The 72,089-nt window shown below is 42.4% G+C and overlaps 2 protein-coding genes and 1 pseudogene across 2 annotated transcripts; all 3 read right to left on the minus strand.

The window, feature by feature from the left end:
- Positions 1–19,944: 19,944 nt before the first annotated feature.
- Positions 19,945–21,710, minus strand: LOC124649555 (phospholipase A1-II 7-like). Its single transcript, XM_047189164.1, has 2 exons — positions 20,950–21,710; positions 19,945–20,791 (listed from the first exon to the last, which is right to left on the minus strand). Exons 1-2 carry the CDS (start codon positions 21,655–21,657, stop codon positions 20,165–20,167), a joined length of 1,335 nt encoding a protein of 444 aa, XP_047045120.1. The 5' UTR covers positions 21,658–21,710; the 3' UTR covers positions 19,945–20,164.
- Positions 21,711–52,642: 30,932 nt separating this feature from the next.
- Positions 52,643–54,222, minus strand: LOC124649556 (phospholipase A1-II 7-like). Its single transcript, XM_047189165.1, has 2 exons — positions 53,506–54,222; positions 52,643–53,404 (listed from the first exon to the last, which is right to left on the minus strand). The coding sequence occupies exons 1-2, from the start codon at positions 54,163–54,165 to the stop codon at positions 52,802–52,804; spliced, it is 1,263 nt and encodes a 420-aa protein (XP_047045121.1). The 5' UTR covers positions 54,166–54,222; the 3' UTR covers positions 52,643–52,801.
- Positions 54,223–69,175: 14,953 nt separating this feature from the next.
- On the minus strand, positions 69,176–71,220 carry LOC124648300 (annotated as a pseudogene).
- Between the last annotated feature and the right edge of the window lie 869 nt (positions 71,221–72,089).

The raw sequence follows: 72,089 nt of genomic DNA on the forward strand, positions 1-72,089 counted from the left end.
TTTTATGCTAAACTTTTTAATGTGGGCTTTAACAAAAAAAAGATTGGACAAAGCGAACTTCCATTAAAAAAACAAGTAAACTTCATGTGTGGACGAGGTAATTAACTTGGAATGAACCCTACCAACAATAGACCAGAACTTCTATTAAATATTTAATGTTAAGATGGAAATAAATGGCAAGTGCACTGGTATAAACCAAACGAATGAACTTCCTAAAACTAACAAGTGACCCGAGGGCATTTTCTGCTATGTTTTTTAACAGGAAAGTGAACTCCCTATTTTGGCCTAATTGAGCTGCTCATAATTAACATGTGAACCGCTCAATGCTGTAAATAAACAAGCAAGTACGACCAAGAATAAAACCACATGCAGCAATAGAATTTCGCATAGCAGAAACCATAGTCGACAATGCGAGGAGCAGGCTGACCTGGGCATGAGAGACTCGCCAAAGCCGTGGACTCCTGACACATTATTGCTTCCATGACTTGAGTGAAGTTATTTGGCAGCGGTCCGCATTGGAGTCCATGGAGGCGCTCATAAGTGTTCACGGCCACGTACCTGGGAGACCAAACTTCATGTCGCAGTAAAGCAATCTTCCTAATAATAAAAAAAAAGCATCCGGTTAATCTCTCACATTCATCATTGCACAGGATGGAAAAAAGTTACAGACCACTAGACAAAAACAACAAATCAACATAGAAATGAACTTTTCCTTCCAAACATAGTGAACTTCACGGACCGACGAACCAATTTTCTGGACAAAATATGGGTGAACTTCTGTAAGTACTTGTATGAACTCGGGTCTAATAATGCATTTCCCAAAAAACATCAATACAAGTGCAATTCTCATACGCAGGTAATGCACTTCTCCAAAATTGAAGAATGAACTTCTGAAATAATAAGGGCGCACATAGTTAAGTTCAACCGCAAGAGTGAACTACACTAGAAAATGAACTAAACAAGACAGCTCTCCGGTTTTGTTTACAGCCCATGGTCTGAGCTGAGCTACAAGCAAGCATGTTTGTTCCTGAGTTAGGATGTCCATGGTAGTGTTAATACTGCCAATCCACTACTGGCAAGAATTGGCTTGGATTTAGAAAAGCCATCATCCAACAATGATTATATTTTGTATGCCCAGATATTTCTTTAATAAAATTTTAGAAGTTGTGCGCCCTAGTGAAGACGCCCAATATCAGATCTCATACCACAAAACACGCAAAGATCTAACCGTTTAGCTGACTAGACTCATTATTAGCAAACACATAACGAAACTGCAAAAAGCACTATTTCCCTCCCTAGTTGCTTACCTGAATCGCCCCAAATCCCACTTAGAAATATTACTTCACGGCTAGGAAGATCCCACACCTAATTCTTATACAAAAGAAAGATAAATGGAAGTGACTTTTTGACATTCCACAAAAGTAAACTGATGTACTGAACTGCTCTATTTCTGCAACTGAATCGAGGAGTAGTTCTCAGTCGTTTTGAACTAAAAGTAGCAGCTGAAGTCGCCTCTTGCTTGGCAAGACTCCTGAATCATCAGAGATCTGGTCGAAATGATGTAAGATTAGCAACAAAATTACCTGGGATGCAGCGCTCCACCATATGAACTTCTCCTGGACTCTACCGGATGGGCATCAAACAGACAACGGCCTGGTGCTCCTCGACCTCGCTGCCCGCTCGTCCTCTCGATGGAACTAAAAACACCAAATTCGAACTTGAATCTGCACAGCATGAAGGTAGGCTCCTCCATGGTGGATCGAGCGAGGTTTGTTGAGGCTCTAGTGCAGCGCCGCGGGCGAGTGGAAGTTCAGGGGAGCGCTCAGGAGGGAATACAGTCCGTGCTCGGGTTGGTCTGGTTGTACAAGATGGAGGGGTTCAGCGACAGGCTCCTCCAGGCTCAACCTTTTATCCCCATCAACTTATTTTTCACTCCATTTTATACACAGAGGAAAAATAACATGCTTGCTCGTTAAAGAAAAGGAGTATGGCAGTTCATGACACCACAAATATAGGCAGTTCAGACGAGCAGAAAAGAAATTTAGACGTGCGGAAAAGAAGTTTGTACGGCACAGCCCGGTGTGGACTCCTGTAGCGGCGCCCGGTGCACTCGGACAGCGGCCAGCGTGAACTTCCATGGCAGCCATGCAATCCAGGCTGGAGGATGGCGATTGGCATTTTTCTTCTCCGCGCCTTCCTACTTTGCGGTGACTGCGTTGCAGGACTAGCTAGGAAGCCGCCACCGGAGTTCATATCACAGGGACATGGGGATTCATATTGACATGGCGAGTGAACTGATGCGCTTGCACGAGGTCCACCCGCACTAGACTGCCGGTGGATGCCTGGCCGTGCCCTGGACTCCATGGAGGCATCTACTAGACCGCCGGGAGGCCTAAGTGAACTCTTGTCGCCTATTTGGGAACTTCAGTGGGATGAATTGAACCTTTTTATCTACAAAAAAGTGAACCCCGCTGCTGTACCAAATGAAATTCTCATAAATATAAAAGCTAACTCCACATTCTTTTTTTTAACTGGTTCTTAACGTGTTCTTTTAAGTGAAGCTATCCGAGAAACTAAATGAACTCGCGAAAAATACGAAGTGAACTGCCTCTTTTGAATAATGTTAACTTCTCTTTGTATTCACAAAACTTATCTACTGCATTTTTATTTTGCTTTCATGAATAAAAAAATGATTCTCACAGCCATATCAACAAGCACATAGGGAGCACCAAACTGCTATCGGAAAACAAGATCATTTTGCATTTTTTTTTGTCAAAACTACTCTGCATCACAGGGAAAAGTTTAACACGCAAATAGATTACCGGAGAGAGAGAGCTGCGAGTGCTGTTTTTTTTCATGCCTTGCTTGCTAGGAGCTACTTTGCTAAGAGCACTAAGTGATGTTCAGAAACGGCGAGCAACAAGTTCAGAATAGAAGTTAAGTGGAAAGCACAAGTAGAAGATGTCAAACCTGGCGGTTAGCAACATTCCGGTCCTGGCCTAATTGGACTACTCCATGATGTCAAAAAATAATCGACTTAACTGCCCGTAGATGAGAAGTGAGCAGCCGCTCTTACCTGTATGTGGAGGCTGAAAATTGAACAGCAGTTGAAACTGAACATCGCTATGTGAACTCCCAGGCGGCTCACATCCGAGCTGCAGGGAAGGGGAGGACCGTGCGCCAGGTGCAGCGGATCGGAGCGGTGGCGCGCGAAGCTGCAGGGGATGGGGTGTGCTGCTCAGGAGCTGCAGGGGAGGGGATTTGGCCATGCGCGAGCTACAGGGGATGGGATGGGATGCTCAAGAGCAGCAGGGGGAGGGGATTTGACGGCGCGCGAGCTGCAGGGGAGGAGATCGGCGGAGTGCGAGCTGGGAGGAGGAGCGCCGCCGGCTGGTAGGTCGTGAGAGGTGGCGCTGGCGGGGAGCACCCGGCGCCGGCGATACGTGGGGAAGGAGGTGGGCTCTGAGATGAGGGCTGCTGCCGGGGAACAAGGTGGTGCAGCGATGTGGTGCTACGACCAGTGAAGAAGGTGAGGCGGGGATTCGGTGCCGGCCGCCGGGAAGAAGGTGGTGCGCCGATGTGGTGCTACCACCAGTGAAGAACGTGAGGCGGGGATTCGGTGCCGGCCGCCGGGAAGAAGGTGGGGCGGGAGTTGGGACCGGCCGCTGGGAAGAAGGCGGGCGGGAGTACGGGCCGGCCGCCGGGAAGAAGGTGGGGCGGGAGTTGGGGACGGGCGGCGCGGTTCCCTATCAATACGGAAGAAACTGGGAAGTTCACATGCCGGCGTCGGTGGGTTTTCCCACGCCGAGTTGGTTCGGGAGTTTGTCGGTGGTTCGGCCCGCCGTGTAACAGGGGGTTCGAGAATAAGTATTCTAGAACCCCTCTTAAGGGGGGTTCGAGAATAGTTTGGCTCTATATATATATATATATATATATATATATATATATATATATATATATATATAGGGTCGCACTATTCTGAAACCGGTGCTCAGAATAATATTCTGAGCACCACCGGCCCTATAAGGAGCCGAACGAGACCGGGCGAAAAAAATCCCCACCACCCGCACTGTCTTCCACAGGACCCAACCGGACCGGTCTTCCCCAACCTCCCCCGATTCTTCCACTGCCATGGCCTTCCGTGCCGGGCCGCGCCGCGCTCACCGGCGCCGCCCTGGGTTCACCCGCCACCGCCGCCCTTCGTGCTACTGCAACCAACGCCCTAGAGTACTCGCGACGCCGGCCCAAGGTTATCTGGCCGCCGCTTCCCCAAGGTCTTCCCGTCCCACGGCAGGCTATTTCGCGCGCCACCAGCGGGAGTTCAGTGCACCGGCGCCGGAAGGTCCGGCACCGCCTGACGCGGCCGGTCCGGCACCGCCCGACGCGGCCTTCCATAACTCCTTAATCCCAAGGTCGATCTCCTGACCTCGAGCCCTTCGTGCCTGACGTTGTGCGGGCTCGCGGTGCTGCTCCCTGTGGCGATTCCCCGCGCCCCTTTCCTCCCTGTGCGGCGCCAGTTGCCTGGGTGCGGGCGGCCATGGCCGTGAGTCCGCGAGCTGGGCGCTTGCTTGGGCGCTTGCTTTTACTGAACAAATCGATTGTGTTCGGCAGCACAGGTGTATTGACAAAAGAAGTACAGGTAAAGAGAAATATGGAGGTGCTCAGGCCATTCTCCTGCTACGGCCTCTTCTGGCAGCAGCGCTCCCTTGTCATCTGGAGGACGCGGCTGTAGCACCGCACATCGGTGCCCGGCTCACTCAGCGCCTCCCCATGGCGACGTGCTGCTCGTGTGGTGCTTTTTTTCTGAACTATGATGCCTGGTCGCAGCGCGGGGCACATGATTAAGCACTTGCAGCCAACTGTTTAAGCATATACAACCAATATTGATCTAGGGAAAGTCTTCGTGTGCGTATTATTTCTGGGACGTACCCTGCAGCTGCATTCAATTTCTCGGACTACCCTGCAGGCTGCAGCTGCAAGTCAACGGAAGTGCAGAGCTATTTGACTCCCTCGTTACTGATTTAATCCAGCAAATGATAGCCACTCACTCTTTGGAGTAGTAGGTGGCACTTGTTCCATACGTTCTAAATTTTCTGCTACTAATTTTGCTTGTTGCCGCAAATTTGTTTTTGCTTCTTGCCACCATGCTGTGACAAGCTAGCAATCCTGACCTCTCGCTGAACAAAAAAGATACTAAATAATTGTCCACTATGAAGCGCAAAAACTAAATACAGAGAAAGACACAACTTCATTTCAGGAAAAGTACACATCCTGTTGTGATTCCATGAAAATAATACAAAGAGTTTATACCAAATTTATCCACAATAAATTATAAATGTTTCTCAGGAAGTAATGATGCTGATGTCGAGATGTACACAACTTCGGGTTCAAGAAGTACAAATAATAAACCCCATGAAGTACGAGGACCCATAAGAAGTGCAATTAAAATTAATAAAATTGTACACCAAAAATATTAAATCCATCTACACGGAAAAATAAAAAATTATCCATCAGGAAATACATACGAAGATGATAAATTAAGTAAGTACACAAACGATGGTCCGAGAAGTAAATCACTATACTTCTCAATAGATCAATTTTTAAACATTTCTATAAACTGGCCATTTGTACTTTCCATAGACACCGCTTCTACTTCTAGAAAGAAAACATTTGTACTTTCTAGATATGTTGTGATGTACTTCCTGGCGCTACCACGTGTGCTTCCTAGAAAGAGGAAAAAGCTTGTGTGCTTTGTAAACTTGTGTGCCATGCTTACTTAACTAATTATTTGCAGACTTGTTTGGTTTGTACCTCTTTGTTCTTATGCTCGTGAGAGCTGAATTTTCTTCCCAAGATTTTCTAGAACTAAAATTGATTATCTTTGCGATCCGAGCAATGCAGGTCATTATAGCCTTGGCAGTACAATTATTATAGTCTCGGCAGTACAATCGTTTAGATCCGAGAAGTTAACATCATTACAGTCTCGGTAGTACAACCACTTAAGTATCAACAGGACAATCATTATGGTCTCTGCAGTACAATCATTTAGATCCGAGCAGTACACACAAAACAACGTTGAAACCTTCTTTATATATATATAAATAGAGAGAGAGGGGGGATAAAAGAAACAAGTTGAGCACGGACAGGTGTAGTCGTGGTGGCCGACCACGACGCGCAACCATTCTGCGATGTTGGACTTGAAAATGTGTAGTTAGTGTGCTTCAAATTGTGTAATTCGGCACGCCATTTCTTTAGATGGACTAGAAAAATTAACGAACATCGACGAGAAGGTAAAAGGAAGTGCAACCGCAGACTTTACGAAAGTACATGCACAATTCTAAAATAAGTACAAGTGCATATTGCAAGCATTACATAGGTACAAAATAATCACGTCACCCACTTAATATAGGAAGTACAAGAAAACCAAAAAAATCTACATGTAGAAAAAACAAAATAATCACGTCATTCGTGAGGAAATTAAAATACTTGACGATGAGAAGTACAAAAATTTGACACATGTAGTACATCCACTAAATATAGGAATTAAAAGAAAACCGACAAAATCCAAATTTAGAAAAAACACATAATAATCCTGTCACCCGCGAGGAAGTTCAAAACTTGACACTAAGAAGTACAATCATTTGACACGATCGGTACAACCACTTCTTATGGAAGTACAAAAAAACCGACAAAAATCCAAATGTAGAAGAAACAAAATAATCCCGTCGTCCACGAGGAAGTTCAATTATTTGATGCTGAGAAGTACAACCGTTCGACACGAGCAGTACAAGAACCTATTATAGGAAATACAAGAAAATCAACAAAATCAAAATGTAGAAAAAACGAAATAATCATGTCACAAGTGATGAAGTTCAAATACTTGACGACGAGAAGTACAACCAGCCGACACGAGCAGTACACCCACTTAATATAGGAAGTACAAGAAAACCGACAAAGTCCAAATGTAGAAAAAACTAAATAATCTCGTCATATGCGAGGAAGTACGAGCAGTGATTCCGAGAAGTGCGGGCGGAGACAACATGAAGTACAAGCGGTTATTATATGAATTAAAAGTGTTCAAAGAAAATACCCCTAGATAAGTTCACATAGAAAAAAAATCCCATCACTCGTAAGGAAGTTGATATACTTGACAATGAGAAGTACAACCATTCGACACGAGCAATACAACCACTTAATATAGGAAGTACAAGAAACCCAACAAAGTCCAATATAGAAAAAAAAACAAAATAATCCCGTCATCTGCAAGGAAGTACGAGCAGTGCTTCCGAGAAGTACAGGCAGAGACAACAGGAAGTACAAGCGATAATTACATGAAGAAAATACCCCCACATAAGTTCACATAGCAACATGTGAAGTTCAAATATTAAGATCTATTAAGTGCAGAATCTCTTGAATAGAATATAGGGACAATCTAAAATTATCATTTCGAAGCACACATGCTAGTTTTTGTAAAACACACTAATATCAAAATATTTCCAGGAAGTACAACCACGAAGGCCAAGAAGTACAAGGACATGTCGCGGGAAGTTCATATGCGCGTGGTTGTGCTGAGAATTTTGTGTGGTGAAAATTATAGCTCTATTTTACTGAATACTTTCATGAAACCGCACAAAGAAGTACAACCCTATTTCCCGGTAAGTACAAGTTCACGTCGAGAGAAGTTCAATGCTCTATTTTCACGGGGCGGAAATCTATTGTCCAAATCTCATCGATTTGATAACCAACCACTTCAATCATTGTCACCAAAAGCTTTATATGGTAGAGTATATGTCTAATTTCATTACCTACAACATTTACAACAAATAAATGGATCTAAGCCATCAAATTCAAACCGTTATCCCACAAAATATACCGGAAACATGATTTTAAAACTTGTAAAATTAGTTTTAAACCGTTCGGATTTGGCAAAAATGGTAAATACAAAAAAGATGCGCCATTTTGACAGCTTTCCAACCGTATATCATTTCCATTGTTTAAATACTCTGAATGGAAATCGCGGAGAAATCATTCAGTGTCCGTCACATAAAACGGGCGGACAGTAATTCGAGTTATTCTCTTAAACTGTAAGGAATTAGAGAAAATAATTTGAATAAGAAAGTTGCGCCTAGTCCATAGCTTTCCAACGCCATATCATTTGCATCATTCCGACAAACGGTTGAAAAAAATCATCCAAATGACTGTCCGCTCGTTTTTGAGTACGTCCGAAATTCGGTATTTTCAAAATTGTTCAAAAACTGTGAGGATTTTGAAAAAACTTAAAACATGAAAAAGTTGCGAAATTTCATTATCTTTCCAACGGTATATCACTTGCACAGTTTCGATAAGCGATTCGAAAATCGAACTAAAAGTTCGTTTTCTGGCCAAATAGAAGCGTTTTCGTATTTTCAAAATTAAATTTAAACCGTGCGAAATCTGTGAAAAGTGTGAACATGAAAAAGTTGCGGTTTTTCATTATCTATCCAACGGTATATCATTTGCATAGTTCCGACAAATGGTTGAGAAACTCGAGGTATAATCAGTACCTATGAAGAAAACGGAAAGTTCAGGTAAGTTCGACAGAAAGTTGAACCCTGTTATCCGGGAAGTACAACCTTGTGTCCAGGAAAGTACAAGTCGGTGCTCAGAATATTATTCTGCAACCGGTTGCAGAATATATATATATGTTGTCGGTTCAAATATTAGAAATCACCATCTGTGTTTTTTGATACTAAAATTGCATTACAAAAGCTTCACCAATTGCATATCGAAGAGTCTTGCATCTATGATTTTCAAAAATAAACCCATTTCTACATTATTTGCGTCAAAAGATAAACTTATTTCATTGACTTCCACAACAATTGAATCCGTAATTAAAACCCAGAGGACGTAATTAACCAATATTATGTTACATATAGGCTTCTGCATGTTGCATTTGGGCTGTATTCTACTGTATATCTCCTCAATGAGCACATCCTTGTAACCGGAGAATGTAATTATGATGAGAAACGATCTACGAATTCTTTTTCTTTGGTAGATTATTCTGACGACTGATAAAGTTGATCGAGGTCTAAGAAAAACCTTGCATCAATCCTTGAGTGTGTATGCTCCCGACTAGCTTTTGCCCTCGATCGGTCGATGTTCTTGTTGGGCGTTGCGCGTCCTGTTTGTTCGCACCTAATACTAGACAATTTCAAATGTGGTCCTGTACGCGCTGTACCTTCGTGTTACACGACGAGACAGTACATCCGCTGGACCCGAGTGCTCACCTCAATTACCAGCAGCGACCGCGCATATACATCAAGGTGACGATGACTCTCCATAGCAAGTGAGATGAAAAGTGCCCAAAATACCCAGCGAGTGAGATGAAAAGTGCCCAAAATACCCAGCAATCCAGCATGCTCCCAATCTCACAAGCGATGGCAAGAATATCCACCGCACGTGCGTTCACTACTCACCGCAATTGACGTGGCCTGCCGCGTGCATCATATCTATGTTTTGTCTCCATCGATCCATCTACATCTTGGGACCCAAATAGAGTACACCATTACATCCATTCGTACAGGTTGATGATGATGCATATACCTACCTACACCCTCGGTTTCTATATATGCTTAAGGCGTAAAATAAAATGTTCCTGGAAATGTTCTATGCTAGTGCTATACAAAAACAACCATCAACATCTTTTCACTTGTTCCCAGAAATCGTCATCGATGTATGTATGAGTGTACAAACATATTATTTCTTCGTTTGTGGTTACCTCTGCAGCGAGTGGAGAACCGAGACCTTTACGGAGGTCTGTACATGGTTGGAGGCTGCGGCTAGGGATACTTTTTTCCTACATGGGTGGCAACATAGTCTACGGATTGAACCCCCACCCACACCTTAGGCATCTTATGATTCATCGTTCCGATATGTATTTCGCCATGTTTTTTTGTTTTCAGAATTTCGACTCGAGACATATAAACGGCTGTGTGCATCCTGGTTATGCAGAGGCTGTGTGTAATTGCTTTTCTAAGTAATAAAGCATCCGTTATCGAAAAAATAAACACATTATTTCTGAAATATTTAACTACTCATTTTGTTTTTTTTAATGTCGGGTTATCTGGAGCTTGGGCTCCATATGCCGAGCATGTTATCTGGGAGTGATTGTCATTATATGGTCGCTTTGGCTATGAAAGCTATGTAGAAATGACAATGTTTTTTATAATAAAAATTCGTCACTTATGCAGGTCATCTACAGGTCTACAACTTTGCTCCGTTTATGGTCGTCGCTTCAACGCTTGGAGGACCACGACCTCTTTACAGAGGTGTCTACATGGTTGGAGGAAATGGCCAAGGATTTTATTACCCAATATGGGTGGGTGCATAATCGAAGAATCCTACCTCCAAACGCCTAGGGTTTTGTTTCGTTTCAGATCCTATCTTTTTGTACTTTTGTTTTATCATTGGGTGCGAACTTGAACGACCGTGTGCATCCCAGTTATGCAGAGGCCGGGTGTATTGTTTAAACTTGAGTAATAAAACACCCTTTATCGAAAATATGCCCATTAGGTGGAAACTCCAACTCTATATGCATATGTTTCTCGTTCAAATATTAAAAATCATCATTTCCATTTTTTGATACTAAAATTGCATTTCTAAAGCTTCTTCAATTTCATATGGATGTGTGTTGCATCTTAGGATTTTCAAAAATAAACCCGTTTCTATCTTCTATGTTATTTATTGTAACTTGCAAATGTTCTATATATTTTTAAATGTTAGGTGCCCAGGGGCCTGGGCTACATATCGCTACGGGAAACTCCAAAGCTATATACATTTATTTCTCGTTCAAATATTAGAAATGACCACCTCTATTTTTTGATATTAAATTTAAATTTATAAAGCTTGTCTAATTTTATTTCAGAAATAAACCCATTCTATATCTTCTTTGTGTCGAAAAAAAATATTTTCATTGACTTCTACAATAGTAGAATCTGTCTTTTCAGTGCTGAATATTTCTTGTAGTGTAACATTGAATCTAAAAATCTACTCCATTACTTATTGAAACTTTCAAATATTTCAGATGGCTCATGTAACGCAGGTCCGCTCCACTGATTTTGGGAGCCCTAGGGCGACACAACACCAATAAATATTTTTAAAAAAATTCTTCACAATATATGTAATGTTTATGGTAAAATTGTAAAGATTAATCAAGGTTTAAGCATGACTAATGTTCCTTGGCCCCTCAACAATGTGCGTCAAGATCCGCCGGTACAAAAGAATATTAGTACTCTGTAAGAGAACTATTACTATAATGTAATGGCAACGCAAATAATCTATACAAATAGATCGATAGTGTTTGGGATCTCGATAAAGCTTTAAAAAACTAATTATTTCTATTGGTCGAGCGAATTATATAGTATGTTATTTATTTCTAGCGGAACAAAATTATGGGAGTAAGTGATTCATGTGAAAAAATTGAGTATAAGAGTAGACATATTTGGCATTCATTTAATAAGAAAATGTGATATAATGATGGGGCGAACTAGACCCGTTGGAAATCAAATGAGGGCTACTTGCGGATGGCATAGTTATGTGGTTACGTCGTTATTCTCCACTAAAGAATACTTACAACCATAGAAAGGCACATAAGTGTTGGTGTTGTTCTGCGCATTTCGGAAGGCCAGAGAGAAATCACGGCATCTAGTAAAAATATTTAAAAATATTTAAAAAAAATTAGGTAAGAGGAGCTAGATTAGAGGCATGATATAGGCTTTCATCTTGATCCATATTTTCTATAATCCTATACCCTTGATCGTCAATAGCAGATAACTAATATAGGAACGCAAATAAATCTGATATCACGCCCATTTCCATTTGCCCTGCCCTATGGGCCTACCTTGATCTAACTCACCCATGCATGAAGCTTACTCCCTCCTTTCTGAAATATTCTGCATTCTAAACCTAAAATTTATTCTAAAATACTCAACATTTTAGCTTTTAGTCAACAAGAATACGGAAAACGAAATGGTCCTTCTTTATCTATTGGATGTCACTATTTTCAATGTACTTTAGATTGGTTGTTTACCAATTTAAGTAGTACTAATAAATGCACTACTAATTTGTCTAATTTTTCTTAGAATGTAGACTAAAAGAAAACGGAGGGAGTACGTTGTCTGGAGCGTAGGAACCAAGGTGAAAAATAGTCCCCAGTTTCTTAATGTTAGACCTTTTAAATATTTCAAAGTAAACTAGGATAAGAATCAAAATAAGTAAACCTAAATATTAAAACACGTCTAAAAGTATGTCTTTACAAAAAAGTTAAAAGACCTTCCATTAGTGATTTAGTGAGCAAAGGGAATAATAAAATTTTGAAAAACATATTTAGAATGTAAAAGAATACGGAGGGAGTATGCATTCGAAAGAACCGCTGGCTAGCTCTTATGCTAGCCTTTCGGTTCTATGCTCATCCACAAATAAGTGTACATCTAGCTATTGTTTTAAATCGAATATTTTTAAGTTTGATCAATTCTGTAGAAAGCCGCAGCGATGCTTATGACACCAAACTAATATCACTAGATGCATGTTAGAATATACTTATCAGTTTCATAATTGCTACTTTTTTTTTGAAATAACCAGGGGTCTGGCTTTCATTGATTAGCAGGGGGAAAAACTTTACATAGATGATACGATGGCGTAATTACGCCTCGGATGACCTGGGAAAAAGAGAGAGAAAAGAAAAAAGAGAGAGAGGAGCAGGAGTGCGATCGCTCAAGGAGGCTCGAACATGAGCCGTCTCAGAGCTTTGGCATTGGCGAAACTCCATTCTCTGGCCTCGTCACGGATCCATGAAATGATGGTGCGTAGTGGCGATGATTTGCCGCGGAAAATCCTGGTGTTTCGCTCGCTCCAGATCGCCCAGCACACGAGGATGAAGAGGGACGCGACTCCTTTTCTGGCCGGTTGATGACAATGCTCCATCATCGAATGCCAAACATCCGTCATGGAAGAGTTGTGTCTCCAAACCGACGGATCCAGCGCCGAGCAGTGAGTCCAAGTGGCAACCGACGCCCATATTGACCTGGTGAAAGGGCACTCGAAGAACAAGTGCCATGACGTCTCCAGATTTCTGATGCACATGGGGCAGAAATACGAATTGGGGCACTGTCTTCGTTGCAAACGATCGGCGCACCAAAGGCGGTTTTGGAGCAACAGCCATGCAAAAACTCGGCATTTGGGCGGTGCCCATGGCGACCAGATCATCGCTGGAGCAATGGAACGGGTTTGCCCCTCGAAGTGGAGGTGGTAGGCGGACGCTGCGGAGTAGCAGCCATCGGTGGTGAGGATCCATCTGATCTTGTCCGGAGTTTCTGGGCGCAGCACGACGGTTTGCAGGGTGCGCCAGAGGTGGAGGAACTCTGGCAGCAGCTCCGGAGGAAAATTCCGACGCATATCATGGACCCATCTGTGGTCGTTGAGCGCCATGGCGACGGACTTGTTCTTTCTTCTTGATCTATGCAAGGTACGGTGGAAGTCGGTTTGCTCGCCGCTGGACGTCGGCGGCCTCGGCGTGCCGAACTTGGAGTTCTTTGGCCGTGCGCTACGGCTCCGCTGGCTGTGGCATGAATGGAGCCTGCCGCTGCGGCCTTGGGTGGGCATGGAAACTCCCTGCGACGCGCATGACCTTGAGCTCTTCCATCAAGCCACGAGAGTCAGTTTAGGCGATGGGAACCGTTCCAGGTTCTGGCGATCCTCCTGGCTCGGAGACGCGCCGCTTTGCATGCATAATTGCTACTGTACCATTATTATATATAGAGTTGCTCAAACTTAATTTTTTGACAGAAACCTAAAGAATACATTTATTTGTGAATGGAGAGAGGGAGACATGCATGTCAAAGACTTGTCTCGGTCGATCGATTTACATCTTGAGGCCCATACAGTTCGTCCGTACGTACGTAAATACTGATGATGACGTATTTTTTACCTACTTACGGACGTGCCCGCGCGGCCGCGCACGAGCCAGCGCGCGACCATTCCATCAATTGTGAGCCTGTCACGTTGAATTGTAGCGTCAAAATCGAAACCGTGTAACACGGCTGCAATGCGCTTTCCTGCTACCGTACGTTTCGTGTAACATGGCTGCTCTGGCAATATCAAGCTCGCCTAGCGTCAAAATCGAAACGGAGGGAGTACCAACCATGAAGAATAATTTGGATCGGACTGCTCAGCTAGATAGCGCAGTGATCTTCTACCATTATATATTTATTTGTGAAGCGAGACTGCGAGAGAGAGGCATGATCCTAACGGTACAAGACGTGGCCGGAATAATACGCTGCACGTTGACACTGCGTGCATCTAACACCTATCTCGGTCGATCAATCTACGTCTTGAGGCCCATACAGTTCATCCGTACGTAAATACGTACTGATGATGACCTATACCTACTTATGGACATACCCGCGCACGGGCCTGTCACGCCTGTTGCAGCTTCAAAATTGAAACCGTGTAACACGGCTGCTCTGTGCGTTGCTGCGTTTGTGTAACACGACGAGACATGTATAGCGGTGGTGTAGCTCGTCTAGCAGCCAGCCATTAATAATTTGGACCAGTGAAAGCATGAAAATGCTTGTTCAAAAAATACTGAGAAAAAACTTGTTCAAAAAAAAAAAAAAAAAAGCATGAAAATGTGACACTGACTCATACCAGAGATGCCCGGCCATTAATTATACATCAACGTGCAACACGTCTCAGAGACGACCGTTGGGCCATCTGATTTGTGTGTATCACGTCATCACGCGGCAGATGAGCACAAAAAATTTCCGGCTGAGCTTAGATAGACGTATCAATACTCCCTCTCTGTTTGCAGTGACCCTGTATTTTAGGTTTGTTTAGAGTTAAACTTTACAAAGTTTAACTAAGCATATAAAAAACAACAACATTTGTGGTAGGGAATATGTAATCTAAACATATACTTTATGCTAGTTGTAACAATATTTGTTACATATTGTTAATATTGATATTTTTTTGGTTTTGTCAAAGTTTACCAAATTTGACTTTACTAAACCGTAATGTACGGTAATTAGTTATTGAAGGAGGGAGTATCATAGAGGGGCGGGTTAGGGTTTAGCGCATTAGTTTTGTCGACGGATCCCTATAGCGCCATCCCACACAGATTACAAATGATATCTAGCACTCTGCACACATACAATTTAAAGCACATATTGTAAATGCGTTATTTATACTCCTCCGACCCATAAAAATGTTTTACATCTATCTAAATTTAGATGTCTCTAGATACTAAATACTCTCTAAATACATCTAAATTTAGATAAACCTAAAAAAATTAGATAGAACCGAAAGCGTAATGAACAACATTTTCGATCTAGCTAGTACGAGCTAGAATAGTGATTACATATGCTCGCTTGGCTACTGATTGCATATGAACTTTGGAACTAACCCCCAAATTAAGCACCAGGCATAGTCAAAAATAAGCTATTTTGTATTAACAAGGCAATACTACTTGTTTTGTTTCCTCGGCTCACTAAAAAAAATCATTTATTTGTACCGAACAAAAATTCACCTGTATTTACATAATTTGCTCTTTTTTATAAATTATTGTGGAAAAAATTATTAATTTGTTTGACAAATATCGATCGATATTTTAGTCTGTATTTTCCGAAAACCGTAAATATCGGTGCCTACCTGTAATTTCTGTCAACTGAGAAAAAAAAAACCCACACTACCCCCGGGTAACATCATCTAAAAGGAAGTACCAGAAAACAAGTGACCATCTCTTGCACAGTTTTACCGGGAACCAAAATCACCATTTTGATGATCTTACACGCAAAACTCCCGAAAGGAACACAGTTGCAACATGAGGACAATGACAGTTTAACATTGATTAGTTATAAGGTACAATTGATGTTTTATTTTACTTTTACAATAACATTTACTTGAGGAACATCCTTTTTATAGATAGGCGAAGAACTGAATACAAAGATCCGCTCTCAAGATTACAGAATGGAAGTTCTCACAAAGAAGTTAGCCCACTAATTTCCACCTATCTGCGTCCTTGACGATGGCATCAAGAAGAAGTGCTTCCGACCTCGTCTTGCGCTTGAAAATCGTATTGTTCCGCTCGATCCAAATCAACCTATGCAACCAGGAAGAATAGGCAACGCACTTGAGGTGCAGCCTGTCCGGCCGAGTGTCGTGTACCTGCCACTGCTACTCAAGAAGGATGTCCACCTGAGAAGGAGCGATAGAGGAGCGGTCCGAGAGAAGTGACACTCGAGAAGAAGATAGCCAATTGTCTCCAAGTCTTGCTTGCAAGAAAAACGCAAGTACCATCGTTGGTCAACCCATGGCGCACTTTTCTCTAGCCTATCCAATATCTGTTCCATGCCACTTTCTATGAAAAAAGTTTGAATATCATAGGGACTTTGCATCACCATATAGAGGCCAAAGCATACGCCCCTCAATGAAATCCATGTACTCGTACACAAACTTGGCCAGATAAGGAGTCCGTGTTATCCCCAACTAACTACACAATGGAGACCGCATTCCAAAGCTGTACGTATCTATCTTCTATCTATTATATACTAAAAGTAAAATACGGATGTAAAATAGAGACACCACGTTAATTCACATAGACCAAATAATTTAATCCATTAATTTTACGTTAACATTGGTATCAACGGTGCAGATCTTCGTAAATATTTGTGGAAGATGAAAATCCCGTTAAAAATCAAAATTTTTATGTGGTTCCTTCATAATAAAGTCTTATTAACAAAGGACAATTTGGCTAAGCGAAATTGGAGTGGCTGTCTAAAATGTTGTTTCTGTGACTCTAACGAGACCGTTGATCATTTGTTTCTCAATTGTCCATTTGCAAAGATTGTTTGGCGTATGGTGTATTTTGCTTTTAATATACCCGCGCCAACTAGTATTAATAATATGTTTGGTAACTGGTTAAATGGAGTTAGCAAATGTGATAAGGCTCGCATACGTATTGGTATTGCAGCTTTATGTTGGTCCATTTGGACAAGTCGAAATGACATGGTCTTTAACAAACAAAAATCTACTAATTTCTTGCAGGTTATTCGGCGAGCTGCGCACTGGATTCACTTATGGGCGTTCCTTCTCCCGGAGGAGCAGCGGGAGCACATGGATTCTGGATGCAACCGGCTGTTGACGGTTGCTCAGGACTGCTTTTTCCGGGCTACTGGATGGCGACACATTAGCAGATTATCAAATGGATAGTTTCTTTATGTGTCTCATTTTCTTATGGTTGATTCATGTATCGACGTTGGCCGATCCATGATTGTAATCGTTTAAACTACCGCGTACTTTGAACTTGTTTTAATAAAGAAAGCTGTGTGCATCAATTGATGCAGAGGCTGGGGCTATGCTCCCATTTCGAAAAAAAAAAAAAAAGATCTAAAGTTCACGTAAATAAAACGTGTCCTAGTGACACAAGCACAACCATGGTCGGTCACGAAACGAAATACTCCAGATGATATACATCATGCCAAAACCCAGGGCGCTAATCTTATAAGGCCTTTTTTTTTACTAAAAAACCGGTTCGATCTAGGTTGCAAGTCCTCCTCAATAAATAGCCAGTACTGTAAAGTTTCAGAAATAGAAAGGTTTGGTAACGCTCAGGTTAAAGCTGATTGGCGTCTCACATTTCCATTATACAGTGATTAGATCGAATCTATCTACAGCTAGCGTTAGCCGCTAATTTAAACTGCCCAACAAATCACTATATGATATATACACATACTTACATAGAACCTACGTGATCAAAAATAGCCCAACTAATTAAGTTACTCTAATTGTCTAATAAGTACCGCGTGCAATATCCTGTTACTAGATTTAAGTTTAAGTATACGTAAGGTCCACATAGTTATGCAAGAGTTCTGTTAGAAAACAAAGAGGAAGTCCAAAAAATTTTAGATACCATATGCGATCCGTGTCACGTGGAAAGAGGCTCTAAAAACTTGATTCTTAGAGTTTAGATTCAACTCTACACACGTAGCAAAGAAAAAAAAACACTACCATATAAACTAAAAGCAATATACATAGCTAAAATAGAAAAATCATATTAGTCTACACTACTTAAATTATTTTAATAGTTAGATCTATTTTTTTTGGCTAGGATTATATTTAACAAAATATTAGTGATAGTTACTTAGCTTCTAGGTCCGGTTTGACACGATCAAATTATGATAGGTACATACATGCCGAATCAGCGTTAAATAAAAACAGTGGCAAGAAGCGGTATCGCGATAGGATGCAAGTGATTTACAGAAAAAAAATTAACGCAACTGATTCAGTAAAAAAATCAACTGCCTTCGAGAAGTTTACCGGAACCAACTACCCACTCTGTCCCATAAAAAATTTCTTAACTTTGTCTAAATTTTAATCGTCTATATATAATTTTAAATTTAAATTTAGATAAAGTTGAGAAATCTTTTATGTGACGGAGGGGTACAAAAGTTGATATGAAACTAGGTCTAAACAATCTAAATAACTGGTAGTGACATGTATGCACATTGCCATAGTGACGTTACCGTTGATGCCACACCATCATGATCCGCTCAATTTTTGGTCCATATGTGTCAATAGATAATTTCTTTTACCTATAGCATAATATTATTTCAAAGATCTTGTGAATAGGAACATATAAAAACAGTCCTAGCGCCATTTTTGTAATGAAGATATTGTAGAAAATCTGAAGCTGCTCTTTACTAACCATATATTAGTGCTTCACTGGGAAAATAAAAATATATAAACAAATATTTGCAAAATACATTATTTATAAATTAAGTTTTAAATACTTATCTAAAAAATAATCATCATTTGCAACAGGGAGATTGTTCTATGTCTAAAGTCTAATCTATAACAAAGAGCAAATTCTAGAAAAATAACTAAACTGAAAAATTCCATTGTTTAGTTGCATAGGTGCAGACTCGGACCTCCGTAAGAAATTATAGTTTAATTTTCAGTTTGTAAGCTTAACTAAAAAAAGTCTAGCCATTCTTCTCTAGCTAGACCTTCATGATTATTTGGCTTACAACATATAAGCCTCGTAGTTCTACATCCATTATCAATGGCTGACTGTTTGAATGTTAACTTCACATATTGATCCAACAATATTACGTAAACTCCAAGGTAATATCAACTATAGTTTGTCATGAGATAAATACAATTGTATGCACTAATCTGATATGATGTACAAACATGAGATATACTCACTTGTATGGGCCTTCAGTTTTAATACGAAAAGTAATAGTTCATCCAAAAATTAAAGATGATTAAATATGAAACCTGTAAATTTGATACTTTATTTATCACAATATCTAGGTGTTCCAAAAACTATGTTGTACAATCACATAATATGAGTATCTCTGAAACGGGATTTAATTCGCACGCACTCTGAATTAAATAAAGATGATGCCCTCGCGTTTGGGAGGGCCACTATGCTAGTTGTATAAATTTGACAATAACATGCACATATGGAATAATAAACAACAATTCATGACAAGACTTTCTTACAAATGCTGCAGGGATAAATAGCCGTTAACACGGTAGATAGTAGCCTGACACGCTTTAGTGGGCAGAGGATGTTTGGGATTGCCTGCCATATTATGATAGGTCAATAGTAGCAGCCAAATGAACATTCAGCTCAGGCTCAGCAATATCTTGTAAACAGCGGCATAATCTTGCACTTGGCACAAAACATTTGATATAGAACAATAATTTAGAACTACTAATGATGATCCTTACTCAAGTTCTCAAGTTATGAGACACCCTATCTTACAGAAAACTACCACTCAAGGTATAGACACAAGTTAAAAGACCTTCATATATGTTCGCATACCAAGTTAAAAAATGGTATCCGTACCGGCCTTGAGCATCGAAACAAAGTGAAGCATTGTATGTAACATCATCAGGTACTGAATTTATTATATCAAAGTATCAAACCGAGAGTTTTACAAGGCGTGTGTCAACACAAGAAAAGAGAGCCACAACAAACGACGATGGCAGTCGAACACCTGCTATCATCGATTCCACATAGATATGGATGATTGAAATGGAAACACTCATCTAAGCACCTGCATTATTGTAGATATAAGCCTCATCCAAGGCCGAGGGTGCATGGATACGGTAACTTAGGCACTTAATTTTCTTCCTCGAAGTAGTCCAGCTTAAAGCGAGCAACGCCCTTGCCCTTGTAGTAGCTATTAGCATTTACCCACCATTTCGCCGGTACTGGGTACTCTTCTCTCAGTCTGTCAGTACTCTTGTTCACCAATGCAATGTCGCGGTCCACCACAAGCTTGAAGTGCTTTATTGTACCCTGGTCTCCGGCGAGGCAGTGCAGGTAGCACTGGAGGTTGTGGTACCATATGGGCGTTAGCAGAGGGGTCCCGGGTTTTAGGTAGGGCGACCTGTCGGTGTCGATAAGTAGATTAGCCGTTGCCACATCCACAAAGTTCCCCGTTGGGAAATTTGGCACTTCGTCATGTGCATTCTTCACGTGAAGTGCCCGCAGTTGGGGCAAGGAGGCGAAAGCACGCCCAAAGTTGTCGTCCCCGACTTGCGGGCACGCGAACAGGATCGCCGTAACGGGGCACGGATTGGTGGGGAGGTGCTTGGAGGAGGCAGGGGGCATGTTGATGCCGTGAGCCACAATATCGACGGCATTGAGGACCGCGAGCGCGGCGCCAAGGCTGTGGCCAGTGACGGTGATGCTGGTCTTCTCTCCCCTGTGCTTCTCCACTAGCCTCTGCACTTCGTCGCGCGCCTACACATTCAGGTACCAGCGCACGTTTAGTTAAGACAAATTTGACGTTGAATGACTGTTCTTTTTCACTTCCATACACACCATTGTGAGAGTATATAATTAAATTGCAGCTTTGAAAAAAAACTGGAGGGAGGGAGTACAATTAACGAAGGGTTCACCTCATCTCTGGCGCTGGTACCTATAACGATGTCAGTCTGCGACGTGCGGTAGTTCTCAATAGGGTTGTTTGTCTTGTACACGGATAGGAAGCCACCGTGCACATTTGTGCCGGCGAATCTGGCGTCAGCCGAGAGGTCAAGCCCCTCTGCGGCGGACGCGTAGAGAAAGGCACCGTCTTTCAAGAACTCCGATACCTTCACGGAGCCGCGCCAGGCCACGACGATGTCGCGCCGGCCCAGCGCTCTCACACCGTCGTCCGTCGCCACCGCCACGTACCCGATCAAGTTGGTCTGCCACCACCACGGCCCCGCCCGCGACAGCTTGGGTTGCCGCACGAACAAGGCCTTGCTTACCGACCTGGACGACCCCGACCACGGCCGCAGATCGCAGGTCGCGTACAGGAACTTGGTCACAGTATAGTGCTCCGGGTGGGACACGCCGGAGGCGGCCAGCAGGCCGGCGTGGCCGTACAGGGGCGAGCCAGCATCCCACGAACTCTTGACGGCGTTGAGCCCGTCGTAGGCGGCCTCCGCGAGCTCGCCGTAGGCGATGAGGGAGGCACGGAGGTCGGCGTCCAGCGAGTCCGGGTGGTCGCTCGAGGGCAGGAGCCCCTTCCATGACTCCGAACCCTGGAGCTTTTCCCACGTGGTGGCGATGCTTCCAGCTCTAGCCTTCGGCGACGACATGGGAGCGACTGTGTGTGCCATTATTTCTCCTCGATCGCTACGTGTGTACTGCTCTTCTAGCTTCTGCTATAGCTCTGCGTTCCAAGTGTTGGTTTGTTCCACTGGAATTGGGCATCTATTTATAGGAAAAACAGAGTGCAAAACCCACCAAGTGTTGGCTGTGCTACGGAACCAACACAACCATTGTGAGTTTGGTGACGCTGGGTCGCTGGCTAGTGTGGTCCACAGAGAGACAAAAAAAAAACAGTCGAACGACCCTATCATCTTAAGCTTAGCAGAGACTACCTCCATCGGTCTGGACAGTAATTTCACAGACTACCTCATGTCCTCTTTCTCTATATCAAAACAAAATATCAAAAGAATTAATAAAATTAAATGAGCTAATTCATGTCTTGTGGCTTGGGATAAAGTTTACACTCCTAAATCTGCGGTGGTTTCGATGTTAAATCTTGAAATTCAAATATTGCAGAAAAACTAATTTAGGGTTTTATCCCTCTCGCCTGCAACGCCGCCCCGTCTCCGATGTCCTTTGGCTGTGCTACGGAACCGGCCGTAAAGACATGTTATGTATCCTTGTCGACCGACTGATCCAACCAATGTTCCAGACAGGGAAAACCCCATGCACCACCCTATCATCTTATGCTTCCCAAGCACCTTTTTGTTCTTCAAAAGAAAGAGAGAAAGAAAAAAAGAAAGAAAGAAAGAAAGAAAGAAAGAAAGAAAGAAGGAACTTAGCTCTAGTATCCACATCCAAACTATGCACACAGCGTAAATTTCTAGCATAGTTTTTAGATTTAAAATTTACAACTCATGGTCCCTCAAAGTAATAAAATTCAAAGTATAATTACAAAAAGCTATTGAAAAATCATCAAAATGCCCATTATATTGAACAGTAACACAAGACATCATTACTTGGAAAATATGTCCTACATTTTCAAGTTCTGAAATACATCATGGAAAACAAGGGGCTCAACCTACAAGAAACCAAACTTAACTTTCATGTTGGCAAGCTCCATTAACCAAGTATTTCCTTATTACTACTCCTTTCAAATTAGGGTGATAATGTCCTATTAATGTCCTCTTGACTACATCATATTGAATCTCCTCTCGATCTCCAATTCATGTCTTCCGTAACATCTTATGATGGGGCTTTTCTTTTGAGAAGATACTTGTCCATTACATACCTACGTTTGAAAAATTTCCTAAACGAATGAATTGTACTAAGTAGTAATTACATATACGTGTATCCTGCATAAACCTTAGCCAAGATTTCAAGACAAATTATCTACTAGCCACAGTTTTTGAAACTGTAACATCCCAAAATTTTCTAAATTTTGGAATGTAAAAATAAATAAATTCAGTTGATTGAATTGTTTGTCTTTGTTGAAATTTCACAAGGAATTAAATTTTTTTGAGTTTTATTTAAAAGTCCTTTCCCAAAATCAGTTTTCACAAAGATTTGCTTTCAAAGTATTTCCAAACCAAACCTATTTCTGTTTCATGGTTTTGAAATCATATAAGAATTTATTTAAAACAAAAGCCCAAACCATATTTTGGAATCAATGTCCAAATAGCCCTATAAGGCAACGTACGCATAATAACATTTTTGTAAAAAGAAAATTATAAAGTCAATCTAGTCATTCCGACTCTAATACCAAAATTCATGTTGAAATAAAACCTACGAAAGATTTCACTTCCAGGAAGTATTTGAAGTTCTTGATTTCAAAAAATCAAAATTATGTTTCTAGATTTCATAAATAGCCTATAAGGCCAAGTGCATAAAGTCTACTTTTGTATTTTTATTTTGGACTGAAAAAGTATTCCAAAATGCACTATTTAACTGTTAAGAATTTTATAAATTTTACAGATTTTATTTAAGTTAGTTTAGATGTCCAAAACAAATTCTAAAAATTAACACAGAAAACAAAGAAGGAATAAAAAGAAAAGGAACCAGCCAGGCGCTCACGCAAGCCTGAGGCCAGCCCGCGCACGCGAGCGAGGCAGCGCAGCCTCACGTTTCCTAGTGCAACCCATGTCCTCCTCTATTTTTGTTTTTCTTTCTCTGATGCGTGGGGCCCGCACGTCATCCCCAACCTCCAAGCCAAAGAGCAGAACGCGTACGTGTTCTAACTGACACGGGAAAATACCGATTTCATCGCCGATTTCGTTCTGATATCGTTGTTCCCTTGCCACGAAAATACCTCTATAAATACCTCATATTCTCCTCTGTTTTTGGCCCCAAAAATCCCGATTTTGTGCGCCGCCAGGCTGCCAAATTTGCTCGCCGGAGCTCTGAGCCGCCGCCGCCATTGTAGCTCGAGATCGAAGTTCTCTGTCGCCCCCTCCCCTATCTTTCACTCCATCTTTCTCCTATCGCTCGACCACGTTGGCTCACCCTTTTTGCCCCATCTGCAGAGCATGGAGCCGCCCGGGATACGTCGCCGGAGCATCGCCGGAGTTCAACGCTTCTACAGCCAAGTTCGAGTTGATTCCGGCGACAGAGAGGTACCGCGCCGCTCCTTTCTAGCCTCTACTGGTTCCTCTTGACCTCACACGCCTCCTATATCCTCCTTTTAGTTTATTATACCGCACACGAGTACCGCCGTCCGAAGGAAGCCGTCAACATTGCCATTACATTCGTGCATCGCGACCACGGGAGGAAGAGAAGCACGTCGTCGAGCACAACAACAGATTCCCCGCGTCATGCTGTTTGTCGTCGTCCACTTCACCGAGCCTGTAAACCACCGAAGCAGCATCGCCGAGGACACCCACGCGCAGCAGCACCGCCCACATTCTCAGCATGGTTGAGCACTGCAGGTATTGCCATCGTGTGCACAGTTTAGGTAGATTAAAACAGATCTATCTTAGGCCGTTAGATCTTATTTGGACGGTCCATGTTAACCCATTAACTGAATCCGGTGTCAGCACACGCACGAGCACTGTGACCGATCGGTCAGTTTGCAGTTTTTGTACTAGCTCACAGCCAACTTTAAAATTCTATATCAAATCATTCATAACTCGGTTTTAGACGATTCTTCTTGCATTGAGTTTATAATTAAATTCTCTACGACTTTCCTGTAGAGAGATTCTCCATCCGATAAACTTTTCCGGACAACTTTTCGTACAATATTAAAATTTAACCGCGACATGTTTAATCATGTAAACATTATAGGAAAGTGTTCACATGACCAAATATAGCAAACAATATACCCCTGCATTCATAAAAATGAGAAGAACACCTTGGTACGTTAGGTTATATTTTTACGGAAGTTGCAGATTTTTAAATTTATAACTAGTACTATAGTATTTTCAATGTATTATAAATTTGGTAAACGCTTTTATTTTGATTCCAACGCCAAATTAAAGATATGGAGATTTTATATAAATTAGTACATGTTTATAACATTTATGAAACTATTTTATATAGAGGGATATTGTCCGTGTTAAACTGCTTATTTGAAATTCCTATTGAATAAACAACTTTGTTATAAAGTATTTTCAAATATAAATTCATTTTTGGAGCATGCATGCATTATTTTATTGTGTGTTCTCTCTGTTTGTGTTCTCTAGATATTTATTGTGATTATTTTATGGTCTAGATCGTGCGGAGTGTAACACGAAGAGCGCGAACGCCAACGATAAATAAGGCAAGTTGAACTTTTGATCATAACGGATCTATTGTTTTCCTATATGTGCAGTAGGATTTTAGTACAAATACATGTGTAGGATTGTTATTGATGGATTGTGTGCTATTGCTATGAAACCCGGCTTAGGATAGCCATATGTTTTTATGATTGGATTCATTTGTAGTCAACCTATGTTTGATTGCTTGGATATGCTTACTTTATAAGTGAGTGGAATATCATGTCATGTGTATGTATTAGTTGAAAGGTTAATTTTGAGTTGACAAAACAATTATTGGATGAATTGGGGCGGATATGGATAGTACTTGAGAAGGTTGTAGGTCGACCGACATGGTAAGGGGTTTGATCCCGACTTACCGACATGTATAGGTCGAGTGGCATGGTAAGGGCATGAAGCCCGACTTACCGACATGTACACTAGTTGAAGGGAGGGTGGCATGGTAAGGGCGTTGAGCCCGACTTATCGACATGTACACTCGGTAGTGAGTGGCATGGTAAGGGCGTTGAGCCTGACTTACTGACATGTACACTGGTGGTGGCATGGTAATGGGGTTGAGCCTGACTTACTGACATGTACACTGGTGGTGGCATGGTAAGGGTATTGAGCCTGACTTACTGACATGTACACTGGTGGTGGCATGGTAAGGGTATTGAGCCTGACTTGCTGACATGTACACTAGTGGAATGGAGATTGGCATGGTAAGGGTATTGAACCTGACTTACTGACATGTGTAATGGAGAAAAGGAGATTAGCATGGTAGGGGCCCTAAGCTTGGCCTACTCACATGTGCACTATAGGAGTTCGGAGATTAAAATCGCTGGGATAAAAACTAGGATGATAATATGATTACTTTGTATAAAATAAAAGTTTGAACCCTCGCCTTGAAAATGTACTTGATAGATTGTTATAAGTCTCTAGTGATACTCGCCAATACAATTCCAAATGTATTGACCCTGCGTGGCTGCAACGTTTTATGTTGCAGATATTCCGATGAACGAGTGAGGTTCGATGGTTAGGGTTACGAGTCTATACTCGACATGCTCGACTGTGGCACATGAAGACGAAGGACTCCATGCTGATATGTTTCGTTGTAAGCTCGATATAATGCTAGCTTCGGGCTATGCAATTTGTAATGTTTACTTTGTAATTACTGGATCATGCGATGTAATAAAGACCTTTGTTTCTTGGTATTACATCTTAAACTGTGTGTGCTAGTGATTAATCCAGGGACTAGCACTATTATGCACAGAGATTCAACCCGTACCGGGTCGGATCGCTACAGATGGTATCAGAGCATTGTGTTGACTGTAGGTTCGTGACCCTAGGTTTGGAATAGAAATAGGAAAAACCTAGGATAATTTTTTGTCTAATCCTATTTTAATCCAAAAAGATGTTTGCTTTGTGAACTTCTGGTATTCTCATCTCTTCCATCTTCAAAATTGTTTTCCTCTCACCTTAGATGACCCACTTCATGAAAATCATCAAGGAGGTAGAGATGATGACCTTGTACCTGAAGTGAGGGACTGATGCTTCATGTGGTATTCTTCGACTCCGCAAGAAGGATTTTATGGAAGAGCAATGAAGAATTTGAAGGAAGACTTCGATGCATATTTGACAACTCGAAAGATACACCATAACAGTAGATAAACTTGAAGCATTGAATGCGTTAATAGAATAGACCACCACTTATTAGACCAACGATAACGTTATGATCATACTAACTTGTGGTATGACCATACTAGATTTTGTATTTGTTTGAACTAGTTTGCTTGATGTGATGAATGCTTGGTAGATTTTGTTTGTAAGATGAATTGCCTTGACTTTCTATTTTGAGTGTAGGAATTATCTTTAAAACCTTGGGTCTATTCTCATATATACCGAACCCAACAAATGTTTTCTTGACAAATCATCCTGAAGATAACCCTAGCAAAACCAACCTTGATGTTCCATATCAAGATGAATAAGCGTAGAGTGTGAGATACGTAAAACCCTAGTTAAGAATCGATAGAAATATTTTCAAAACAATTCAATAATGGGGACTGAAACATTGATTCAATTCTCCATGGATTTTTTTTTATCAAACTTGTGAGGTTGACCAAGTGTTCGAATACGAGATTCAATAAATCAAATACGGAGTAATGATCTGGGTGCAGGATGGATTGATCACCATTCCTACTACTCTTATTATTCGCTTTCGTAATATTGACTTTGCGAATCTAGAGTCATACCTACAAAAGAGATGTCGGCGAATAAGCCTAAACCCTAGGGTGGATGAATATTATACCCCTATAATTGGCAAGTGCTGCCAAACGTAGGACTACAATAAGAATGAACATCCAACTAGTAGAAGAAGAACAGTGGAAGACCGTCGATGACGCCGACAAGTTAAAAAGATGAAGGATGCCTTAAAGTACTCTCACCATGGTCATCTATTTGACCCAAAGAGTGCCCCCTTAGTAGAAAAGGTAGATCAACAACCATCCCATAGGGATTAGAAGCCCGAACCTTAGGAAAAGTCTGCTCAAGTCACTTTCAAGAGATATGTTATTCACTATATGTGAATATACAACCCCCATTGGATATGAAGTGAGAAGCCACATATGGTTCAAAAGATGACCTGGTGTTAGGTCATACCCAAGATAAGCTTAGCTGAACCCAAGACATATGACTGCCCACAAAAGTTTCTTTTAAGGGTGGTAGCCCACCCAAACATATCGCAAACCCATCTTCCTTTCTAGCCTTTCTCGAATCTCGAGGACGAGATTCCTTTTAAGGGTGGTAGTCTGTAACATCCCAAAATTTTCTAAATTTTGGAATGTAAAAATAAATAAATTCAGTTGATTGAATTGTTTGTCTTTGTTGAAATTTCACAAGGAATTAAATTTTTTTGAGTTTTATTTAAAAGTCCTTTCCCAAAATCAGTTTTCACAAAGATTTGCTTTCAAAGTATTTCCAAACCAAACCTATTTCTGTTTCATGGTTTTGAAATCATATAAGAATTTATTTAAAACAAAAGCCCAAACCATATTTTGGAATCAATGTCCAAATAGCCCTATAAGGCAACGTACGCATAATAACATTTTTGTAAAAAGAAAATTATAAAGTCAATCTAGTCATTCCGACTCTAATACCAAAATTCATGTTGAAATAAAACCTACGAAAGATTTCACTTCCAGGAAGTATTTGAAGTTCTTGATTTCAAAAAATCAAAATTATGTTTCTAGATTTCATAAATAGCCTATAAGGCCAAGTGCATAAAGTCTACTTTTGTATTTTTATTTTGGACTGAAAAAGTATTCCAAAATGCACTATTTAACTGTTAAGAATTTTATAAATTTTACAGATTTTATTTAAGTTAGTTTAGATGTCCAAAACAAATTCTAAAAATTAACACAGAAAACAAAGAAGGAATAAAAAGAAAAGGAACCAGCCAGGCGCTCACGCAAGCCTGAGGCCAGCCCGCGCACGCGAGCGAGGCAGCGCAGCCTCACGTTTCCTAGTGCAACCCATGTCCTCCTCTATTTTTGTTTTTCTTTCTCTGATGCGTGGGGCCCGCACGTCATCCCCAACCTCCAAGCCAAAGAGCAGAACGCGTACGTGTTCTAACTGACACGGGAAAATACCGATTTCATCGCCGATTTCGTTCTGATATCGTTGTTCCCTTGCCACGAAAATACCTCTATAAATACCTCATATTCTCCTCTGTTTTTGGCCCCAAAAATCCCGATTTTGTGCGCCGCCAGGCTGCCAAATTTGCTCGCCGGAGCTCTGAGCCGCCGCCGCCATTGTAGCTCGAGATCGAAGTTCTCTGTCGCCCCCTCCCCTATCTTTCACTCCATCTTTCTCCTATCGCTCGACCACGTTGGCTCACCCTTTTTGCCCCATCTGCAGAGCATGGAGCCGCCCGGGATACGTCGCCGGAGCATCGCCGGAGTTCAACGCTTCTACAGCCAAGTTCGAGTTGATTCCGGCGACAGAGAGGTACCGCGCCGCTCCTTTCTAGCCTCTACTGGTTCCTCTTGACCTCACACGCCTCCTATATCCTCCTTTTAGTTTATTATACCGCACACGAGTACCGCCGTCCGAAGGAAGCCGTCAACATTGCCATTACATTCGTGCATCGCGACCACGGGAGGAAGAGAAGCACGTCGTCGAGCACAACAACAGATTCCCCGCGTCATGCTGTTTGTCGTCGTCCACTTCACCGAGCCTGTAAACCACCGAAGCAGCATCGCCGAGGACACCCACGCGCAGCAGCACCGCCCACATTCTCAGCATGGTTGAGCACTGCAGGTATTGCCATCGTGTGCACAGTTTAGGTAGATTAAAACAGATCTATCTTAGGCCGTTAGATCTTATTTGGACGGTCCATGTTAACCCATTAACTGAATCCGGTGTCAGCACACGCACGAGCACTGTGACCGATCGGTCAGTTTGCAGTTTTTGTACTAGCTCACAGCCAACTTTAAAATTCTATATCAAATCATTCATAACTCGGTTTTAGACGATTCTTCTTGCATTGAGTTTATAATTAAATTCTCTACGACTTTCCTGTAGAGAGATTCTCCATCCGATAAACTTTTCCGGACAACTTTTCGTACAATATTAAAATTTAACCGCGACATGTTTAATCATGTAAACATTATAGGAAAGTGTTCACATGACCAAATATAGCAAACAATATACCCCTGCATTCATAAAAATGAGAAGAACACCTTGGTACGTTAGGTTATATTTTTACGGAAGTTGCAGATTTTTAAATTTATAACTAGTACTATAGTATTTTCAATGTATTATAAATTTGGTAAACGCTTTTATTTTGATTCCAACGCCAAATTAAAGATATGGAGATTTTATATAAATTAGTACATGTTTATAACATTTATGAAACTATTTTATATAGAGGGATATTGTCCGTGTTAAACTGCTTATTTGAAATTCCTATTGAATAAACAACTTTGTTATAAAGTATTTTCAAATATAAATTCATTTTTGGAGCATGCATGCATTATTTTATTGTGTGTTCTCTCTGTTTGTGTTCTCTAGATATTTATTGTGATTATTTTATGGTCTAGATCGTGCGGAGTGTAACACGAAGAGCGCGAACGCCAACGATAAATAAGGCAAGTTGAACTTTTGATCATAACAGATCTATTGTTTTCCTATATGTGCAGTAGGATTTTAGTACAAATACATGTGTAGGATTGTTATTGATGGATTGTGTGCTATTGCTATGAAACCCGGCTTAGGATAGCCATATGTTTTTATGATTGGATTCATTTGTAGTCAACCTATGTTTGATTGCTTGGATATGCTTACTTTATAAGTGAGTGGAATATCATGTCATGTGTATGTATTAGTTGAAAGGTTAATTTTGAGTTGACAAAACAATTATTGGATGAATTGGGGCGGATATGGATAGTACTTGAGAAGGTTGTAGGTCGACCGACATGGTAAGGGGTTTGATCCTGACTTACTGACATGTATAGGTCGAGTGGCATGGTAAGGGCATGAAGCCTGACTTACTGACATGTACACTAGTTGAAGGGAGGGTGGCATGGTAAGGGCGTTGAGCCTGACTTACTGACATGTACACTGGTAGTGAGTGGCATGGTAAGGGCGTTGAGCCTGACTTACTGACATGTACACTGGTGGTGGCATGGTAATGGGGTTGAGCCTGACTTACTGACATGTACACTGGTGGTGGCATGGTAAGGGTATTGAGCCTGACTTACTGACATGTACACTGGTGGTGGCATGGTAAGGGTATTGAGCCTGACTTGCTGACATGTACACTAGTGGAATGGAGATTGGCATGGTAAGGGTATTGAACCTGACTTACTGACATGTGTAATGGAGAAAAGGAGATTAGCATGGTAGGGGCCCTAAGCTTGGCCTACTCACATGTGCACTATAGGAGTTCGGAGATTAAAATCGCTGGGATAAAAACTAGGATGATAATATGATTACTTTGTATAAAATAAAAGTTTGAACCCTCGCCTTGAAAATGTACTTGATAGATTGTTATAAGTCTCTAGTGATACTCGCCAATACAATTCCAAATGTATTGACCCTGCGTGGCTGCAACGTTTTATGTTGCAGATATTCCGATGAACGAGTGAGGTTCGATGGTTAGGGTTACGAGTCTATACTCGACATGCTCGCCTGTGGCACATGAAGACGAAGGACTCCATGCTGATATGTTTCGTTGTAAGCTCTGATATAATGCTAGCTTCGGGCTATGCAATTTGTAATGTTTACTTTGTAATTACTGGATCATGCGATGTAATAAAGACCTTTGTTTCTTGGTATTACATCTTAAACTGTGTGTGCTAGTGATTAATCCAGGGACTAGCACTATTATGCACAGAGATTCAACCCGTACCGGGTCGGATCGCTACAGAAACGAATAGAGTGAAGTTCTAAGTAGTAATTACATATACGTTACTGTTGTATAATTGGATTTTTTCTTTTTTCCGAAAAGGGGATAATCACCCCAGGCTCTGCATCATGATGATGCACACGTTTTATTAATAGATTCGAGCCAAACAAAGTATGTGATACAAAATTAACGGATCACTAATGGTCGATACATAAATCAACCAACGAAACATCAAAATCCAGAAACTACTAGCGGGAGATGTTACTGTTGTATAATTTTGGATTTGATGTTGATAGATTGAGGGCGGGGCACCAGCTACTGTAGGGTGTAGGGTGCTAGGGGCTAGGGAACTGCAGTAGTGCACAGTCACAGCCTTAGCCTAAGGAGTTATAGCCTTAGCCTAAGGGCATCTCCAACGGGGCGATTGCGTCCGCGCGGACCGGAAATACGTCTGCACCCTGCTCCAGCGGGGCTACGCATCGTGTCCGCGATGTCCGCAGCGACGCAAACGCGGCACAAATATGTGGAACGTTTGCGTCTTCGTGGACGCTGCGCGGTCGCGCCGAGCGTCTGCTCGCTTCCCTCACGGGCCCGCTTGGTAGCGATCCTGACTCGATCGGCGCGAATTAAAGCACAGCAACTGCCGGGGAGGTCAACCGCCAGAGTGGCAACCGCGCCGATCAATCTGCCAAACGCCGGAATGGAGCACCGAACCACCGCGGAAGAGCAACCATAGGCCTCTTAATTATACGTGCCGCCATTAATCCCCGCTGAATATAACCCATGCGCCTGCTGTTAATCACCCCCAACCGGCTGCCATTCTTCTTCCTCTTCTTCTCCAACACCAGCAAGCCACCATGAGCAACTTGTCGTTGCCTTCGGACACGGACAGCGAGGGCAAGCTACCGGGATGGCGGCATTGGTGCGATAGGGCTGCGACGCCCAGCGACCCTAGCTCCCCGCCGAGGGGAGGTCGAGAAGGAGAGAGACGCCGTTGGCATTGATGACCAGGAGGAGGAGGACTCCGACGTCAAGTTGGCACGGCTGGAGGCGCTGGAGGCGGCGAACGAGGAGGTATCAGCAAGGAAGGAGGCAAGGGCCCGTGCGAGGGCACAGGCGCAGGAGCCTGCGCGGGCGCAGGCGGAGCATCGTCGTCCCTTCACCGACGACGAAGACCCCACTGACCAGTCCTCCGACTGGAACTCGAGCTCCACGGACGGGTCGTCCGGCAGTTCCTCTTCCGAGGAGGAGGTGACAAGAAGGAGACGCGTCCGTGAGGACAACAAGGCGGGGCCTTCTAACAAGATGGCCCAAGAATTAGTTTATAATTTCTTTATTTTCAAATTTGTTGTCTAGTTTATATGTTAAATATGTTAAAACTTATTTGATTCAAGAATTAGTTTATAATCAGTACAACTTGTTTTCGCGTTTGAACTTGCTCTTCCAAAAATTCATTACAACCGATGTAGAAATTGGAGAGTTCTTCAAAAAAAAGAAAAAGAAAGCAGGAAAATAAAACAGTGGGGTGTCCAAAATGCGTCGGACTGCTGAGGATGCCATCGATGCAAACGAACAATTTACGTCTCGCAGTCATTTTCACGTTCGTCAGACGACGCAAACGGACGCTTGCGGATATAGACGTCCGAAATGCGTCACCACATTGGAGATGCGCTAATCGAAGAATCCATCTCTAGTCTCTACGGCAGTCCGCTTGTCGTCGCTGGACTTGCCCGCTCGGCTGCTCGCCTAGTCGTCGTGAGCCTTCATGTCTTCTTGGTGCGAATTTGGTTCGGTTTTGGGTATGGTGTGAGCAGCCGAGCAGGCAGCTTTGTCCTTTTTCTGACCGACACTCCCTCTATTGGTTAATATAAGATGTTGTTACATCCAATACATGAGCCGAGCTAATGGATGGAGTACAATCAAGCTCCTATTGTGCCTGCGATTGAGCCGAGCTAACGAGCAAACGAACCGATGAACAGCGTATGTGAGTTCATGAGCGTTCACATATGCATCCGCCTTGGGCGTAACAGTGCGGCCTTGTTGGCTGGAATACTGGACCATCATTCATTCCTCCAGGCCAACCTGATAGATTAGTACATATTAGATGGTAATTAGTACAAAATGAATCTTACATAAGTCTATTGAGCTTCGTGTTAGAGAACCACTGGTCACCCTGGATGGAATAGCCCATTCAACCACCATCAACCGATTACATCCAATATCCATATATGCCCCACCACATGTGTATCCGGTAGTAGCTCTATGTATATCCTGCAAGAAGTTGGTAATTAGTCTTATTAAAAACAACATTGACAATTTCCAAATTGCTCAAACCACAGCACGTACTCCTACACAAATTCAGCATTTATCTTCTTTGTACTCCCTTCGATCCAAATTAACTGACTCAACTTTATCTAGATATAGATGTATCTAGACACTTTTGTTGACTAGATACATCTATATCTAAACAAAGTTGAATCGATTAATATGAACCGGAGAAAGCATTATAATTAGACAATTCCTAAACATGTTGGGGACATTGGTTGAGGCGTATATTGAAAGTATAATGAAAAAATCTCCAAATCAAACGTGGAAAAAGTAAATGGGATAAACAATGGCTCAAAAGACTGTTGTGAATTGCAAAAGAAAAGGCAATTGGTACACCCAATCCATCACAATTTTGCCCGGTTATCCTTCACCGGAATACTTTTATATTCTTCCCAAAACCAAGTTCTTGTCCTGTCACCAATGAAATACGCGTCTCAATAAAAAAACTTCTTTTTTTTGGCTTAGAAAGACTATGTATCTTTTATCAAAAAGAAATATTTGTATTCTTCTTTTTGGGTAAACTAATTTCTATATACTAAAAACTAGTTCTGTCTTTGCTATGCACACATGGGGAAAATACGCATATGGAAACTAGTACTCATGAACCCGAGTGTTCATAGGCACCCAAAAGAAATTCTATTACTCCTAAGTTTCCTAAAATTTTGAAGGAAAACACGCATATAAATATTGTGTTGGTATTTATTCGTACAAAAACTCAAGAAAAAAAATGTGCACATCGGAAAGTGGAAATGAAATTTGCACAATAAAATCCGAGTTTTTATATTGTTATTTGGTCACTTAGTTTTTTCACAAGTTAAACACTTATGTGTTGGAGTTTTAAACTTGATATGCACATACCTGCATATATTTCTTGCATGCATGATTTATGTTATTTTTTCATTCGATTTAATAATATTTTATCGATTCTACCGTTGATGCGGGATTATCAGCGACTATGTTCCGAAAATTCGCTCACATACACATCCACATCCTCCGTAATTAATGAGCATGCGTCGCAAGACCTCACGTTAATTAATATGTGCACATCAGATTATCAGCGACTATGTTCCGAAAATTCGCTCACATACACATCCACATCCTCCGTAATTAATGAGCATGCGTCGCAAGACCTCGCGTTAATTAATATGTGCACATCGCGGTGCCTCTCTGACGTCTCGCTCACCCGGGAATGAACCCAACCAAACGTACTCCCTCCGTCCTCAAATAAGTGTATATCTATCTCTAAACTTTATCCATAAAAAAATGTACTTCTATTTTTCCAATGCAATTTAATTGCTTCTCTCTCATCACACGGAAATCAAACCAAATAATATTAAGCACGTATTTTTTTTGTTTTCTACATACACTTGTGAAAGAATTAAAGAGAAGAGATGCATGTTCCCAATATACTTTGTACTCCACTTCATAATTTGTCTTGAAAAACCCGCACGTATATTTTTTTGTGGACAGAGGGAGTATGTCCCTACTAATATGTGTAAGCTCCTGACTTGTTGGTAGTTTGCGCGTCCCTTTCGTTTTCAAGTGTGATCCTGTCGTCGCGAGTTATAGCGTCAAATCGAAAGTGTGTAACACGGCTTAGCTCCTCTACTAGACATGCTACTAGCTCCTCGGCGTCAAATCGAAAGGAGAGGCCTAAATTTATAGGGAAACAGTGAAAAAATGCACCACACGGAACCGACCATAAAGACATGTTCTGTGGTTGTGGATCCTTGTCGATCAAAGTAATAAAATATAATGTATAAATACAAAAATTGATTGAAAATAATCAAAATGCCTATTATACTGAAGTAACACTGGAGACTGGACAAAGTTACTTGGAAAAAGATGTCCTGCATTTTCAGGTTTTGAAATACATCATCAAACGCCAAGGCTCAACCTACAAGGAAAAAAGGAAAATTTCAAGTTGGCAAGGTCCATTAACCAAGTATTTAATTTTTACCACTTCTTTCGAATTAGGATGATAATGTCCTATCAATTTCCTCTTGTCTGCGTCATGTTGAATCTCCTCTTTTCAATTCATGTCTTCGGTAACATCTTATGATGTGCCTTTTCTTTTGAGAAGATACTTGTTGCGGCCTTTTCCATGCATGGCATGCCCAAAGCCATGCAGTCTACGTCCAAGTCGACCACGTCGATCAAGCGAACTGAGGTGATAAAACCACCAATTGTATGTTCTTTGAAGATGAATTTTGATACACCTTCTCAACAAAAAAATTATGGTATACATGGAGGTTTAATGGTTGGATCTGCTCTGGTTGGTGTGAGCAAGGAGGTGCCGAGGGCTGATAAGTACACTCAAGAGCAAATTGTCGCTTTTGGGGGGATTCAGGAGGAGGCGATGCGAGGAGTGCGGTCGAGTGGAAGACTGCGCGCCCAACCTAATTTGGATGTGCAGATGGAGAGAGCGATGATAATCACAAAGAAACGTGCGGAGATGCCGGTTATAGGTACGTCTATAACCAAACCAACCTCCATTACTTCTTTTTTGCATGATTAAATTATTGATAATGCTATGTCTTTAGGGGTTTCGTTGGGTAATTCTTATTCTGAATGCATTAAGTCAGCTAGATTAATAAAAGATTTCGAGTTACAACGAACTTTAACTATGTTAAAAAGTAATGATCATTCGGCAGATACACATGAGAATGCTTCTCTTTGTCTAGCGGTCTCACGTGCATCTGACTTATGTCAGGATTTGGAAGGGGATGATAACTTTTTGAGAGATGATGATGTTGATATTCCTCTCGTTATAAATATGGTTAGAAAAAATCGTAAAAAAAGTCTTATGACAAGAAAAATGTTAGGAGGAGTAACCGTATTAGAATCAAATCATCAAAATTACAATGAAAAATCTTAAAGGTCTCACGTGGAATAGTGAAGGTTTTGAAGATCGAGGAAAACATTTGTTTGTTAAGGAATCAATTATGGAGTATGATCTAGATTTTATTGCTTTGCTAGAGACAAGACGGTCTAATTTTGCGGTACCTTTCTTACGTGATCTAGTAGCTGGAAATGACTTTGCTTGGTTTTGCTTGCCGCCACATGGACGGTCAGGGGGAATCCTTGTTGGTATAAACACAAATACTTTACGGATTAATAGAGTGGATAGTGGAGATTATTGTGTTAGATTGTCTGTTACATCAAAAGTAGATGGATTTGAGTGGCTGCTTGTGCCGGTGTATGGAGCGGCACAGGACAAAAATAAATATGACTTTCTTGCAGAATTGGTTAGGACTTGTGAGTCAGAAACTTTACCCATGTTATTGGCTGGGGATTTTAATATTTTGAGGAGACCAGAGGATAAAATTATTGATAATTTCAATCTGCGATGGCCGTTTATTTTTAATTCGATCATTAAGATTTTAAATCTACGAGAAATAGGTTTGTCTGGACGGCAATTTACTTGGGCCAGTAGAAGAGCGACCCCTATGTACGAAAATTTAGATCGAGTAATGGCAAGTGTCGAATGGGAACAAAAATTCCCTTTGATGTCGGTCCGAGCTTTGACTCGTTCTGGCTCAGACCACACTTCACATTTGATTGACGCGGAGATTCAGGCACATATTAGTAATAAGTCTCTCTTTTCGTTTGAACTGTCCTGGCTTGAACACGGGGGTTTTACGAGTTCGTTGCAGCTGAATGGGTGGCCGGCCCTGTTGGAAAAACGCCTATTCATATCTGGCAAAATAAGATTAGGCATTTGCATCGGTTCTTACGTGGTTGGGATAAAAAATTAAGCGGGAAATACAAAAAGGAGAAGGAAAGATTACTGAATATCATTGATTTTTTAGATATTAAGGCCGAAACTATCCCTTTATCGCTGAAAGAGAGAAAGGAGTTAAAATTGGCCAATGAAAAATTAAACAAGCTTGGAAGGGAAGAGGAGATTAAGTGGGCGCAAAGAGCTAAGGATAAATATATTCAGGAGGGGGCAGCAATACTAAATATTTTAACCTCATAGCAAATGGAAAACATAGGAAAAAAAATCTATCAACTAGAACAAGAAGAAGTTACTATTGTCGGCGATAATAATCTCAGGGTGTACATTTCGGAGTACTATAAAAAACTGTTTGGAAATCCAGAACCTAGTTTTATATCTTTGGATGGAGATAGAACTGAAGATATCTCGCAATTGTCCGCGGATGAGAATAATTTGTTATCAACGAACTTCTCGATGGAGGAGATTCACAATGCTATTTTTTCTAATGAAACATAATAAATCTCCCGGCCCAGACGGCTTTCCTGCGGAGTTTTATCAACATTTTTGGAAGGTCATCAAAACTGATTTGATGGCACTGTTTGAGTGCTTCCTCAAAGTTGACCTGCCTTTGTACAAATTGAATTTTGGGGTGATTACTTTATTACCTAAAAAGGAGAATGCAACACAAATTCCACAATATTGCCAATTTGTGTGTTGAATGTAAGTTTTAAAATATTGAAAAAGGTTGCGACAAACCGTATTTCTGAGGTAGCTCATAAAGTGAGTAGGCCTACACAAACGGCTTTTATTCCGGGGAGGCACATTTTAGAAGGTGTGGTAGTCCTTCATGAGACGGTACATGAAATGCATAGGAAAAATCTTGATGAGGTGATTTTTAAGATAGATTTCGAAAAGGCGTATGATAAGGTCAAATGGCCCTTTCTGCAACAAGTTCTCCGTATGAAGGGTTTTGATCCGATTTGGTGTGGTAGAATAAAGAAATTTGTGCATGGTGGGAGTGTGGGAATAATGGTTAACGATGTTACTGGTCATAATTTTCAAACTAGAAAAGGAGTACGCCATGGGGATCCTCGATCTATCTCCGATTCTTTTTAATATAGTCGCTGATATGCTAGCGATTCTTATTTCTCGTGCTAAGGATGAGGGTAAAGTTGGGAGCTTGTTACCACATTTGATTTACGGGGGACTTTCTATACTTCAATATGCGGATGTCACGATATTATTTTTGGAACATGATATTGCTAAGGAAGTTAATATGAAACTCATTTTATGTATTTTTGAACAACTATCGGGTTTAAAAATTAACTTTCATCAGAGTGAAATTTATTATTTTGGTAATACAAAGGATATGGAGGACCAATATAGACATATTTTTGGGTGCGAATCTGGATCCTTACCTTTAAAGTATATGGGTATTCCTATACATTATAGGACACTTCGGAATGCGGAGTGGAACCCCATTGAGAACCGGTTTGCTTCTAAGTTAGCGTGTTGGCAGAGTAAAATGTTGTCTTATGGAGATAGGCTCACACTGATTAATTCGGTCCTAACAAGACTTCCTATGTTTATGCTCTCTTTTTTTGGAAATTCCAATTGGGGTGAGGAAGGGGCTAGATTATTATAGATCAAAGTTTTTCTGGCAATCTGATGATCACAAGAAGAAATATAGATTGTCCAAGTGGAATATTTTGTGTAGACCAAAGGAACAAGGTGGGCTGAGGATTGAGCTATTAGAATTAAAAAACAAATGTTTACTTAGTAAATGGTTGTTTAAACTCCTATCGGAGAAGGGTATGTGGCAGCAACTGCTACGTAACAAATACTTAAAAAATAAAACACTAGCACAAGTAGAAGTTAAACCTAATGATTCTCCTTTTTGGAAAGGCCTTATGCATGTTAAGGATGATTTCTTCAAGAGAGGATATTTCAAAGTTGGTCTGGGAATATGTTTGGATGGGAGATTTGCTCTTATATCATCAATATTCGGCACTTTATAATATTGTTCAACATAAAAATGTGCTAGTATCGACTGTGCTTGCTACTGAACCTGTAAATATTTCTTTTAGAAGAGATTTGAATGATAATAAATGATTACAATGGATACATCAATGCCAGCGCTTAATTACAATACATTTAACAACTGAATCGGATAAGTTTATTTGGTAACTTACTGATTTGGGTTTATTTTCAGTTAAATCTATGTATCTTGATTTGATGAATGAGCATACTATTTACCTGCGTAGGTATCTATGGAAACTAACGATTCCTTTGAAAATTAAATTTTATGTGGTTCCTTACTAATAAGGTGCTTTTAACTAAGGATAACTTAGCAAAACGGAAGTGTAATGGATGTCAAAAATATTGTTTTTGTGATTCCGCTGAAACTGTTAATCATTTGTTTATTGGGTGTCCTTTTGGGAAGATTATTTGGCGTATGATGTATCTAACTTATAACACTCTTCCACCAGCTAATATTACTAATATGTTTGGTAGATGGCTTAATGGAGTAAGTAAGAATGATAAATAGAAAATTTGAATTGGAGTACCTGCTCTTTGTTGGGCGATTTGGATGAGTAGGAATGTCATTTATGTGTGCCGTATTTTCTCTTGGTTGATTCATGTATCCACTTTAGATGGTCTGTGAATGTAATATGTGATGTTGGATATTTAGTGAATTAATATTTTAGTTTAATAAAGCAAGCCGTGTGCATCTATTGATGCAGATATTAAAATAACTTGTTCCTTCTATACCCGTGTTTGAGAAACAAATGCTACATACAAAACTTCAAATTTTGCCTAGACGATGAGGTGTACTAAGCAGCAATTACATATATGTGTATGCTCCACAAACCTTAGTTTCTATTTTTCACGCGAATTCATATTCTAGCCACAATTTAGATAAAAAATAGTGAATTTCTAAGAAGTTATTGACTGGAGATGTTGCAGCTATATAATTTAGGATCTGACGTTGATTGATCGAGGGCGGGGCACTGGCTACTGAGGCAAAGAGAAGGGGCCTAGGTACAGTGCGCTAGGGCCTAAGAGCATCTCTAGTAGTTACCGATAAAGTGGAAACCGAAAAACTCTAATTCATTATCCCGAAAATGTTTGTTCGGTTGATTTTGGCACTCGCGCAGAACAGAAACCGTAAAATAGGAACTGAAAAAATGAAATTAAAATTCTCGTGGGAGAATTCATCGATGAACACATATAGACGATAGTTGTTGCTCCCCTTGAGCACCAAACTTTACATAATTTGAACTACGAACCTAAATTAACTAGTAGCCACCACCGCGCGACCTAATTTTGACAAAAATTCAGCCCCGGGCCTCTACGCGCGGCGGCGGAGGTGGTGGCGGAGGCGCTGGCGGAGGAAGGCGAGACGGCAGGCGCGTCGAGCTCCTACTCCGAGTCGAGCATGACGATCTCGAGCTTGACGCGGCGGACGTGTTCCGCCCGGCGCGCCGCCATTCTACTCACAGACCTGGCGGGCAGCGTCGGCCTCCTCCCGGCGCTAGCGTGCTCGCGCCTCCGTCTCGGACACGGCCGCTAACTGCGCGATGATGGCGTCCTCGTCCTGGTCGTCGTGGACGTAGTCGCCGACGGAGAAGATCGTCGACCTTGTCGGGGGGCGTCGCGTCCTCCTCCTCCTCCGAGCTGTCGTACACCGGAAGGCGATAGGTGCGGCACGAACCGCCGGAGGACGACCCCTCGCCTCCGTTCGCATACCGCGCGAGCTTCCCCGGGGGTGTGGTCCCCCAGTTCGTCCACCGGCGGGCGCTGCGCTTGCGCGCGCCCTCCGACCGGACCTAGTTGCGCCGCTCTGCCTCCGTGCGAAAAACGGGGGGCCGTGGCGGCGAGCACTACTAGGAATAAGCTTATAGCCGGACTTATTACCACCGGCGAACTCGGACTACCAGGGTCGCCTCGCGTTACCGCCGGCGAGTCGCATTAAAAGTGCCGGGGGTAGCCCACTTATCGCTGGCGAAGAGAGCCAGAAGGCGCCGGGGATGTGTTGGGCCGCAAGGCGCATAGATGGGCCTCGTATTACCACCGGCGAAATGAGTTAGAAACGCCGGGATAAGGCTAGTTACCGCTGGCGAAATGAGTTAGAAGGTGCCGGGGGTAAAGTGGTCTTGCGTGAGCCACTCAGGCTGAAATTACCGCCAACGCTCAGTAGTAAATTTCGCCGGGGATAATATATTGGGTTCGGGCCCAAAATTACGGACCGTGAGACGAAACCCACCACAGCGACACCACTCTCCTCTTTTCCGCTCCCTCTCACCCACACCAGCTCGAGCTCCCTCCACCGACAGCCGCCGGCCACCACGTCTCCTCACCTACGCCGCCGGCTGGCCTCCCCAGCCATCTTCCGTCGCCGTCTCGAGACCTCTCCTACCTCCTCCTCCTCCCAGTTCTCTCCCGAGACCCCCCCCCCCGTCCCTATTCTCAGATGGGATCCCAGCTTCGGCGCTCCATACCTGCCACCTGCCGGTCAAACTCGACATCTCCACCGTTCGACGAAGCTCCGGCGCCTTCCGCCCTGCCGAATCGCCCCCAATCGGCCCTCAACTGAGCCGCCGCGAAACCCTAGGTCGCCGGCCGGCGTCAAGGACGACGCAGGCCAGGCCACTCACGGCTGGTCTTCCCTTCCTTGGTGCGGCCTATCTGCCCCGTCCGCTGAGCATGTGGGGAAGAAGCAGCAGGAGGGGATCTGAAGCCCTAGCATGTTGACTCTAGCAGCAGCTCCCTCTCGTGCTGCTCCGACGGCCTCAAGCCTCCTCCTCGTCTCCTGCTGGTGCTTGCACGTCCTCGACATGCTGCTGGTACCTAGTGAGCTCCCTCTCCTCCTCCTCCATCTATTCTTGCAAAATTTTGTATCTTTTGTCATCCATCTATACGGTATGTGGTTGCTGTGATTGCAAGTGCGTTTTAAGTGTACATGGTAGACAGATTTCGGTTGTGTAGATGGACTAAAGATTGATTTCGTTTTTGTTCTTGGGTAGATTCATTCACAGAATCTTGGAGTAGATTAGTAATGAATCTTAATCTTGGAGTAAATTGTTTCACAGAATCAGTACAATCATGTTTCCTGAATCTTGGTGTAGTTGCATTGCAGTAGCTACTCCAATCTTTTACTTATTGGAGTATTGGTGTACTACTATAACTTGAGGAGTACTGAACCTACTTGCATTACATGTGCTACTGGAACTTGGATTTTTTTAAAGTGAATTAGTTTCTCTCAAATACTCCCTCTGTACAGGTGGCTAGGTAATTCCTACTGTTAGTGTTCCTAGTGTTCACATTCAGTTAAATAGTAATCCTACACTTCTCATTTTCTTGCACTATTTCAGTCATTGAAAGTACTGAAACACTAACAAAAGATTTTGCCTATTTAACTGGAATTGAACAATACTTGGGCAGTTGTTCCTAAAGTTGTTTGACAGTAGTGTCAATATCATAGTACTAATTAGAAATGCTCAAGGTCCGAGCATGTATTCTCGAGATGAAACGTCACAAGAATTGGCATAGTGGTATGATATGATGTGTGGGTGAGAGAGAGAATATTATGATTGGGGAAGGATCTGTCCAAGTTTAGAACTGCATTTTTCTCGCAGCGGTCTATAGCAGAAATGTTTGTTTCTTTCAGGGGTCTTCCTTTTCTTATCACCACAGAGTAGACATGCATATTATTTTCCAGCACCGGTTCACCTTGAAACTTAAAATGCTAGTTGTTTCACCATTGTTATGTGAAAGCCCGGTATTAGCATATAGTAGAAACCCCATTTCTATGGATATGAAAATGTAAATCTTGCTAGGAGTATTAGCATGTACGAATAGGAACCTTGCTTTGCATTTTCTTAGGAATGGCTACTGCAGATTCCATCAGCTCCGAACGCCACCAAAGGAAAGAATTCCGTAGGAAAAGGAACCTGTACAATTCGTTTGCAATTCTTTCGTTCCAAACAAGCCCTGCTGAACCGATTTTCTTAACTCCATGTTAATGCTACTCCATGTTATTTGCAGCAATACTGAATACACCATAGAAATTATACCTCCAGCATCTTGTTCATCTACTTTTTCATCAGGTGGAGTATGTTTGAGGTCTGGGAGTACCATACTGATGTGTTGGGTATCCAATTGTTTCAGGTCCAGAGGAGAAGAGAAGAATCACAGCAATCTGCGCAGTATCGTGCCGTGCCAGAGTAGAAGAGCAGAATCACATCGAGGCGCAGGTCCTGCCCGCTCGGAGTAGAAGAGCGAAGTTTGAACCATATGGTCGACTATCTACTATCTAGCCTTGTGTTATTGATGCATGCATGTTATGAACATTTTGGTACTTCCTATATACTATGTATCTTTCCGTCATTCTAGTAATATTTGTTGTCTTACTGATGTGTGTCTTGTTGTCATCATTCTGTGTATATACTGTGTATTCTGGTGTATATACAGTGTATTTCGAGATTTTTCTTTTTTTTTCTCCTGTTATTATTACCTCTGGCGAAATTTTAGATTACCCCTGGCGAGAAAGTAAGTGCCAGTGATACCTCGCGTTACCCCCGGCGAATAGGCTAGGCGCCGGCGGTAACAAATACCGCTGGCGAATTGGAGAAGGTGCCGGCGATAAGTTGCAGTTACCACCGGCGAAATAGAAGGCGCCGGGGATAATCCCTTACCACCGGCGAGGTGATCGCCGGCGAATGCGAAGGCGCCGGCGGTAGGCCAATCTGGTGCGCCGGTGGTAAGCTCTTTCCTAGTAGTGGAGTCCCTGCCGCCCAAACGACAGCCTCCCGTAGCGGAGCTTCCGCGGCTAGCCATGGGGAGGTAGAGGTGTGGCGATGCGGTGCTGGCGACGCGACGATTTCTCGTCGGAGGAGCTGGAGCGAGGCGGCGGAGCGGTGGCAGCGGCGGAGGGGAGTAGGGTTTGGAAACCGAATGCCCCTCCGCGGCTCGTTTTAATACGGGGCTGCCACCGAGTTTCTCCAGCCCCCGAACTCTGTTTACGGGCCAGGCTGCAAGTTCGGACTCTGTTCTTGGCCGATTTCAGCCTAAACCCATACACTCTCCGGAATGTTTCGGTTCCGGCTCCTTTTTAGTAACTGTTAGAGTTGCTCCAAGGCATTGTGAACTGATCACCTTTGCCTAATCGAGCATCCGCCTCTATGATAGTCCGTCATGTATGTATGGGTAGACCTATTGGCCTCCGCATTAGAAAACCACCATTCACTCTGGTTGAAATATCCTTTAGGATCACCATCAACTAACTGCATCCAGTATCCATATGTCCCACTGCTTCCGAGAGGGAGAAGAATCACATGTTTATCCAGTAGGTAGCTCTATTTAGATCCTGCAAAAAGTTGGCAATTCCATTGCTATTAATAACAATATCATTTCGACAATTTCAAATTCCCCAAACTAAAGCACATGCTCCAACCCTAATTTGAGTACTTATCTTGTTTCTATCATATTTAGCCAATTCGCAAACATATTGGTAACATGGGTTGAGGGAGGTATACTGAAACTAAAATGAAAAACTCACCAAACTAAACGTGCAAAAGGACATGGGATAAATAACTCTCGTGAATTTATCACAATTTTGCAAGATTATCCTTCATCAGCAATACTTTTCTCTTAAGGAGCCACATGAACATCTTTAGATTTAAAGGAACCATTAGTTAATATCCAAGGTATTTACATAAAACCTAGTGTGACCTTTCAAGCCCGCATACATAGATGATTATTTACAGAAAAGAACCCCATATTAGTTAAATGACATGTTAATATCCGGTTCATCTTAAGATTAACCCTCAACTATGTACACGTATCATTTTTTTAAGAAAATAGACATGATCATTTTTCTAAGATATGAACAATCCTTTCTTGACTAGCTATCATCCAAAAAAAATAACTCAATGTAAATATTTTTCTTGTTGATATCTTAGAAATCATCATATCTATTTTCTTAATCAATGATCCGTGTACATAGAAAATAGAAAATGAAATCTGCACAGGAAAAATCCAAGTTTTTTTACTTTTTCTTTGTCACTTCATGTTTTTTCACAAGTTATACTTGCATATTTAAACTTTAAACTTGATATATGCACGTACCTGCACATACCTCATAGATGCATGATTTATATATATCGTATTGTTATTCGATTTACTATTTTATCGATTCTACCGTTCACGCGGAATTATCAGCGTCGAGGTTCCCAAAATTCGCTCGCATGCAAATCGCCATCGTCGCCTGCGTTGCAAAACCTCGCGAATTTATGCACACCGCGCTGCCTGTCTGACACGTCCCGCTCACTCGGGACTGAACTCAACGTCTCAACTAACCATACGTCCGTACTTGCGTGTGTATCCTCCTGACTTGTCGGGAGTTGCACGTCCGTTTCGTTGTCAAGTGTGATCCTGTCAGCGTTAAATCGAAAGTGTGTAACACGTACCGTTCGTCAGTTCGTGTAACACGACGAGACAGTTCGTCCGTCCTGTCCATTGATAATCTCAAAACATGACGAAACCATCAAGGTGCCAGCAGTACACACGTATATATGGTAGCTGGAATTAAGCAACGACGATCAAAACTAATGAGAAGAACTCCTAAGAGTGGATGAAAATCTTCATAAGTACAGTAAAAAAAACCAATCGCACGCGAGACGGACAGTATTCGGAGGATGCTGAAGCTGGTGGGGAATTCAGCTAAAAAAAACTGGTGCCTAATTAAGGTCCAGTCGTGTCAACCATGGTCCATGGAGGACACTTTTGGTCCAAGCTAATGGAAAAAAAAATCAAGACCATGTTTCAGCAGTTTCCTAGAAATATGACTTAATCGAATACGCTTACTGTACAAGTCGTTGTAAAAGGGTTGAACATAATCCGTCAAATATATTGTCTACCCTTTGGGAAATGTTTAAGCTAGTCTTTCACAATGCAGAACTAATTCTCCCTTTTCTTGCAAAATGTATATCCTACTATGAAAAACGTCAGGCTATCCTTATGTGCATGCAGCGAGGCATCCTGAGTCTTAGAGGCTTAGAGGCTTGACCGCTCTTGACCTCTTGCGTTGCCGCCGCCTTGTAATTAAGAACAGTATAAGATTCACAAGGTGCAACCTAATGGACACCAATAGTTGCATCGCCTCCGTGGCAGTCTCGTTTTGGTTTGGGATTGAGATCTTGACCTCATTGTGCCGCCCTCGTCGATGGTAATATGATGATCTCTCATCTATGTTCCTATGGCTATGTCGCGACCTCCATTCTGCTTGGATCCACATTGGCACCTTCATTGATGCGATGTCCAAGGTGATGATATCGATTAATTGTGGCCGTGTTGGAAGAAGATCGGATAGACTCTGGAGGTACTATCTCGCATGTTCAGCTCGAGTCGAGATCCAGTGAAGTTTGTAGAGAGTTCTCATAGTGGATCGGGATAATTTTGCGTGTCAAATGATCGGTGTTTTGCAGCAGTGTTCTCGGCGAGTGGGAGCGACGACACCAACGGACTCCCCTTTTTTGCGGTATTAGTTTTCGGGGTAAATACACTCATGCCGAGCTTCGGTGGTTGTAACTTTGCAGTGGCGACTTCTTATTCATTTCCTTGTTGAAGGTATTGTTTAGAGATGAGACCTTCTGCAAGGCGAAAACTCATGATCTAACCATTCTGATTAGATCGGACGAATGGTGTTTCAGCATTGTTACCTTTCTAGAGACATTGTTTTCTAGAGCCTTTTACGGAGTTTAGGTGTTGTAACACTTGTGGTGCTCTTGCTGCAGCAAATCTCTGTTTGTTTCGGTGAGGTGTTTCTTTTCTTTTGTGTTCTCAGCCGTGTGCATCCTTTTTGCAAATAGGTCTGACATTAAAGAAACAATGAACAATACAAAGCACCTTAAGAAAAACAAACATTACAACGAGATCCTTGATGAGCACTGTATCTTTAACCTCCAGACTGTACCGACGTCACGCTGCTACTGCCGCACCTCCCAGGACCGGCGTGACGTTGTAGGTTGCCGATGGAAAGTCGCTGAACAGGTCAAAAAGATCACATTCAACCCGGAGACGAAGAAAAGGGATGAAATGTGGATGTTGTGTGCATCCATAATGTCATAGGCTCCAGGCATTATGTTGTTGTAGAGTCTGGGTGTATTTGGTATCATCTTGATACTAATACATCCCATTTATTGAAATAAAGATATTTGAGATAGTCACTTTTAATTTTGCGCATCATATTAATTTGAATGAAGTTACTGCGTTGCTCTTTAGAACTTTTTGGACCTAGTCTGTGACCTAATCAATGATGAATTGATATTTAATTTTGCAAGATATAAATCTTAACTGTAAAATATTCACTCCTTTTCTAACATATGATGTTTTGGCACATAAATTCAATACGGCACATGGGAATTCGAATGAAAAATTCAGCGCTTACATATGGATATTCTATGTGCGCGCATCAAGTTTTGTGAAAAACTGGCAATTTTTGTAATTTGTGAGAAAAACACAACAGAAAGTCACATAGACAACTTTTTTTTGCACCAAAATTCGTTTTTTACAACATGACAGTAAAATGTCCATTTTCCGTTAAACGGTTTAGTGAGCGTGTACAATTTCGAGACGTGCCCATTAAATTTGTGCTCGAATTTCTCAATATTTTGAAAATGTATTTAAACTAAAATTAACAAAACACCACTCCGGTTTGGCAAGCTAAATTAGCCTACCAAAACATAATGTACGGAGTTTATGTTATTCAATTTTCAAGTGCAAACACATTGAACATAAAATCCTTTATATTTCTAGAAAAACATTATGATCTAAAACATCGGGGTTTGACCCGCCGACACCCCTGGTGATCTCGCTCTGCCGCCACCGCACCGTGGTGCTCAACGGCCGCCGTCAACGCTATCCAAACAGCCACTAGTAGCCACCCTCCCATCGCCCACCCTCATCCATCTCCCACACGAAACAATCGCATCGCTTCGATCCGAAGGTACCGTGACTCTTGCAGAGATTCTAGATCGTTTCCTTTGATTTGATCGAAGCTGTTGCATCTTGGGCTCATTAGAGTTATCTGATCGTTTAGCTTCGGTGTTACAGGTTGGTTGCACGATGAAGCCCAAGGTTAGATCTCCCGCGAGAAATCTAGGTCAGTGATCCCACAGATTCGTCCCGTCGCTCGTTGTCGAGTGAGCTCCTCGGCAATGCCCACCATGAGGGGCTTAGTGTTGACGGAATCTTGCAAACTAACACTCAACATCGGATATCAAACAAACAGGAGAGAGATAGATTTACCTAGATTCGGGGCCCCCGTTAAAGTAAAACCCTTACTTACTGCTTGTCTGATCTTGGTTATCAAATATATCGGGTTACAATGGGGTAGCCGATAGGCTACTATGGTTAACTCACCAAAAGGAAATGATTATAGGGTTTGAGCTCTAATCACGGTGATTCCACGTACTGTTGTTTGTTATGTTCTCGTTCGGCAGGTCCTCTCCTGGCCTTTATATTGCTGGTTAGGTCCCGGGAGTCATGTCCGAACTCGACTAGTTTACAATGAAATCTATTCTAATCTTTCTTTTAATGGTGTCTTCTTGCCTTGTTTGTCAAGAATCCGTCTTCTGATAGGTCTCCTTTGTTGGAACCGACGTATGGGTCCACCTTGGTCGTTGGAAAATCTTCATGTGTCCTAATTAGACCAAAGAAGATAGGCTAATGTTGGGTACCCGAAGGGTAATGCCCACATCAGTAGCCCCCGAGTGACTGGCTGAATTGAAGCTTCGGGCATGGACTATAATTGTCTTCATATATACGAATATGCTTTAATGTCAAAGACAATTGGGTCTTCATATTTGTTGCAGATTTGAAGTCATTTCTATCGGGTGCGCGTCCAGCGCTTCCGATGGGAGTAGTCCCCGAGTCTAGGGACGGATGTTTAGAATCGTGCGTAGACTCAAGTTGTACTAGTAGAAGATCTTGTTCCCGTTGCTTTCTGAGTTTCCTTCATCACCAATATATTCTAGCTGCTGAAAAGAATTGGACCTTCTTGTTCACCATGAAATCGAAATTGTTTTATATCGGGTGCGCGTCCAGTGCTCCCGATGGGAGTAGCCCCCAAGTTTAGGGACGGATATTTGCAACCGTGTGTAGACTCAAGTTGTAGTACTCGAGGATTTTGTTGTCGATGTTTTCTGAACTTCCTTTGTCATCTGATATCTTTTTAGTATATCGGGTCTTCAAAGACTTCCGGTAAAGTCATTCGGTTATGTTTGTACGTAAGGGATAGAAGTAACGTGCCCAACTTTAGTCGATAAATCGATGTTGGTTAACTACCGATGGTAAAACAACGTTACTCTACTTAGGATCAAGTCCCTGGGCTCGATTCTGGATCTTCTGGAACCTTCGGGTCTGTTATTCTTCGAATGCATTTGTTTTTATCGGGTGCACATCCAGCGCTCCCGATGGAGTAGCCCCGAGTCTAGGGACGGATGTTTGCAACCATACGTAGACTCAAGTCGAATAGTTCCCAAGACAAAATGCGTCTACAACCTAATAAATATGATCTTGCATGTGTTACCCACTATAAAGGTGGTAAGATAGAGTATTAATTGTATGCTACTACTCTATGTTACTCACTACTATGACTAATCTTACTCAGCAAGTACCGGGAAAGCTTTCTCATGCACTAGACATTTAAAATCATATGTCAGATAGAGTACATAATAGCTAGTAGTATGTGAGAACAATGGTACAAAGAACATAGTACTAGACATAGATTTTTTGGCTCTTGGACACCAGTGCTTCTACTGTTTGAAAAAATAAAATATCACACTTATATGTTTCAAAAAAGTTAGAAAAAAATCATGGTGTAGCCAATAAATTATCCCATAAGCGTGCAAAATTTCAATTTCAAATTAAAATATTTTGGGCTACACAAAAATAACAAACATGTGGATCTAGGTATGTATATTTTAAATCTCCAAATCTCAACAGATTTTGTCCTTTTTGTGTGGCCTAAAAGAATTTCATATTAAAATTTTACATGCTTGTAGGTTACGTTATTTACTATTTGCAGATTTATTTTTAGATTTTTTCGAAATAAATATGTATGATTTTTTTTAACAGCAGGAGCACTGGTGCCCAAGAGCCATAGACACTTTTCACATAGTACTCCACTACAATGGTACATTGAAGAACTGGAAAAGTTCATCCCAGAAGTCCACAACACTGAAGACATGCATGACAGGCCCGAGGTATTTATTTTTGAAAAGAAAAAACATACTCCCTCCGTCTCGGTTTAACAGGCGCGGACATAGTTTAAGAAATTGCGTTGACCATTATTTTGGTTAATAAAATATGAAATATGTGTCACAAAAATTATATCATTGGAAAGATTTTTCATACGAATCTAATGATATAAATTTTGTAGACATAAAATTTATATTTTGTTGACCAAATCAATGGTCAAAGTTTATCTTAAACTGCGTGCGTGTCTGTTAAACTGAGACGGAGGGAGTACTCCACATCTTGGGACCAGATGTAGCATTAGGATAATAAAGAATTCCACATCTGGTTCATAGGGCGTTGGATTAAATGATGATTACTGCTTGCCATATGGTTACAATATAAGTTTCAACTTGCAATGGAGTTTTTCCCAGTTTTATATGGAGTTACACGGGAGTTTTACTAATTTCATATGGGATGCAACTGCGAGAAGTGCTACATACCGCTAAATTGCTTCGTGATTCATGGTATTCATGAGTCAAAACGTAACTGTATAGATTGCTTCTTGATTCGTAGTAAATATGAGTAGTAGCATGAGTTGTAATTGAAATCCGATAACGTCGCCTGCCTGATTTTTTTTTTTTTCGATAAAGGATGCTTTATTACTCTTGGTAAGCAATTATATCCAGCCTCTGCATAACCAGGATGCACACAGCCGTACAAGTGTCTGATAACAAAGAATATAAAAACTAGGCGAAATACATATCGGAGCGATGAATCATATAACGCCTATGGTGAGGATGGTGCTGTAATCCGTAGACTATGCTGCCACCCATGTAGGGAAAAAGTATCCCTCGCCGTAGCCTCTAACCGTGTACAGACCTCCGTAAATAGGTCTCGGTTCTCCATCCGCTGAAGAGGTAACCACGAACGGAGAATACCTGTACATCTGTAGATGACCTGCAACAAAGAACAGTTTTTATCGTTAAAAATCTTGTCATTTCTACTTAGCCACAGCGCCCAGATAACTGCTAGCGCCCCCACCCTAAGAAGCAACTTAAATCTTGAATCGACACCGTGAAGCCAGTTGCCAAAGACATTGGCCACACTAGTCGGGGGATACAAGGTAGACGCTACTTGGATGACTGACCATATAGATCTCGCAAAATGGCACTGGAAGAAAAGGTGTTTAATAGTCTCATCATGCTGACAAAAAACACACCGTGTACTTCCATGCCAATTCCGCTTAACAAGATTATCCTTAGTAAGAATAACCCCTCGACGAAGGTACCATCCAAAATTTTTATTTTTTAATGGTATCTTCATCTTCCAGATTTTCTTATTATTATCGACTGGTGTATCAGAATGAAGGATCGCATTGTATAAAGATTTAACTGAGAAAGAACCATCTACATGAAGATTCCATCTAAATTCGTTCGGTTCAGGCGATAAATGAATATCTCCTCGCCGATGAATTAGTGCATTCCATGCTACTAGCCTTTGTCCAAGCAAAACTCGTCTGAACGTCACATTTGGAGGTGAGGTAGCCATTACTGTGGCAATGGTATCACCTTTGCGACGAACAATACTATACAATGTCGCCTGCCTGATAATTGAAATAAATCTTGTTACGCAATTTATCATATCAAACCAAGAATTTTACGCCGCCTGCCTGATAATTAAAATAAATCTTGTTACGCAATTTATCATATCAAACCAAGAATATTACAAGTCCACATACAACGGGAACCTTTAAATGATTATTGCTACGAAAACATAAAGCAGAGCACCGATATTATTTATAAGCCTTATCCATGGCAAAGGGTGCATGCAGTAACTTAACCACACCATTATAAATCCTTGATGTTGTCGAAGGTCCAGCGGCCAACGACGCCATTGACCTTGTGCTTGTGATTAATGGCCCACCAGTTTGCCGGCACCGGGTAGTCGTCTTTGAGCGCGTCGGCACTCTTGTTCACCAGCGCAACATCCCGGTCCACCACCATCTCGAAGTCCTTGGCATCACCTTGGTCCCCAGCAAGCCCATGCAGGTAACACTCGAGGTTGTGGCGTGTGACGTCATCGTTCGGGCGCAGGTTGAGGTAGGGCGACCTGTCCGTGTCGATGTGCAGAACCACGGTGGCCACGTCCATGTTTTCGTTTGCCGGCGGCACCTTGTCGCCGGCGTTCCTCACGTGGAGGGCACGGAGATCAGCGAAGGAGGCGAAGGCGGACTTAAAGTTGTCATCCCCGACGTGCGGGCTCGCGAACAGAATCGCCGTCACCGGGCATGGCGTCTGCTCCGATCTGGAGCCGGGGACGTTGTAGCCGTGGGCCACAATGTCGACGGCGTTGAGGGTGGCGAGTGAGGCGCCGAGGCTGTGGCCGGTGACGGTGATGCTGGTCTTCTCTTCCTTGTACGCCTCCACTTGTTTCCTTACTTCCGCCAGCACCTTAATTGTACATGCATGCAAGCGTGAGCGCTTAATTATAACGACGAAGAGTGTGAAGTTGCTCGTAATTAAGAGTGAGTAAGGCTCGAACGAAGTTTCACCTGATCTCTGGCGCTGTTCCTTACGATCATGGGCATTATATGGTTCTCAACTGGGTTGTTCGTGGTGTACACGTCAAGGATGCCAGAGCGGACCATTGCGTCGGGGAAATCGCCGGCCAGCACCTGCGCGGCGGACTTGTACCGGAACTCCACGTCTTTGGGATACTCCAGGATGTTCACGGTGCCGCGCCAGGCCACGACGATGTCGCGCCGCCCCAGAGCCTTCACACCGTCGTCCGTCGCCACCGCCACGTACCCGATCCAGTTGGTCCGCCCTGGCTTCTCCGGCTGCTGCACGAACAAGGCCTTGCCTATCGCCGTCGACTCCGACTCCGGCGACTGCCCACGCGGTTCCGAGGTCGCTTGCAGGAACTTGGTGACGGTGTAGTACTCGGGGTGGGACACGCCGGAGGCGGCGAGCAGGCCGGCCTGGGTGTACATGCACGAGCCGGCGTGCGGCGACTTCTCGTCGGCGTCGAACCCGTCGTACGCGGCCTCAGCGAGCTCGCCGTAGGCGATGAGGGAGGCACGGAGGTCGGCGTCGAGCGGGTCCAGGAGCCCTTCCCACGAGCAGGAGCCCTGGAGCTCTTCCCATGGAACGGGGATGCTTCCTGCTCCAAGCTTCGGCGACGACACGGGAGCGTTCCCGGTGGGTGCCATTCTCCTCCGATCGACTATTGCAACTCTAGAAATGGTGCCGTAGCTAGCTATATGTGTCCCAAGTGTCGCCTTGTTTCTCTACTAGACATGGGAATCTATTTATAGGGAAACGACAGGACCAACAAATGACTTTCAGTGTTGGTTGTGTTAGTGTTGCCTGCGTCCCAAGTGTAATTGGTTGTGTTTTTGTTAGTGAACCCAAAGTTTTTAAATTCAGAAAACTCCAGTGTTTCGTCTAAAACAATTCTGAAGAAAAAAATGCAACTACATATAGAATCATATTTTCATACGTGATCAACACATTAGCGACAAATGTGAAGACGAAAAATACAAAAATAATGCCTAGTTAGAGTATTTGTTATTTTTGTGTAGCCAAAAGTACAGAAAAATGTTCTACAACTATATATGTATCAGTGTAGAAATTTAAATTTTTCTGAAATATTTAACTTCCATTCTGTTTTTTTTAAAATGTCTAAATCTACTCGTTTGAGAGGATATTGTTAGGGGATGAGAAAAAATGGAGATATAGAGAAAGAGGACGAAGTGCAGAAAATATAGATTGATTTGTTAGGGTGTGTTTGGTTTAGGAACCAAGTGAAATATAATGTAATGTAATGGTTCCATCCACCTCGGAAAAAATGTAATGAATGGGCTGATTCCATTCGTTTGTTCAGTTGTTGCTGAAAATATGGAATGGAATGGTTCCATCCGGCGTTTGGTCCGAGAGATGGGATCGAGTAGATTTAGTTCAACTAACCTCTAGAATAATTATTAGCACCTAATTGAAATTTAATATTCATAATTTCAGCACTACAGTTCCATTACTTACTACCTAAATTTGCCATATACGAAATTCTTACATCTACGGTAGTACGGTACTTATCGTCTACTTCTGGTGGAAACAATTCCAAATGACAATCACTGAAATTTTTCAAAAGAAAATGCAAATTCCAATCTTATCCTCAAGAAGAACCAATCAGACAAGACAAATTGGTGTTAAAAAAAACGAGACCCCGACTCTTCTCTATCTTCTTCTGGTGCCGCCTCCTTTTTTTTTCTTTTCGCCACGCCGCCTTTGCCCTGTAGCCACACCTTGCCATAGACGAAAGAGATGGGGTGAGAGAGAACATGCATATTCCACTGATTCGGTGGAACCACTCCATTCCACATCTAGTGGGAATATTCTCTTTTTTGCACCACTCCATTTCATTCCTTTCTCCCAACCGAACATGAGAATGAATGTAAGTGTGGAACCATTCCATTAATTACATTCTACTTAGTGGCCTTAACCAAAAAAATCCTTCAGGACTGATTTCATCTCGCTCGGACGATTCACTACTTTGGTGCCTAGTTTTTTTTCGCTAGACGTGTTTTCTATCAAAGGCAAGCCAAATTGCTCTCCCTCACGACCGAGGCTATTCTGGCCCAATGAGGCTATCTGATTCTGTAAAGCTGGTTGTTTTTTCTCGTACCAAACGCCTACCCTAACCAAGCCACACTATAACCAATTTATGCCAGGGAACCAAAAGCACCCTCCAACTCTCTCTCTCTCTCTATATATATATATATATATATGTTGTCGGTTCAAATATTAGAAATCACCATCTGTGTTTTTTGATACTAAAATTGCATTACAAAAGCTTCACCAATTGCATATCGAAGAGTCTTGCATCTATGATTTTCAAAAATAAACCCATTTCTACATTATTTGCGTCAAAAGATAAACTTATTTCATTGACTTCCACAACAATTGAATCCGTAATTAAAACCCAGAGGACGTAGTTAACCAATATTATGTCACATATAGGCTTCTGCATGTTGCATTTGGGCTGTATTCTACTGTATATCTCCTCAATGAGCACATCCTTGTAACCGGAGAATGTAATTATGATGAGAAACGATCTACGAATTCTTTTTCTTTGGTAGATTATTCTGACGACTGATAAAGTTGATCGAGGTCTAAGAAAAACCTTGCATCAATCCTTGAGTGTGTATGCTCCCGACTAGCTTTTGCCCTCGATCGGTCGATGTTCTTGTTGGGCGTTGCGCGTTCTGTTGGTTCGCACCTAATACTAGACAATTTCAAATGTGGTCCTGTACGCGCTGTACCTTCGTGTTACACGACGAGACAGTACATCCGCTGGACCCGAGTGCTCACCTCAATTACCAGCAGCGACCGCGCATATACATCAAGGTGACGATGACTCTCCATAGCAAGTGAGATGAAAAGTGCCCAAAATACCCAGCAGTGAGATGAAAAGTGCCCAAAATACCCAGCAATCCAGCATGCTCCCAATCTCACAAGCGATGGCAAGAATATCCACTGCACGTGCGTTCACTACTCACTGCAATTGACGTGGCCTGCCGCGTGCATCATATCTATGTTTTGTCTCCATCGATCCATCTACATCTTGGGACCCAAATAGAGTACACCATTACATCCATTCGTACAGGTTGATGATGATGCATATACCTACCTACACCCTCGGTTTCTATATATGCTTAAGGCGTAAAATAAAATGTTCCTGGAAATGTTCTATGCTAGTGCTATACAAAAACAACCATCAACATCTTTTCACGTGTTCCCAGAAATGGTCATCGCTGTATGTATGAGTGTGCAAACACATTATTTCTTTGTTTGTGGTTACATCTTCAGCGAGTGGAGAACCGAGACCTTTACGGAGGTCTGTACATGGTTGGAGGCTGCGACTAGGGATATTTTTTCCCTACATGGGCGGCAACATAGTCTACGGATTGAAGCCCCACCCATACCTTAGGCGTCTTATGATTCATCGTTCCGATATGTATTTCGCCAAGTTCTTTTGTTTTCAGAACTTCGACTCGAGACATACAAACGGTTGTGTGCATCCTGGTTATGCAGAGGCCGGGTGTAATTGTTTTTCTAAGTAATAAAGCATCCGTTATCGAAAAAATAAACACATTATTTCTGAAATATTTAACTACTCATTTTGTTTTTTTTAATGTCGGGTTATCTGGAGCTTGGGCTCCATATGCCGAGCATGTTATCTGAGAGTGATTGTCATTATATGGTCGCTTTGGCTATGTAGAAATGGCAAGGTTTTTTATAATAAAATTCGTCACTTATGCAGGTCATCTACAGGTCTACAACTTTGCTCCGTTTATGGTCGTCGCTTCAGCGCTTGGAGGACCACGATCTCTTTACAGAGGTGTCTACACGGTTGGAGGAAATGGCCAAGGATTTTATTACCCAATATGGGTGGCTGCATAATCGAAGAATCCTACCTCCAAACGCCTAGGGTTTTGTTTCATTTCAGATCCTATCTTTTTGTACTTTTGTTTTATCACTGTGTGCGAACTTGAACGGCTGTGTGCATCCCAGTTATGCAGAGGCCGGGTGCATTGTTTAAACTTGAGTAATATATAAAACACCCTTTATCGAAAATATGCCCAGCAGGTGGAAACTCCAACTCTATATGCATATGTTTCTCGTTCAAATATTAAAAATCATCATTTCCATTTTTTGATACTAAAGTTGCATTTCTAAAGTTTCTTCAATTTCATATGGATGTGTGTTGCATCTTAGGATTTTCAAAAATAAACCCGTTTCTATATTCTTTGCAGTTAAAAATATAAACTTGGTTCATTGATTTCTACAACAATGCTATCTTTAATTTCACGGCTGAATATTTCTTCTAGTGGATCTTTGAAACTAAAACTCGATCTTCTATGTTATTTATTGTAACTTTCAAATGTTCTATATATTTTTAAATGTTAGGTGCCCAGGAGCCTGGGCTCCATATCGCTACGGGAAACTCCAAAGCTATATACATTTATTTCTCGTTCAAATATTAGAAATCACCACCTCTATTTTTTGATATTAAATTTACATTTCTAAAGCTTGTCTAATTTTATTTCAGAAATAAACCCATTCTATCTTCTTTGTGTCGGAAAAAATAAACTATTTTCATTGACTTCTACAATAGTAGAATCTGTCTTTTCAGTGCTGAATATTTCTTGTAGTGTAACATTGAATCTAAAAATCTACTCCATTACTTATTGAAACTTTCAAATATTTCAGATGGCTCATCTAACGCAGGTCCGCTCCACTGATTTTGGGAGACCTAGGGCAACACAACACAGTAAATATTTTTTAAAAAAATCTTCACAATATATGGAATGTTTATGGTAAAATTGTAAAGATTAATCAAGGTTTAAGCATGACTAATGTTCCTTGGCCCCTCAAAAATGTGCGTCAAGATCCGCCGGTACAAAAGAATATTAGTACTCTGTAAGAGAACTATTACTATAATGTAAAGGCAAAGCAAATAATCTATACAAATAGATCGATAGTGTTTGAGATCTCGATAAAGCTTTAAAACACTACTTATTTCTATTGGTCGAGCGAATTATATAGTATGTTATTTATTTCTAGCGGAACAAAATTATGGGAGTAAGTGATTCATCTGAAAAAATTGAGTATAAGAGTAGACATATTTTGCATTCATTTAATAAGAGAATGTGATATAATGATGGGGCCAACTAGACCCGTTGGAAATCAAAGGAGGGAGGTCTACTTGCGGATGACATAGTTATGTGGTTACGTCGTTATTCTCCACTAATGAATACTTACAACCATAGAAAGGCACATAAGTGTTGGTGTTGTTCTGCGCATTTCGGAAGGCCAGAGAGAAATCACGACATCTAGTAAAAATATTTAAAAATATTTAAAAATATTTAAAAATATTTTAAAAAAATTACGTAAGAGGAGCTAGATTAGAGGCATGATATAGGCTTTCATCTTGATCCATATTTTCTGTAATCCTATACCCTTGATCGTCAATAGCAGATAACTAATATAGGAACACAAATAAATCTGATATCACGCCCATTTGCCCTGCCCTACGGGCCTACCTTGATCTAACGCACCCATGCATGAAGCTTACTCTCTCCTTTCTGAAATATTCTGCATTCTAAACCTAAAATTTATTCTAAAATACTCAACATTTTAGTCAACAAGAATACGGAAAACGAAATGGTCCTTCTTTATCTATTGGATATCACTATTTTCAATGTACTTTAGATTGGTTGTTTACCAATTTAAGTAGTACTAATAAATGCACTACTAATTTGTCTAATTTTTCTTAGAATGTAGACTAAAATAAAACGGAGGGAGTACGTTGTCCGGAGCGTAGGAACCAAGGTGAAAAATAGTCCCCAATTTCTTAATGTTAGACCTTTTAAATATTTCAAAGTAAACTAGGATAAGAATCAAAATAAGTAAACCTAAATATTTAAACACGTCTAAAAGTATGTCTTTACAAAAAAGCTAAAAGACCTTCCATTAGTGATTTAGTGAGCGAAGGGAATAATAAAATTTCGAAAAACATATTTAGAATGTAAAAGAATACGGAGGGAGTATGCATTCGAAAGAACCGCTGGCTCTTATGCTAGCCTTTCGGTTCCATGCTCATCCACAAATAAGTGTACATCTAGCTATTGTTTTAAATCGAATATTTTTAAGTTTGATCAATTCTGTAGAAAGCCGCAGCGATGCTTATGACACCAAACTAATATTACTAGATGCATGTTAGAATATACTTACCAGTTTCATAATTGCTACTGTACCATTATTATATATAGAGTTGCTCAAACTTAATTTTTTGACAGAAACCTAAAGAATACATTTATTTGTGAATGGAGAGAGGGAGACAAGCATGTGAAAGACTTGTCTCGGTCGATCGATTTACATCTTGAGGCCCATACAGTTCGTCCGTACGTACGTAAATACTGATGATGACGTATTACCTACTTACGGACGTGCCCGCGCGGCCGCGCACGAGCCAGCGCGCGACCATTCCATCAATTGTGAGCCTGTCACGTTGAATTGTAGCGTCAAAATCGAAACCGTGTAACACGGCTGCAATGCGCTTTCCTGCTACCGTACGTTTCGTGTAACATGGCTGCTCTGGCAATATCAAGCTCGCCTAGCGTCAAAATCGAAACGGAGGGAGTACCAACCATGAAGAATAATTTGGATCGGACTGCTCAGCTAGATAGCGCAGTGATCTTCTACCATTATATATTTATTTGTGAAGCGAGACTGCGAGAGAGAGGCATGATCCTAACGGTACAAGACGTGGCCGGAATAATACGCTGCACGTTGACACTGCGTGCATCTAACACCTATCTCGGTCGATCAATCTACGTCTTGAGGCCCATACAGTTCATCCGTACGTAAATACGTACTGATGATGACCTATACCTACTTATGGACATACCCGCGCACGGGCCTGTCACGCCTGTTGCAGCTTCAAAATTGAAACCGTGTAACACGGCTGCTCTGTGCGTTGCTGCGTTTGTGTAACACGACGAGACATGTATAGCGGTGGTGTAGCTCGTCTAGCAGCCAGCCATTAATAATTTGGACCAGTGAAAGCATGAAAATGACACTGACTCATACCAGAGATGCCCGGCCATTAGTGACGACCGTTGGGCCATCTGATTTGTGTGTATCACGTCATCACGCGGCAGATGAGCACAAAAAATTTCCGGCTGAGCTTAGATAGACGTATCAATACTCCCTCTCTGTTTGCAATGACCCTGTATTTTAGGTTTGTTTAGGGTTAAACTTTACAAAGTTTAACTAAGCATATAAAAAACAACAACATTTGTGGTAGGGATTATGTAATCTAAAAATATACTTTATGCTAGTTGTAACAATATTTGTTACATATTGTTAATATTGATATTTTTTGGTTTCATCAAAGTTTACCAAATTTGACTTTACTAAACTGTAATGTACGGTAATTAGTTAGGGAGTATCATAGAGGGGCGGGTTAGGGTTTAGCGCATTAGTTTTGTCGATGGATCCCTATAGCGCCATCCCACACAGATTACGAATGATATCTAGCACTCTGCACACATACAATTTAAAGCAAATATTGTAAATGCATTATTTATACTCCTCCGACCCATAAAAAATGTTTTACATCTATCTAAATTTAGAAGTCTCTAGATACTAAATACTCTCTAAATACATTTAAATTTAGATAAACCTAAAAAATCTTTTGTAGAACCGAAAGCGTAATGAACAACATTTTCGATCTAGCTAGTGCTAGCTAGAATAGTGATTACATATGCTCGCTTGGCTACTGATTGCATATGAACTTTCGAACTAACCCCCAAATTAAGCACTATAGGCAGAGTCAAAAATATGCTATTTTGCATTAACAAGGCAATACTAGTAGTTTTGTTTCCTCGGCCGAGATTTCCTAAATCTCACAACAAAATTATTTATTTGTACCGAACAAAAATTCACATGTATTTACATAATTTGCTCTTTTTTATAGATTATTGTGGACAAATTTATTAATTTGTTTGACAATTCTCAACCGATATTTCTGTCCGTATTTTCCGAGAACCGTAAATATCAGTGCCTGCCTATAATTTCATTCAACCGAGAAAAAAACCCACACTACTCCCGGGTAACATCATCAAAAGGAAGAATCAGAAAATAAGTGACCATCTCTTGCACAGTTTTACCGGGAACCAAAACCACCATTTTGATTATCTTACACGCAAAACTCCCGAAAGGAACACAGTTGCAACATGAGGACAATGACAGTTCAACATTGATTAGTTATAAGGTACAATTGATGTTTTCTTACTTTTACAATAACATTTACTTCAGGAACATCCTTTTTATAGATATGCGAAGAACAGAATACAAAGATCCACTCTTGAGATAGACGAGGCCAAGCCCTCAAGATTACAAAATGGAAGTTCTAACAAAGAAGTTAGCTCACTAATTTCCACCTATCTGCGTCCTTGACGATAGCATCAAGAAGAAGTGCTTCCGACCTTGTCTTGTGCTTGAAAATCGTATTGTTCCGCTGGATCCAAATCGACCTATGCAACGAGAAGAACAACGCACTTGAGGTGCAGCCTGCCTGTCCGGCCGAGTGTCGGGTACCCGCCACTGCTACTCAAGAAGGATGTCCACCTGAGAAGGAGCGAGAGAGGGATGGTCCGAGAGAGGCTATTTCGACAGAAACAACCTAAAGATAAAACAAATTTGAAAATTAAACTTCCTTCAAAACAATTTCACGAAACTAACTTTTTTTTGCCACGCCTGTATCCAGGGCGCCATATCCCACTGTGTCACGCCATAGATCGCGGCGCTGCATCTGCCGCCAGCGTGGACAAGCGGGTCCCATGTACGCTGGTGTCACGCCCTCGAGCTCGGCGCTGCACCGTGGTGTGCCAAGCTGTGGACCGGGGCGCGGCAGCTCAGCTTCGGTTTCGCTGGTCCTTGCCTGTCAGTGCAGCGGCGTTTGATGAACATCAACGTACGACTTATGATCTGAATCGGTGGCTCTGAGAGGCAATTTATGGTGGGTCAGGTGCTAACGCAGACAAAACCCGACGGTCGGTGGCCGCATGCCCGCATGGGTAACAATCGTGTACAAGTATACAAACGTGCACCTGATCGATCCAGTGCAAAAATTTGAGTAGCTAGGTTAGCTTATTTGCACGTACAGCTACGTTCCAACCCTTTGGAAAATCATAACTCTTGAACAGGTTGTCAAAACTGTAATCTGTTTTTACCATTATAATGTATGATGAATTTCACACACTGTGACTTTTGACTAAATATAAACGACATGTTTAAGAAATGGGGTTAGGGCATCTCCAATGAGGCAACGCAAATTGAACGCTAAAATCGGCCGACTGCGTCCGTCAGCGTCGACCCGTGGACAACGAAATAGTCATTTTTTTACCGCACGTCTGTTTACGTCTAGGTGTGCCTCTAGCGCTCGACGCATATTATATTTCTAACAATTTTTTCATTCAACTGAAAAAGCATAATGTACACACGAAATAAAGGAAAAAAAACAAGGAACAAGGCCCTAGACTACTTGTTGCCCCTCGGGGCGGTTGACGGCCCGACCACGTCGTTGCCTCCCAACCTCCTCAGCTTCTCCGCCGCCCGCCGCTCCATCCGCCACGCGGTCGCCAGAGCTAAGTGGGCCGCCGCGTCCTCCAGTAGCCGATGTTGCATCGCCTTGTTAGCGTCACCCTCGGCCTTCTTCAGCGTTTTGAAGGACGCGACTAAGGCCCTATGCTCCGTCGCCTTCTCCTCCTGGTCAGGCCCGCTCTAGTCAAAGTCGTTGGACTCCTCCGCGGCTGTTGCTGCTCCACGTCGAACGCCGCGTGGGCTGCCCGTTCCTCCTCTGGCTCCTGCTCCGCATCAGCCATGAACATCACGTCCATGGCCGCGTCGATGACGTTGTTTGAGCTATGTCCACTGGTAGAAAAACGGCCATTGGTCGCGGTTCGCAACTGCCATTAGTCGCGGTTGCGCAACCGCGACCAATTATGCGCGACTAAAGGCCCCCCCTTTAGTCGCGGTTCCTTACGAACCGCGACTAAAGGCCCGTCCACGTGGGCGGCAGGCGAGCGCCGGGCGGAGGACCTTTAGTCGCGGTTCTTCCGGCCAGCCGCGACTAAAGGCCTCCGCAGGTTTAGGGTTTTACCCCCCCCCCCAAACCTGGTTTCTTTTTAATTTGTATTGTTTTATTTCTTTTGGGTTTTAATTATGAAGGAGTTTCACATATTCTACGGTACTACATATATATATGCATATGAATGTACAATTTCAAACAAATTTGAAATTAGAACCAAAAAGAATTCAAGAGGAATATACAATATATATTCAATATCGGATGACCATATACAATTTTGAACAAGTTTCCATCCATAATTTAGTGCATATGAAGTTTGACGTATGCACTGATCTAATTAATTAATTAATTCTGGACCAGCTGGCCACCGTGCGCCCTGGGCCCAGGCCTTTGGTCGCGGTTCGTCACCCGAACCGCGACTAAAGGTCCCATTAGTCGCGGTTCCTTTAGCTTCGCGACTTATGGTGCTGGACGGAAGCCTGTTTTTCTACCAGTGGTCCGTTCAATGGCACCTTGCACAGCTTTGCCCGCCCCTTCGTAGTCGGCGTCTTCTTCGGGGACATGTGGGAAACAGCGACTGTTGGGGGAGCATGCACTAGAGAGGAGGGCGGGGGCTGGAGTGGCGGGCGGGAAAAATGAAGCGGCGGGAGGGGAAGAAAATTGGGGAATAGAAGTAGGGATTTGGTGCTAGTGACTGTCAGGCGGGCCCATGAACAAAATTCGACATGTCGCTAGTAGTCGGCACGCCCAATTGAAGCCTCGTCCACAGGGGTCGGAGCGGGGTTGCCGGGTGACGACGAAGTTTGACGTATGCACAGATCTAATTAATTAATTAATTCTGGAGTATAATATGACACCTATAATTAAATGATGGTGTTGAAAATCAAAATAGCAGTAGCAGCACTGCGGCAGCTAGATGGTCTTCACGATGACTTGGATAGCTAGCTAGCTTCTTGGTGGATTGATGCATGTATACGTGCATGCATGCATACGTTGCTGGCCGGTCGGACAACGCGGACATACGCAAACGTGTACTAGTACTAGTATATTTGTGTATTGGTGGAGATGTACTCAGCTTTATACCTTAAGAAGGAACAGAAAATAAAGCGCACACATATGAGAGATCCCATCCATCCTACTTCACGTTGCAGGTTACAGTATTCATTAAGAGCTAGATGTGGTCTAACCAAACAGCAACATCCTGCTCAGTCTCAAATCGATCGGGTGTAGCGCCCCATCCCTCGGCGTGACACCAGTTTGTGCAACGCCCCACTCCAGGGCGCTACACAACCAAGATGCAGGACCCACATATCCACGCTGGCGAGTGTGTCACGCCAAGCACCAAGGCGTGACATAGATGTCTGCAGCACCCTAGACTCTGACGCGGCACAAAAAGGTTATTTTGTGAAATTGTTTCGTCTGGAGTTTATTTCTTGAATTTGTTTCGTGTAAGGGTTAATTTTGTTGAAATTGTCTCCGAGAGAAGGGACTCCAAATCTTGCATGCAAAAAAAACACAAGTACCATCGCTGGTCAACACATGGCGCTGTTTTCTCTAGCCTGTCCAATACCTGTTCCACACCATTTTCTAGGAAACAGTTTGAATATCAGAGGGACTTTGCATCTCCATATAGAGGCCAAAGCATACGCCCCTCAAAGAAATCCATGTACATAAAATTGGCCGGATTAGGAGTCTGTGTTATCCCCCACTGGCTACACAATGGAGACCGCATTCCAAAGCTATACGTATTGTATAAATTTGACAATAACATGCACATATGGAATAATAAACAATAATTCATGACAAGACTTTTTTACAAATGCTGCAGGGATAAATAGCCGTTAACACGGTAGATAGTAGCCTGACACGCTTTAATGGAGAAGCTCATTCTTTGTATTTTTCAGCAATTATCTGGTTTTAAAATTAATTTTCATAAGAGTGAGTTGTTTTGCTTCAGTAAAGCTACAGATTTTGATCGAGCATCAATATAAAAATATCTTTGGGTGTACATCTGGAACTTTACCTTTCCGATATTTAGGGGTTCCTATACATTACCGGCGACTTCATAATTCTGAGTGGAATCCGATGGAGAACCGATTTGCCTCAAAATTAGGATGCTGGAAGGGCAAAATGTTGTCCTATGGGGATCGTTTGGTGCTTGTAAATTCAGTACTTACGAGACAACCTATGTTTATGCTATCCTTCCTAAAAATTCCTAAAGGGGTGCGCAAGAGACTTGATTATTATCGTTCCCGCTTTTATTTGGCAAGAGGAGAATGATAAGAACAATATAGATTATCTCGATGGAATATAGTTTGCGGGCCTAAGGATCAGGGGGTTTGGGAATCAAGGTGCTTGAATTGAAAAACATGTGTCTTTTAAGTAAATGGCTTTTTAAATTGTTACACGAGGAAGGGATGTGGCAACAACTGCTTCACAATAAGTACATCAAAAACAAAACGTTGGCTCATGTAGAGGCTAAACCTAAAGATTTACCTTTTTTGAAGGGGCTTATGCGGGTTAAACCGGAGTTCTTTACGAGAGGGAGTTTCAAAGTTGGTAATGGGTTGTCGGTGCGGTTTTGGGAGGATACTTGGCTTGGTAATTGTCCCTCTATCTTTGCAATATCCGTCATTATATAATATTGTCCAACGGAAAAATAAGTTGGTTTCTACGGTATTGGCAAACACACCACTGAATATTGGTTTTAGACGAACTTTCAATGATTATAAATACAATTTGTGGTTACACTTATGTCAGCAGCTTATGTCTATTCATCTATCTAATGAACCGGACACGTTTGTTTGGAACCTAAATGAATCTGGTCTATTTTCTGTTAAATCTATGTACCTTGATCTTATGAATGGTCATACTAGATTTTTACGAAAATACCTATGGAAGATTAATGTTCCTCTAAAAATTAAGATTTTCATGTGGTTCTTAAGTAATAGAGTATTACTTACTAAGGATAACTTAGCAAAGAGAAAATGGATATGTTGTAACAAATATAGTATTTGTAACAATAATGAAACTGTTGACCATCTATTTCTTCATTGTCCTTTTGCAACAATTGTTTGGCGAATGATTTTATTTACATATAATATTTCACCTCCTTCCAATATAACTAATATTTTTGGTAATTGGCTAAATGGAGTGAATAAGAAGGATAAAACATTTATTCGAATTGGTGTTTTGGCAATTTGTTGGTTGATTTGGACTAGTCGGAATGATATTATCTTTAATAAACAAAAGGGCACAAATTTTTTGCAGGTTATTCTTCGTGCGGCGCACACTAGTAGGAAAAGCCTCATCAGTGGCGCACCAAAAACACATTCTGTGGCGCATGGGTGGTGCGCCACAGAATTCTCGCCACAAAAATAAGGATTCTGTGGCGCACCAGCCAATGCGCCACAGAAAGCTTATTTCTGTGGCGCACCGGACGGTGGTGCGCCACAGAAACAGGAAGTCTTATTTCAAAAAAATTTCAAAAAAAGTGGCGGCCAGATCTAGATCTAGATCTAGATCTGGGGCCGCCGAATTTTTTTTTAAATTTTTCTGGAAGGTCGCCGTAGGTGGGTGGGGTGGGTGGGTGGGTGGGTGGGTGGAGGATGAGGCCGGCCGGAGGAGGTGGTGGTGTGGTGGTGGTGGAATAGGAGGAGGTGGAGGTGGAGGTGGTGGTGGTGGTGGTGGTGGTGGTGGTGGTGGTGGTGGTGGTAGAGGAGGAGGAGGAGGTGGTGGTGGTGGTGGTAGAGGAGGAGGAGGAGGAGGAGGAGGAGGTGGTGGTGGTGGTGGTGGTGGTGGTAGAGGAGGAGGTGGTGGTGGTGGTGGTGGTGGTGGTAGTAGAGGAGGAGGTGGTCGCCGGAGTAGGTGTTGGTCGTGGTCACCGTAGTAGTTCGCCGGAGTAGTTCGCCGGAGTAGTTCGCCGGAGTTGTTGGTCGCCGGAGTTGGTCGCCGGAGTAGGAGAGGAGAGAGGAGAAGTGGATTAGTGGAGAAGTGGAGGAGAGGAAGAGAAGAGGAGAGGAGGAGAAGGGTAGAAGTGGAGAAGTGGAAGAGAGGAGGAGAGGAGGAGAAGAGGAGAAGTGGAGAAGGGGAGAAGTGGAGAAGGGGAGAAATGGAGGAGAAGGAGAAGTGGGCGCCAGAAATTTCAAATTTGGACGTTAATTCTGTGGCGCACGGGCACTTGGTGCGCCACAGAATTTTTTTTGTATTTTGCAGCAAAAAATCTTTAACTGGCCGTAACTTTTTACTCTTTTGGAATTTTGAGATTCTAAAAATTGTCCAACCGGGCAAGCCCTGGTGAATTCGGATGTAGATTTTTCGTGGGAACATTTTGATATATTATGCGTTTTTTTTCGAGTTCGTATGCAACCAGAAATCCAGTTTGATGATTTTCCCACGCAATTTTGCAAAAAAAGTCGAAATTATTGTTTGTTAATTCTCAATGGTAAAAGATGACATAATACATAGGCATCTTGAAGGGATTTATTTTTTGAAATTTTTATCTATTTTTTTTATTTTTTACGAGAGGTTAAAAAGGCGATCCACGGGGGGGGTGTGGAGTTGCATGGAACTCATGTGCGCCACGAAATAAGGCTTTCGTGGCGCACCATCCCACGTGCGCCACGGAAAGTCTTAGTTCCGTGGCGCACCGAGAACAATGCGCCACGAAAGTCTTAATTCGGTGGCGCACCGAGCCGATGCGCCACGGAATGTCTTATTTCGTGGCGCACGTGATCCTGTGCGCCACGGAAATAGTGAAACCAATGATTGGGGCTGGCCCCACCAAATTTCCGTGGCGCATGGATCCCTGGTGCGCCACAAAATTAAGCTATTTCTGTGGCGCACCGTGTCTGGTGCGCCACAAAATAACTTTCTGTGGCGCATTTTAAACGGTGCGCCACAGAACTAAGCATCGCCTATAAGGGTTTTCCTACTAGTGGCATTGGCTACAACTATGGACATACTTGCTCCCGGCGGACCAGCGGGATACCATGGTTACTGGATGCAACCGGCTCCTGGAGGTCACTCAGGACTACTATTTCCAGGCTACTGGATAGCGGCACATTAGCAGAATTCTAGATGGATAGTTCTTTGTATACCTTCCATCTGCATTGGCTCTGTTTCGATTTTTTAGTTTTCTTCGACTACCAGACTATCTTTATGTAATAAGTACTTGATGTTGACATTTTATTTAATAAATAAATGGATGTATGCATCAATTGATGCAGAGGTCGGGGCTATGCTCCCATATCTAAAAAAAAAGATCAATAGTAGCAGCCAAATGAACATTCAGCTCAGCAATATCTTCTAAACAGCGGCATAATCTTGCACTTGGCACGAAACATTTGATATAGAACAATAATTTAGAACTACTAATGATGATCCTTACTCAAGTTCTCAAGTTATGAGACACCCTATCTTACAGAAAACTACGACTCAAGGTATATACACAAGTTAAAAGACCTTCATATATGCTCGCATACCAAGGTTAAAAAATGGTACCCGTACCTTGAGCATCGCAACAAAGTGAAGGCATTGTATGTAATAACGTCATGTATCTGAATTTATTTTACCAAACCGAGAGTTTTACAAGGTGTGTATCAACACAAGAACAGAGAGTCACGACAAATGATGGTAGCCATGGAACAACTGATATCTTCAACTCCACATAGCTATCAATAATTGAAACGAAAACACTCATAAGCATTTGCATTATTGTAGATATAAGCCTCATCCAAGGCCGAGGGTGCATGGATGCAGTAACTTGGACTCTCGATTATTCTTCCCCGAAGTTGTCCAACTTAAAACGAGCAACGCCCTTGCCCTTGTACTGGCTATTAGTAGTTACCCACCAATTCGCCGGCACTGGGTACTCTTCTTTCAGTCTGTCAGTACTTTTGTTCACCAATGCCACGTCGCGGTCCACCACCAGTTTGAAGTGCTTTTCAGCACCCTAGTCTCCGGCTAAGCCGTGCAGGTAGCACTGGAGGTTGTGGTACCACCTGACTGTCTTTAGATTTCCGTGGCGTAGGTAGGGCGACCTATTGGTGTCGATGAGTAGTGAAGCCGTTGCCGCATCATAGAAGTTCCCTGTTGGGAGACTTGTCACTCCGTCATTTTCATTCTTCACGTGGAGTGCCCGCAACTGGGGTAAGGAGGCAAAGACGTGCTTAAAATGGTCGTCCCCGACTCGCGGGCTCGCGAACAGGATCGCCGTCACAGGGCACGGAAGAGTCGGAATCAGCTTGGAGGAAGCGGGCGGCACGTTGATGCCGTGGGCCACTATGTCGAAGGAATTGAGGGTGGCGAGTGAGGCGCCAAGGCTGTGGCCAGTGACGGTGATGCTCATCTCCTCGCTCTTGTACGCCTCCACTAGATTCCGCACTTCCTTGAGCGCCTACATGCAGGTATCAGGTTTGTGAAGGTAAAGCTGCACTTTATCGAAAAGACTCATTTGTTGAATACTCTATCTATGTCGAGTTGTAGTAGTATACTTTCTCCGTTCCTGAATAAAGTGTACATTTTTATTTTTTAGAAGACCAACATTTTCCAATTTGACCAAACTTTTACACAAAAATAGCAAAATATGTGATATCAAATTAGTATATTATTGAACAACATGTCAAGATGAATCTAGCGATATTAATTTAATATCATAAATGCTGCTACTTTTTTTTAGTGATGTGCTGATCTTATGATATGTTCTAGCTAGTAGTATACACTTATTTGAGCATGGAGGGAGTATTATGCATGCATGCTTCCGCTCATAAAATCAAGAGTGATGTCAAATGAGTATGGAGGGAGTACTACAGCAGTAGTAATGAAGGGTTCACCTCATCTCTGGGGCTGGTATCGAAAACGATGTCAATCTGCGAATCGCGGTAGTTCCGACGGGGGTTGTTTGTGGTGTACACTGACAAGAAGCCACTGTGCACATTTGCGTCGGCGAATTTGTCCTCAGCCGAGAGGTCCAGCCCCTCCGCCACGGACGCGTACGGGAAGATGCATGGCGTCTTTCAATTTCTCCGACGTCTGCACGGTGCCGCGCCACGCCACGACGATGTCGCGCCGGCCCAGCGCCTTCATGCCGTCGTCCGTCGCCACCGCCACGTACCCGATCCAGTTCGTCTCCCACCACCACGGCCCCGCCCGCGCAACCTGCGCTGGCCGCACGAACATGGACTTGCCTACCGACCTGGTCGACTTCGACGTCTTCCACGGCCACACCCGCAGATCGCAGGTCGCGTACAGGAACTTGGTCACGCGGTAGTGCTCCGGGTGGGACACGCCGGAGGCGGCGAGCAGGCCGGCGTGGCCGTAAAGGGGCGAGCCAGCGTCCCACGAGCTCTCGTCGGCGTTGAGCCCGTCGTAGGCGGCCTCCGCGAGCTCGCCGTAGGCGATGAGGGAGGCACGGAGGTCGGCGTCCAGCGAGTCCGGGTGCTCGCTCGAGGGCAGGAGCCCCTTCCATGACTCCGAACCCTGGAGCTGTTGCCATGGGGTGGCGATGCTTCCGGCTCCAACCTTGGGCGACGACATCGGAGCGGCGGTGTGTGCCATTATTTCTTGTCGATCGCTACGTGTGTACTACTCTTCTAGCTTCTGCTATAGCTCTGCGTTCCAAGTGTTGGTTTGTTCCACTAGAATTGGGCATGTATTTATAGGAAAAACAGAGTGCCAAACCCACCAAGTGTTGACTGGGCTAGGGAACCGACTGTAAACACAGGTTATGTATCCTTGTCGACCGACTGATAGAAGACTGAAAACCGGTGCAGGACCCATCATCTTATGCTACTGCAAGTATACCCGTTTTTTAAAGAAAATATGTAACAGAGCTCCGTTCTCGGTAGCCCACGATCTAGCTAAATTTGTTCACTACAAGAATGGCAGGAGGTGCTGATGGCCTGGCTGTACGCCGACGTCAAATATCGGGACCGTCGGCGTACAAGCCAGCCAACCCAGCCCCTCGGTTTACCCCTCGGCGTGCATGTGCCTTCGGCGTACTCGTTGCTACGCCAAACGGTGACCCTCGGCGTATACCTGGTCGTTGGTATAGCCACAAGTAGCTGGCCCTGCTTGATCTTGCCCTAACGGTGACCCGTCGGCGTAGCTATTTTCCATTTTACCATATTAATCTTCAAAAAATCATTACTAAATCATTATAATTCATAAAAATACAAATAATATATCAAAATTTTCAGAAAAATAAGATCTATCTTGGAAAAATATTAAAATTAGAATATTGCAAATATCTCAAAAAACTTTCTAAAAAATGAGCTATCATGTCCGATGTTTCCTGGCTTTCACGCCAAACAATCAATGTTATCACTAGAATTGTCCCATAGTTTGTGATAATGTGCCCATATTGTGCACATATGTGCATCTTGGGATGTCCTACGATGTTGTAGTAGAAAGTTTAACTTTTCATAGCACGAAAAAAATATTTTCCATTTTTGAGGTGCCGAGAACGGCATGTTTTGT

This window comes from Lolium rigidum, chromosome 4 (genome assembly GCF_022539505.1).
Source record: "Lolium rigidum isolate FL_2022 chromosome 4, APGP_CSIRO_Lrig_0.1, whole genome shotgun sequence".
Classification (NCBI taxonomy): Eukaryota; Viridiplantae; Streptophyta; class Magnoliopsida; order Poales; family Poaceae; genus Lolium; species Lolium rigidum.

Bases quoted from the DNA above. Each gene is read 5' to 3' on its own strand.
- LOC124649555 (XM_047189164.1), bottom strand. From the start codon at position 21,657: ATGGCACACACAGTCGCTCCCATGTCGTCGCCGAAGGCTAGAGCTGGA. The intron at 20,792-20,949 runs GTGAACCCTTCG...CTGAATGTGTAG, and splicing joins GTACCAGCGCCAGAGATGAG to GCGCGCGACGAAGTGCAGAG.
- LOC124649556 (XM_047189165.1), bottom strand. From the start codon at position 54,165: ATGGCACCCACCGGGAACGCTCCCGTGTCGTCGCCGAAGCTTGGAGCA. The intron at 53,405-53,505 runs GTGAAACTTCGT...TGTACAATTAAG, and splicing joins GGAACAGCGCCAGAGATCAG to GTGCTGGCGGAAGTAAGGAA.